Source organism: Oncorhynchus tshawytscha, unplaced genomic scaffold (genome assembly GCF_018296145.1).
Source record: "Oncorhynchus tshawytscha isolate Ot180627B unplaced genomic scaffold, Otsh_v2.0 Un_contig_8238_pilon_pilon, whole genome shotgun sequence".
In the NCBI taxonomy this organism is placed as follows: Eukaryota; Metazoa; Chordata; class Actinopteri; order Salmoniformes; family Salmonidae; genus Oncorhynchus; species Oncorhynchus tshawytscha.
Window position 1 is genome coordinate 867 of NW_024609216.1, and position 72,089 is coordinate 72,955.

Genomic DNA, 72,089 nt, shown 5'->3' on the forward strand with positions numbered 1-72,089 from the left:
CGCTCCATCTCCTCCTGCTCACCTGGCCCATCTAGAAACACACATAACCAGAGATCGAACACAAATTAACCAAAGAAAACACTTGTGTTTGTTTGGTGTTACTTTTGTAACATGATCTTTACAGGTTGGTCTCACTGAGAAAGGTAGAGGCTTTGGAGGAGGAGAACAAAGAGAACAGGGAGGAGAAAGAGACAGAGGAAGAGGAGGAGAAAGAGGAGGAGGAGGAGAACAAAGAGAACAGGGAGGAGAAAGAGAGAGGAAGAGGAGGAGAAAGATGAGGAGGAAGAGGTGGAGGCAGCAGCCCAGATATATCAATGTTTGAATGGATTGGGTGGATTGGATTGGAGTGGATGGATTTCCAGGGATACACAACATCCTGAAATATATATAGATGTTGTTGTTAGAAAGAATACTATATTTCCCTTGACGTAGTGATGCTGAATGTAAGAAATGTCTCAACATACCCCACTCTCCCCTACAGGTTAGTCTCATTGAGATGGAGACTGGAGGGAAAAGAGAAGGAATAAAGAGGACAGGGAGGAGAAGAGAGAACACAGTACAGTGCACATGCTGCTAGAGACTCTCCTTTGGGTGGAAACATATTGGACCAGTGGATCCGTACAGGAAGTGTATCGTTACCTTACCAACAAGAAATTAGACTCTTCCCCCCCCACAACACACTCATATAGTGCATCCCAAATGGCACCCTATATTATATATTTCACTATTTTGGGTCATAGTCAGAATTAGTGCACTATATAGGGAATAGGGTGACATTTGGAACACACCTTAACAAAAAGGTTCAATCCAGACCAACTGTAGCTTGTTGAGGGCAGCACAGACAGATCAGAACCTTGCCCTTAAACACCCCCCTGTCTGCCACCTGGGTGGTTCCCTTACCGGACCCTGATAACCTCCTGTACCTTGTGCTCAAGGTCTTTGTCCCAAATGGAGCCCTATTCCCTATGTAGTGCACCACTTTTAACCAGGGCCCATAGTTTCAATAGTAGTGCACTACATAGAGAAAAGGGTGCCATTTAAGAAGCAGCCTAGACCTATTGGTGCTGGGCCTGGCAGGGTCCATAGTATTCCTGCACACAGGAAGCTGCCTACAATGGTTTCATTCTTTATTTCCATCAGCGTCCTTGTTTCTGGCTTATTCACTCAAGCCTCACAATCAGGATCGCTCATTCATTCAGTTTCATTTCAAGTGAAACCCATTTGAGTTCTGGGGAAACTTTTAGAAACTGGAAGGTACTTCTGATCTCTTCAAATAAGAAACTCATTTCCGTGTCAAAACTTGTCAGTGCCCTACTTAACAACCCTCATCTAAACGTCTCATATTAGTTTTGTGTCTTTTTTTCCATACATTTTTACTGAGCCTATGTTAGAATGAAACAATGACTGAAACACGACTTACTAAGAAACAAGTCTACACTGGGAGTCAGGAAGCACGTACAGGGAGTGGATCTTTAATAACTAAACAAGGGGTACCATCTATACTGGGAGTCAGGAAGCACGTACAGGAGTGGATCTTTAATAACTAAACAAGGGTTACCATCTACACTGGGAGTCAGGAAGCACGTACAGGGAGTGGATCTTTAATAACTAAACAAGGGGTACCATCTACACTGGGAGTCAGGAAGCGTACAGGAGTGGACGTTTAAGGTCAGGAAGCACGTGTGGATCTTTAATAACTAAACAAGGGTTACCATCATCTAGTCACTGGGAGTGGATCTTTAATAACTAAACAAGGAACTGGGAGTCAGGAAGCACGTACAGGGAGTGGATCTTTAATAACTAAACAAGGGGTACCATCTACACTGGGAGTCAGGAAGCACGTACAGGAGTGGATCTTTAATAACTAAACAAGGGGTACCATCTACACTGGGAGTCAGGAAGCACGTACAGGGAGTGGATCTTTAATAACTAAACAAGGGTACCATCTACACTGGGAGTCAGGAAGCACGTACAGGGAGTGGATCTTTAATAACTAAACAAGGGGTACCATCTACACTGGGAGTCAGGAAGCACGTACAGGGAGTGGATCTTTAATAACTAAACAAGGGGTACCATCTACACTGGGAGTCAGGAAGCACGTACAGGGAGTGGATCTTTAATAACTAAACAAGGGGTACCATCTACACTGGGAGTCAGGAAGCACGTACAGGGAGTGGATCTTTAATAACTAAACAAGGGGTACCATCTACACTGGGAGTCAGGAAGCACGTACAGGGAGTGGATCTTAATAACTAAACTACCAAACTGGGAGTCAGGAAGGTACAGGGAGTGGATCTTTAATAACTCAAGGGTACCATCTATCACTGGGAGTCAGGAAGCACGTACAGGGAGTGGATCTTTAATAACTAAACAAGGGGTACCATCTACTGGGAGTCAGGAAGCACGTAGTGGATCTTTAATAACTAACCAAGGGGTACCATCACTGGGAGTCAGGAAGCACGTACAGGAGTGGATCTTTAATAACTAAACAAGGGGTTACCATCTATACTGGGAGTCAGGAAGCTACAGGTACAGGGAGTGGATCTTTAATAACTAAACAAGGGGTACCATCTACACTGGGAGTCAGGAAGCACGTACAGGAGTGGATCTTTAATAACTAAACAAGGGGTACCATCTATACTGGGAGTCAGGAAGCACGTACAGGGAGTGGATCTTTAATAACTAAACAAGGGGTTACCATCTACACTGGGAGTAGCACGTACAGGGAGTGGATCTTTAATAACTAAACAAGGGTACCATCTACACTGGGAGTCAGGAAGCACGTACAGGGAGTGGATCTTTAATAACTAAACTACCAACACAGTCAGGAAGCACGTACAGGAGTGGATCTTTAATAACTAAACTACCATCTACACTGGGAGTCAGGAAGCACGTACAGGAGTGGATCTTTAATAACTAAACAAGGGTACCATCTATACTGGGAGTCAGGAAGCACGTACAGGGAGTGGATCTTTAATAACTAAACAAGGGGTACCATCTACACTGGGAGTCAGGAAGCACGTACAGGGAGTGGATCTTTAATAACTAAACAAGGGGTACCATCTACACTGGGAGTCAGGAAGCACGTACAGGGAGTGGATCTTTAATAACTAAACAAGGGGTACCATCTACACTGGGAGTCAGGAAGCACGTACAGGGAGTGGATCTTTAATAACTAAACAAGGGGTACCATCAAGGGGTACCATCTACACTGGGAGTCAGGAAGAGTACAGTGGATCTTTAATAACTAAACAAGGGGTACCATCACTGGGAGTCAGGAAGCACGTACAGGAGTGGATCTTTAATAACTAAACAAGGGGTACCATCTATACTGGGAGTCAGGAAGCACGTACAGGGAGTGGATCTTTAATAACTAAACAAGGGGTACCATCTATACTGGGAGTCAGGAAGCACGTACAGGGAGTGGATCTTTAATAACTAAACAAGGGTACCATCTATACTGGGAGTCAGGAAGCACGTACAGGGAGTGGATCTTTAATAACTAAACAAGGGTACCATCTATACTGGGAGTCAGGAAGCACGTACAGGGAGTGGATCTTTAATAACTAAACAAGGGGTACCATCTATACTGGGAGTCAGGAAGCACGTACAGGAGTGGATCTTTAATAACTAAACAAGGGGTACCATCTATACTGGGAGTCAGGAAGCACGTACAGGGAGTGGATCTTTAATAACTAAACAAGGGGTACCATCTATACTGGGAGTCAGGAAGCACGTACAGGGAGTGGATCTTTAATAACTAAACAAGGGTTACCATCTACACTGGGAGTCAGGAAGCACGTACAGGGAGTGGATCTTTAATAACTAAACAAGCATAGACCAGAACGAGACACACGCGTTGTACAGCCATGGAACACAAACAGAGTCAATAACACCTGGGGAAGGAACCAAAGGGATGACTAATATAGGGAAGGTAATCAGGGAGATGATGGAGTCCAGGTGAGTCTGATGAGGCGCTGATGTGCATAACAATGGTGACAGGTGTGCGTAATAATGAGCCTGACGACCTCGAGCCCAGGGAGGGAGTATACGTGACACAAGCAGCAACTGTGTTGGACTAAAACAAAATCTGGTGCGAAATGAAAACCACATGTTGTGTATCTGGTTCCCAAGGCCAACAGAGAAGCTGTTTGTGTTACACTACTTTGATAGGGAAAGACTTTACCTCCCCCTCTCTCTCTTTGCCATGATCTCAGTCTCTCTCTCTGCCATGCTCTCAGTCTCACTCCCTCTGCCACTCCTTCTCTCTCTGCCATGCTTTCAGTCTCTCTCTCTCAATTCAATGGGTTTTATTGGCATGGGGAACATACTGTATGTTTACATTGGGTTTTATTGGCATGGGGAACATACTGTATGTTTACATTGGGTTTTATTGGCATGGGGAACATACTGTATGTTTACATTGGGTTCTATTGGCATGGGGAACATACTGTATGTTTACATTGGGTTCTATTGGCATGGGGAACATACTGTATGTTTACATTGGGTTTTATTGGCATGGGGAACATACTGTATGTTTACATTGGGTTTTATTGGCATGGGGAACATACTGTATGTTTACATTGGGTTCTATTGGCATGGGGAACATACTGTATGTTTACATTGGGTTTTATTGGCATGGGGAACATACTGTATGTTTACATTGGGTTTTATTGGCATGGGGAACATACTGTATGTTTACATTGCCAAAGCAAGTGAAATAAACAAACAAAAGTGAGAAGAAACTAATTGAACAACGTCAACAAAAAATTATTCGAAATTACAACTCAAAAAGGTTGAAAAAATATAGACATTTAGACAAGTGTTATTATCAGCTATATTTAGCAATGTGCAAATATGTGTAGTACGAATAGCGGGGACGATAAACAGATAAATATTTGTGGTATTTATAATATTGTTTGTGCTCCACTGGCTTCCCTTTTCTCATGGTAACGAGCCACAAATCTCACTGCTGTGACTGCACACTGCGGTATTTCACATAGAACATATGGGTGTTATCAATGCTGGATTTGTTTTCAAATATTCTCTCTCTCTCTCAACAAAACAATGTCAATAAAAAAGAATGCCAGAAGACATGAAACAAAACAGAGGGCTAAAGGAATATGTTTGCCTTGTGATTCCATGCACCTCGGTCAGCCTGTGAGGTGACGGCAGCCAGAACAGATGTTTAGAGACGGAAGAACTGGGGTGCGTCCCAAATGAAACCCTATCCTCCACCACTCCCCTATGGCCCCTGGTCGAAGGAAGTGCACTAAATAGGGAAATGGTGCCATTTGGGACTCAACCTTACAGAAGGATCCCTGTAAGTCCAGAAATAGAACCACCACCGACCAACCAGCAGCAGGCCTGTCGCCTGGGCCTGAGGAAGGAAGAGAAACTCAATCTGTTTGGCATTAGCAGTCAGACTCAAACACACCCAGAGAGGAGCAGCGGGAGAGAGGAGGAACGTGTGTGCGTGTGTGTGTGTGTGCGTGTGTGTGTGTGTGCCTGTGCGTGTGTGTGTGTGTGTATGCGTGTGTGTGTGTGCGTGTGTGCCTGTGTGTGCCTGTGTGTGCCTGTGTGTGCGTGTGTGTGCTTGTGTGTGCCTGTGTGTGCGTGTGCGTGTGTGTGCCTGTGTGTGCCTGTGTGTGTGTGTGTGTGCCTGTGTGTGTGTGCCTGTGTGTGTGTGTGCCTGTGTGTGTGTGTGCCTGTGTGTGTGCGTGTGTGCCTGTGTGTGTGTGTGTGTGTGCCTGTGTGTGTGTGCCTGTGTGTGTGTGTGCCTGTGTGTGTGTGTGTCTGTGTGTGTGTGTGTATGCGTCCGTGCGTGTGACCTCTGGGACCCAACAGGCCTATAAGTAATAGGATGTTATTTTACATTATGTAAAGGCCTCTGTGTTATTCCCAGCAGAAACAGTTTGTGCATGTATTCGGCAGGTGTTTATGTGGCTGTACGGGCCCACAACATTTCACAAGGCAAGCTGAAGTCGACACCCCTTCATCGGTTATTGGTCAACAGTAGGGATTCTTCAATGAAGTGTCTGTTAGAACACTCATTTATAGAACACTCATTTCCTAGCGGTTTAGGGCATTGAGCCAGTAACCGAAAGGTCGCTGGTTCGAATCCCTAAGCCGGAAAGGTGGACAAATCTGCCGTTCTGCCCTTGAGCAAGGCAGTTAGCCAACAACAAGGCAGCCCCCTGCACCTCTCTGATTCAGAGGGGTTGGGTTAAATGTGGAAGACACATTTCGGTTAAATACATTCAGATGTACAACTGACTAGGTATCCCCTTTCCCTTCCCCTTGAAAAATAATGCACCAAACATCTTAGTTAAATGTACAATTGTTTGACTAAGATCTCCTTAGCAAAAAAAAAGTCCAAATGAATGACAGATTTCATGAGTTCGATGAATTCTAACTATTTTGAGGAAGTGTATACTGGCTACGGCGACTCGAGATGAACAAAACGTACTATTACCGTTTTCTGTTTCTTTTAAGCAAAGGTCTTTTAAGGGAGTACGCGAGCACACTCGTTCGGTTCACCTGGCAGAGTTGGGCTAGGCGCCAGCTGAACCAAAGCATGCCGAAGCCCTATCGGCCCTGGGCAAAAGTAGTGCACTATAAAGGGAACAGGGAGCCATTTGAGATGCAGACCAACTCAACTCCAACCATGACAAATCTACTCAAAACAGCCTCAAACAACCTCATCTTGACGCAAGTGTTAAACCATGTGTGGAATGAGATATTGTCCATCTTCATAATGGAGTAATCAAGCTGCAAAGTTAGCAGAGGAAAAGGGCCTGATCCAACCAGTATGTTTGCTTCTCACAAGGACAGAGAGCTAAGCCTGCATGCCGTTGTCAGCACTTCTGACTGGCTGGCTGACTTCTGGGCTCTTGTTCCGTAAGGTGAAACGTTCAGAACATTGCAGATAGAAATGCAATGAATAATATAGAGCATGCCCTATTCGACATGATAGATAGACAATCCTATCTACACAATGCATTTCTATCAGAACATTCTGGAATGTTGGATTACCTCGGTCAACAACGGCTCACTCCCCTTAAACACACAACGGCTCCTCCATGGGGCATGTTCAGTAGTCACAAAACTGGGGAAACTGGAAGGTACTTCCTGATCTCTTCAAATAAGAAACTCATTTCCGTTTCAAAACTTTTCAGTGCCCTACTTAACGACCCTCGTCTAAACATCTCATATTAGTTTATATTAGTTCGTTTTGTGTCTTTGTTTCCATCAATTCTTACTGAGCCTATGTTAGAAATAAACAATGACTGAAACACGACTTACACTGCTAAGAAACAAGCAGCAGCATTGTCAGAAAAACCACCCTTCTTTCTTGTGCGATATGAAAACCATGTTGTGTATCTGGTTCCCAAGGCCAGCAGAGAAGCTGTTTGTCTTACACTACTTTGATAGGGAAGGACTTTACCTCCCCCTCTCTCTCTTCTCTCTCTCTCTCTGCCATGCTCTCAGCCTCACTCCCTCTGCCACTCCTTCACTCTCTGCCATGCTCTCAGTCTCTCTCTCTGCCATGCTCTCAGTCTCTCTCTCTGCCATGCCCTCAGTCTCTCTCTCTTCCATGCTCTCAGTCTCTCTCTCTTTGCCATGATCTCAGTCTCACTCCCTCTGCCACTCCTTCTCTCTCTGCCATGCTCTCAGTCTCTCTCTCTTTGCCATGATCTGTCTCTCTCTCTCTGCCATGCTCTCAGTCTCTCTCTCTTTGCCATGCTCTCAGTCTCTCTCTCTTTGCCATGATCTGTCTCTCTCTCTCTGCCATGCTCTCAGTCTCTCTCTCTGCCATGCTCTCAGTCTCTCTCTCTTTGCCATGATCTCAGTCTCTCTCTCTGCCATGCTCTCAGTCTCTCTCTCTGCCATGCTCTCAGTCTCTCTCTCTGCCATGCTCTCAGTCTCTCTCTCTGCCATGCTCTCAGTCTCTCTCTCTGCCATGCTCTCAGTCTCTCTCTCTGCCATGCTCTCAGTCTCTCTCTCTCTGCCATGATCTCAGTCTCTCTCTCTTTGCCATGCTCTCAGTCTCTCTCTCTGCCATGCTCTCAGTCTCTCTCTCTTTGCCATGCTCTCAGTCTCTCTCTCTGCCATGCTCTCAGTCTCTCTCTCTTTGCCATGCTCTCAGTCTCTCTCTCTGCCATGCTCTCAGTCTCTCTCTCTTTGCCATGCTCTCAGTCTCTCTCTCTGCCATGCTCTCAGTCTCTCTCTCTGCCATGCTCTCAGTCTCTCTCTCTCTGCCATGCTCTCAGTCTCTCTCTCTGCCATGCTCTCAGTCTCTCTCTCTGCCATGCTCTCAGTCTCTCTCTTTGCCATGCTCTCAGTCTCTCTCTCTCTGCCATGCTCTCAGTCTCTCTCTCTGCCATGCTCTCAGTCTCTCTCTCTTTGCCATGATCTCAGTCTCTCTCTCTGCCATGCTCTCAGTCTCTCTCTCTGCCATGCTCTCAGTCTCTCTCTCTGCCATGCTCTCAGTCTCTCTCTCTTTGCCATGATCTCAGTCTCTCTCTCTTTGCCATGCTCTCAGTCTCTCTCTCTGCCATGCTCTCAGTCTCTCTCTCTTTGCCATGCTCTCAGTCTCTCTCTCTTTGCCATGCTCTCAGTCTCTCTCTCTGCCATGCTCTCAGTCTCTCTCTCTTTGCCATGCTCTCAGTCTCTCTCTCTGCCATGCTCTCAGTCTCTCTCTCTGCCATGCTCTCAGTCTCTCTCTCTTTGCCATGCTCTCAGTCTCTCTCTCTTTGCCATGCTCTCAGTCTCTCTCTCTTTGCCATGATCTCAGTCTCTCTCTCTTTGCCATGATCTCAGTCTCTCTCTCTTTGCCATGCTCTCAGTCTCTCTCTCTCTGCCACTCCTTCTCTCTCTGCCATGCTCTCAGTCTCTCTCTCTTTGCCATGATCTCAGTCTCTCTCTTCCATGCTCTCAGTCTCACTCCCTCTGCCACTCCTTCTCTCTCCCTCTTCTGCCCCACTCTTCTGCCACCCTTTCTCTGCCTCTCTCAATTTAATTCAAAGGAATTAATTGGCATGGAAACATACTCTGTTTACATTGCCAAAGCAGGTGAAATAAACAAGTGAGAAGAAACTAATTGAACAACATCAAACAAAAAGCTATTTGAAATGAACAGTAAACATTGCACTTAAAAAGGTTGAAAAAAATAGACATTTCAAGTGTTGTATTATCAGCTGTTTTAACAATGTGTAAATAGTTGTAGTTCGAATAGCGGGGGACGATAAACAGATAAATATTGGTGGTATTTATATCTCTCTCTCTCTCTCTGTATGCCTGTGGTTTCCTGCCACTCAGAGACAAAGTACCCCTCCCCCATCACCCATAATGCCTTAGGCTGACAGACCAGAGAAGAAGACAGAAGGGTCAGTACATCCGGGGTTAAGTAAATGCGCTAGGCCTATTGCAAAACATAGCTTATTATCGGGATTGTGAACGTTTATGAGGTAGGCCCTTTTATTTCTTATGATTTCTGACTGCATTAGGCTATCAAGCTTCCTTCTCTGCCCACCACCCCCTGGGGTTGACGTATTATTTGCACTACAAGCTCGAGGGTCCGATCGGCTATGATGGCTAAATTTGACTGAACAAGTCGTTCTAGCAGCGGTAAATTGTTCAAGATCTGCTTCGCCATTGGGTAAAATAAGAGATACTGTGTTATGCAGGCTATCTCCACAAATTTCCAACTGTAAGACATCACGTGGTTCGCCATAATCTCTTGCCGTCTCTAACAGATCGTTTAGAGTGTCCATTATCATCATGTAAAATACCACATAGTCAAGATTCTGATTCACCCATAGGAAATTGAAAAACTGTCGAATCTCTGTATTGTTGAATTTATTCCTGTACACAACCCTGACACGTCTATCAAGACCATCTGCCGCCAGATTTATTAGACAATTTTCCAATTCCCCAAAAACATCTTGAGGCGTTTCAGACTCTACGGACCTGGGCGTTACTGGTTGGTCTATCGCTGTTGGGGTTGCAGGGGTCAAAAATGTCTGACTCTCGTTCATCCGATTAATTAAGGTTATGAGGGCTTCGGGAATCTGGGATAACATGTTTTCCTCAGGCGCCCCTGACTCGTTCATGCGATTAATCATTTCTAAGAGTTCGGCGGGAATCTGTGTTAATATGCTTTCATCTAACGATCCTGACTCGTTCATACGTTTAATAACTTCTAGGAGTTCGGCTGGAATCTGGGCTAAGAGGCTTTCAACTGTCTCCCCTTGTTGCGGTAGTTCTGCCATTTTTGGATAATTAAGGGTGTTCGTTTTTTTGGGTCTTTCTGTAATGGTTGGTGTTACATGTATGATTTTAGCATCTGTATTTGCGTTTTTTAATGGGGTTGCTGTTTAACATGCGTGGAATTGTTCTATGCCAGAATAACATATCGTCTCTGTACTGTCTCTCAATTAAATCCCCCAGTCGTTTGTATAGCAAAACATTCCTCGATTTCAAAGCCCTGGAAAATAATGTGAAAAACCTTTCTTGTTCGGCTGCAGGTACTGAGGCCGTAGAATTGTCTGGGTCGATAAGGTTGGCCGCATCACAGAATAGCTGGTCGTCAACATCTGACATGTCATTAAAAACAGGTCTCTCGGGTGTTTCCTCGGGAATGTTCGGGGCGCCGGAATCCCCCAGCTCTAGATGTATGTGGCCGTCTGTGTGACGTTTTCGCCGGGGCGGAGTCTGAATGAAAATAATACATACAAAATTACGTTATTAGATATAAAAAATATGTTAGATACATAAAATGTCAAATACCTTTCCGGTATAATAATATATATTAACAATACATAGTTAAAATACCTCGGCTTTTTTGGCGCTTGTTCTGACGAATTGAGGATCCTGAGGGCTCTAGACTTTTTTCCTCTAGCATTCCAGATTCTGCAGGGGCTGTCTCCGGGCAGTCTGAAAAAACACATTATTTGTCCTTGTTTTAACATATGCTATCAACAGAGGTATAACTAATAAAAAGGCTTATAACTAATAACAAAATGTATAATGATCTCATACCGTGTCCCTGGAGCGCCGGATCGTAAAGCCGCAAGTTCCCGGCCCAACAGTATTTTTCGGTTGGTGTTGAATCTGAGCAATGTACTTGGGCCACAGTTGTTCGTTGCCTGTTGGGGTCTGGAATATGTCGGGAGGGAGTCGAAGTTCCCTGTATTCGAGGGGAGTTTGAAAAATCGCTCGTACAGAACGGTAGAATTGCATCCAAGTCCCCAGTGTCAGATGTCCATAACGAATCCTTTATCATTCGTGGCTGTATGTCGGCTGTAAATACATAAAATAGTTTTTTTAAATAACACACACTATTTTTTTTATTTTTATATATAAATATTCTTGGGTATGTGTTTAATTAGAAGGACTTACAACGTAAAAAGGCCGATGGCGACTGACTGCCCGATTTTTGCTCCTGTGAACCACCCTCATGTTGCTCCAGATCCGGTAAATCGCGTAAAAGCTGCGTAAATGTTTGGGATTCTAACCACCGTTAGACAATATTAAACGTTATACGCTATATATATATATATACACTTTTTAACTTTATTGGCCTTTGGCCTGAAATATCCAAATAACTAGGGTTTAATATTACAATAATATTCAAACAAATCTTAAAATATATTTTTCATTTACCCACCTCCAGAAATATCCATTATGAGAGATTCACTTATTCAGAATATATTTTTTTAATCTGTCCGGGCAGCTAAATATTCGGGCCTTTGGGGTTTGCGCTAAAGCAGTGCTAACAGCGTTAAAAATAGTTCTGTCCCTAACTATCGAAAAGTACGGAATGAGTTTCTGGGGAGAGATGTATGCAACCCCGCTGTATGTTTTGGTTTAGAGGCCAAAAGGCTGTGAACCCCATAGAGCCTTTCTGTCTGCATCGGGTTTGCTGGGCTCCCGGTGCGTTGATTAGATATCAGTGTTTAACCCCGGGGTGATCGGTTGATATCTTGACATGCCATATGGCCGATAGTGCAAACCTTGGTTTCAAACGATTCTCTACAGATAGAGCTCTGGGACCCCGTGTTGAACCCACACACACAAACCCTTGAAACGCACACACACACACCCTCCTGCTGCTCCATCACACGCCCACTCATGCACGCACCCCTATTTCCCAGGTCTTTTTCTTCGAGACAGAGCTGGAAGATGATGTGAAATACTCTTTGCCTTAGTTACGGGTGAGATACTGTTTTTTAAAATTCCATTTATTGAATTCCAAAAATATTTCGTACACCCTTTAAGACATGTTTGAATTAAGTAACACCTTTGAATAATATTTAAACAGGCATCACACGTGTTTTATGTTAAAAAAAAAAAACAGCTTGGAGGCCGTTCTTTGTACATTATTACAAACTTTAATAAACCGTAATGTTCATAACATACCATTGTAGGAATAGACTATAAAATAATACATGTTTTTTCAGATCTTACAGTTGTCTGCGCCAGACCCTAACGTGAGAGAAAAGAGCGCTTCCCTTTAGTTATATGGGGGCTATACATTTTCAAAAACAATGATTTAATTCTAAATATTTAACACATACATTTTAACAACCGTTATAATTCAACATTTTTTACTATTTCTTACAGATATAGGGTCCTGTTAGCCACGACCATTATCCGTTTCCAATTCCCCATCGCAAAGTCTTTTGCCCGCTCCACTGAAGCTCTGCCCACTTTCACTCCAGGGAAAGAGCCGCCTTCGACCTTGTTGGTCCTGGGTATGTCTCAACGATAACCTCGGCCATCGCCGTAATTGTTCACGATTTTCGAAAAGACTGTCCAGCTTATTCATCAGGGTTCGGAAAATGTGGTAATCGCGCCATTTAAAACTGAACATTATTTGAAAAAAATTTACATCCTTGCATGCTTTGGAGGATACATAGGAACTGACCGTTTTCGTAGCATTTGCACTATCAAATTGTTCACATGCTAAAATTGTCACTCTGGAGTCCGGGGTATACGCCATTGAAGTGACTCTTAGAGCCATTAGATCACTTCGTTCACAGACTTGTTCTTCCAACGCATATCCGGGCAGCCTTGAAGCACTCAGGGCGCGTTCCATTTGACACAAAGCTAGCCTTATTTTAAGCCATTCTCGCATCCTTAGCGCTGGAGAAAAAAAGCTCGGGTTCTGCATGATAAAAGGGTTGGGACACGCTGTCTGTGAATATCTTAACCGTAGATTCCTCCGGGTTGAATATGTACGAAATATGTCCCTCGCTTGTACACAAAAATCCTTTAAAACATTCTGGAGCCTCACGCAAAACATCCTCCAGGCTTTTGTCGTTGGATTCATGACATGAGCTGCAGAGCACTCCGAGAATTGGCCTTGTAGACATATTTTAGATGTTTAATATTAAGGTCTTTATTTAAAAAATGGCTTGTTCTGGACATTTATAATGCAGATGCCCCCAGCCCTATACCCCCCAGGACATTCCTGCTTCATCAGATAACAAACTATGGGGGGTGGGGGACATACAGGGTCCCCCAAAAGTTCAAACACTCAAACCATCCAGTTCCACCAGACCCCTACTCATCAATCACCTGGACTACTTCAAAGCCGGACATATAGAGATAAAATAACACACACCCTCTAACACATGACCACACGAACAGGGGGGACGGGGCGGGGGCCCATATTTAAACATGCATGCGTCATCATGACGTAGGGTCATCAATCAATCATTTTGACCCGTGCCGTCTACTGTATTCTCTCTAGAGAGAGTACACTTAAATTCACACAGGACACCGAATAGGATAGGAGAAGTACTCCAGATATAACAAACTGACCCTAGCCCCCCGACACAAACTACTGCAGCATAAATACTGGAGGCTGAGACAGGAGGGGTCAGGAGACACTGTGGCCCCATCCGAGGACTCCCCCCGGACAGGGCCAAACAAGAAGGATATAACCCCACCCACTTTGCCAAAGCACAGCCCCCACACCACTAGAGGGATATCTTTAACCACCAACTTACCATCCTGAGACAAGGCTGAGTATAGCCCACAAAGATCTCCGCCACGGCACAACCCAAGGGGGGGGGGACGCCAACCCAGACAGGATGATCACATCAGTGACTCAACCCACTCAGGTGACGCACCCCTCCCAGGGACGGTATGAGAGAGCCCCAGTAAGCCAGTGACTCAGCCCCTGTAATAGGGTTAGAGGCAGAGAATTCCAGTGGAAAGAGGGGAACCGGCCAGGCAGAGACAGCAAGGGCGGTTCGTTGCTCCAGAGCCTTTCCGTTCACCTTCCCACTCCTGGGCCAGACTACATTCAATCATATGACCCACTGAAGAGATGAGTCTTCAGTAAAGACTTAAAGGTTGAGACCGAGTTTGCGTCTCTGACATGGGTAGGCAGACCGTTCCATAAAAATGGAGCTCTATAGGAGAAAGCCCTGCCTCCAGCTGTTTGCATAGAAATTCTAGGGACAATTAGGAGGCCTGCGTCTTGTGACCGTAGCGTACGTGTAGGTATGTACGGCAGGACCAAATCAGAGAGATAGGTAGGAGCAAGCCCATGTAATGCTTTTTAGGTTAGCAGTAAAACCTTGAAATCAACCCTTGCTTTGACAGGAAGCCAGTGTAGGGAGGCTAGCACTGGAGTAATATGATCAAATCTGTTGGTTCTAGTCAGGATTCTAGCAGCCGTATTTAGCACTAACTGAAGTTTATTTAATGCTTTATCCGGGTATCCGGAGAGTAGAGCATTGCAGTAGTCTAACCTAGAAGTGACAAAAGCATGGATACGTTTTTCTGCATCATTTTTGGACAGAAAGTTTCTGATTTTTGCAATGTTACGTAGATGGAAAAAAGCTGTCCTTGAAATGTTCTTGATATGTTCTTCAAAAGAGAGATCAGGGTCCAGAGTAACGCCGAGGTCCTTCACAGTTTTATTTGAGACGACTGTACAACCATTAAGATTAATTGTCAGATTCAACAGAAGATCTCTTTGTTTCTTGGGACCTTTTTTCTTTGTTTTGGTGGTGGTCTAACATCTATATATGCTGTGTTTTCGCCGTAAAACATTTAAATAATCTGACACGCTGGGTAGATGAACAAGGTGTTTATCTTTCATTTGAGGTATTGGACTTGTTAATGTGTGGAGGTTAAATATTTCTAAGAATATTTTTGCATTCCCTGCGCCACCGTTTGAGTTGAACGGGAGGGGGGGGTGTAGTTCCCGCTTGGGAACCATTAGGCACAACATTATGTTTTCGAATGACATCCCCAAGAGGTAAAATATATAGCGAAAACAATAGTGGTCCTAAAACGGAACCTTGAGGAACACCGAAATGTACAGTTGATTTGTCAGAGGACAAACCATTCACAGAGACAAACTGATATCTTTCCGACAGATAAGATCTAAACCAGGCCAGAACTTGTCCAATCTCTCCAAAAGAATGTGGTGATCGATGGTATCAAAAGCAGCACTGAGGTCTAGGAGCACGAGGACAGATGCAGAGCCTCGGTCTGATGCCATTAAAAGGTCATTTACCACCTTCACAAGTGCAGTCTCAGTGCTATGATGGGGTCTAAAACCAGACTGAAGTATTTCGTATACATTGTTTGTCTTCAGGAAGGCAGTGAGTTGCTGCGCAACAGCCTTTTCTAAACTTTTTGAGAGGAATGGAAGATTCGATATAGGCCGATAGTTTTTTATATTTTCTGGGTCAAGGTTTGGCTTTTTCAAGAGAGGCTTTATTACTGCCACTTTTAGTGAGTTTGGTACACATCCGGTGGATAGAGAGCCATTTATTATGTTCAACATAGGAGGGCAAAGCACAGGAAGCAGCTCTTTCAGTAGTTTAGTTGCGCAAGGTTAAATTGAGTTCCTCAGTTAGGTGGTTAACTGATTTTTGTCCTCTGGCGTCCTTGGGTAGACAGAGGGAATCTGGAAGGACATCAAGGAATCTTTGTGTTGTCTGTGAATTTATAGCACGACTTTTGATGCTCCTTGATTGGGGTCTGAGCAGATTATTTGTTGCAATTGCAAACGTAATAAATGGTGGTCCGATAGTCCAGGAATATGAGGAAAAACATTAAGATCCACAACATTTATTCCATGGGACAAAACTAGGTCCAGAGTATGACTGTGACAGTGAGTGGGTCCAGAGATGATGGCTCTGAGTCGATGATGGCTCCGAAAGCCTTTTCGAGTGGGTCTGTGGACTTTTCCATGTGAATATTAAAGTCACCAAAGATTAGAATATTATCTGCTATGACTACAAGGTCCGATAGGAATTCAGGGAACTCAATGATATGGCCCAGGAGGCCTGTAAACAGTAGCTATAAAAAGTGATTGAGTAGGCTGCATAGATTTCATGACTAGAAGATCAAAAGACGAAAACGTCTTTTTTATTTTGTAAATTGAAATTTGCTATCGTAAATGTTAGCAACACCTCCGCCTTTGCGGGATGCACGGGGGATATGGTCACTAGTGTAGCCAGGAGGTGAGGCCTCATTTAACACAGTAAATTCATCAGGCTTAAGCCATGTTTCAGTCAGGCCAATCACATCAAGATTATGATCAGTGATTAGTTCATTGACTAGAATTGCCTTTGAAGTAAGGGATCTAACATTAAGTAGCCCTATTTTGAGATGTGAGGTATCGTGATCTCTTTCAATAATGACAGGAATGGAGGAGGTCTTTATCCTAGTGAGATTGCTAAGGCGAACAACGCCATGTTTAGTTTTGCCCAACCTAGGTCGAGGCACAGACACGGTCTCAATGGTGATAGCTGAGCTGACTACACTGACTGTGCTAGTGGCAGACTCCACTATGCTGGCAGGCTGGCTAACAGACTGCTGCCTGGCCTGCACCCTATTTCATTGTGGAGCTAGAGGAGTTAGAGCCCTGTCTATGTTGGTAGATAAGATGAGAGCACCCCTCCAGCTAGGATGGAGTCCGTCACTCCTCAGCAGGTCAGGCTTGGTCCTGTTTGTGGGTGAGTCCCAGAAAGAGGGCCAATTATCTACAAATTCTATCTTTTGGGAGGGGCAGAGAAAAGTTTTCAACCAGCGATTGAGTTGTGAGACTCTGCTGTAGAGCTCATCACTCCCCCTAACTGGGAGGGGGCCAGAGACAATTACTTGATGCCGACACATCTTTCTAGCTGATTTACACACCGAAGCTATGTTGCGCTTGGTGATCTCTGACTGTTTCATCCTAACACCACGTTGGTGCCGACGTGGATAACAATATCTCTATACTTTCTACACTCTCCAGTTTTAGCTTTAGCCAGCACCATCTTCAGATTAGCCTTAACGTCGGTAGCCCTGCCCCCTGGTAAACAGTGTATGATCGCTGGATGATTCGTTTTAAGTCTAATACTGCGGGTAATGGAGTCGCCAATGACTAGAGTTTTCAATTTGTCAGAGCTAATGGTGGGAAGCTTCAGGGTCTCAGACCCCGTAACGGGAGGAGTAGAGACACGAGAAGGCTCGGCCTCTGACTCCGATTTGCTGCCCTCTTGATTCTAGCCATCCCGGATCCGGGATCGTGAATACAGCCTCAAGCTCATTACCATAACGCAACGTTAACTATTCATGAAAATCGCAAATGAAATGAAATTAATTTGCTAGCTCTCAAGCTTAGCCTTTTGTTAACAACACTGCCATCTCAGATTTTCAAAATATGCTTCTCAACCATAGCAAAACAAGCATTTGTGTAACAGTATTGATAGTTAGCATCAGCAGGCAACATTTTCACAAAAACCAGAAAAACATTCAAATAAATCATTTACCTTTTAAGAACTTCGGATGTTTTCAATGAGGAGACTCTCAGTTACATAGCAAATGTTCAGTTTTTCCTGAAAGATTATTTGTTTAGGAGAAATCGCTCTGTTTGGTGCGTCACGTTTGGCTACCAAAAAAACCCTGAAAATTCAGTCATCAAAACGTCGAACTTTTTTCCAAATGAACTCCATAATATCGACTGAAACATGGTAAAAGTTGTTTAGAATCAATCCTCAACGTGTTTTTCACATATCTCTTCGATGATATATCGTTCGTGGAAGTGTGCGTTCTCCTCTGAATCTCAATGGAAAATGCCTCCAGTTGAAGATTACGCACCAATTTAGACAAAGGACACCGGGCGGACCCCTGGCAAATGTAGTCTCTTATGGCCAATCTTCCAATGATATGCCTACAAATACGTCACAATGCTGCAGACACCTTGGAGAAACGATAGAAAGGGCAGGCTCATTCCCGGCGCATTCACAGCCATATAAGGATACAATGGAAAACAGAGCCTCAAAAATTCTGCCCATTTCCTGGTTGAAGTTTCATCTTGGTTTCGCCTGTAGCATGAGTTCTGTGGCACTCACAGATAATATCTTTGCAGTTTTGGAAACGTTAGAGTGTTTTCTTTCCAAAGCTGCCAATTATATGCATAGTCGAGCATCTTTTCGTGACAAAATATTGCGCTTAAAACAGGCACGTTCTTTTATCCATAAATTAAAAGAGTGCCCCCTATATCCAAGAAGTTAATGGGGAAAACCGGTTGAAAGTTTCTGTCGGCTGAATGAGCGACACCGGTTGAGCATTCCTACAGCATTTCCTTCCAGAAACCGTGAGAAAGTTGTCCGGCTGCGAGGACTGTGTTCATCCTTTCCTACACTGAAATTACCCTTGCCTAACGATTGCGTCTGATGCTGGGCTTGTAGCACAGCTATCCTCGCCATAAGGCGATCGTTCTCCTGTATATTATGAGTACAGCGACTGCAATTAGAAGGCATCATGTTAATGTTACTACTTAGCTTCGGCTGTTGGAGGTCCTGACGAACCATTGTTAGAGTTGCATAAATTCGAATCTGGTATCAGGATAAATATAACAATGAGTCACCGATTTTATACTATGTATTTTTTATTAGCTAAGTAATAAATGGCAAATGCAACTTTCGTATATACGGGCTCACTGTAATACCACGCAGGGCAGAACAGAGAACTGACAAGACGTATGTCTTGCAACACATAAACAAGTCTGCTAGTTGTGACCGGAAATGACCTTTATGATCTTTCTTATCACTATTACTTTGGGGTTCTAATCCCCCTCTTTCAAAATCCCCAAGGTGAACAAATCTTTAACATTCATGATCCTTTTTGACTTTTATCTCCCTCACCAACTTCAAACATCAGCTATCTGAGCAGCTAACCGATCGCTGCAGCTGTACATAGTCTATTGGTAAATAGCCCACCCATTTTCACTTACCTCATCCCCATACTGTTTTTATTTATTTACTTTTCTGCTCTTTTGCACACCAATATCTCTACCTGTACATGACCATCTGATCATTTATCACTCCAGTGTTAATCTGCAAAATTGTAATTATTCGCCTACCTCCTCATGCCTTTTGCACACATTGTATATAGACTCCCCCTTTGTTTTCTACTGTGTTATTGACTTGTTAATTGTTTATTCCATGTGTAACTCTGTGTTGTCTGCTCACACTGCTATGCTTTATCTTGCCACAGTTGCAAATGAGAACTTGTTTACTGCCTACCTGGTTAAATTGACTTCCCACAAGAACTACTGTCTATAGCTATTCTCAATGACCTTACTGCCAATATGAAAGTTTTATACATAGCTAAATACATTGTTGGAGACAGTTTTCATGTCTTTCGTTATGCAAACATTTGTTTATTAGATTATATTTCTCATTAAGAATAATGTTGTTTTAATTATATATGGCTCACGCTTGGCTTTGGTCATGTGTTCTCTTATGGGTCAATGATTTTAATTACAATATAGACATGATGTTCTAGGCTCAATTACTTAAAAGTGCATGTGGTCCCACCCCTCCCATGTGTTCCCAGGTGCATATTTGGGAGCCCATATTCATTCAGGATGTAAGGCTTGCTAGTTATGGCAAATGTTAGGAAAACTTGGTTGTTGTAACAAAACAAAAAACAAAACAGCAACGTTTTATACTTTGACCACATCTTTTCACATACGTTTTATTTGGGTCTTTTTAATTTACTACGTTGATTGGCTCCAGCCCTTGGAGGCTCGGTGCATTTACAAAGAAAAATAACACAATTCAACAATTGATGGATGGTGACAAAAATAATGACATTGCCAGTAGTCATGTTAAGGTTTTCAACGTTCTATTGGGGGAGTTTATGGATTTGCATGTGGCTGTGCATTATATGGTGCCTGCATAGGAAAGAGGATCTGATCAAGCCTATTGGTATTCTTGATCAATTCTTGATCCAAAAAGACACACAACTGTTATGGGGTTAATTCCACATCTGCTTGCATTGTTTGGTAGTGTATTGTCATGGTATGAGACAACATAAATAATACAATTTCAGTAAAGTAACAAATAAATGATATTATCCTAAATTGAGAGATGAATAAAGAATGTGTTATCACATTAACATCAAAAATCTTTCAGAATGTACCTGTCTTCAGTATAGAATGACATGTATACAGATTATATTACAACTCTTTGTGTTTTGTCTTAATGACTGTTCTTTAGTAAATAGGAAACTCAACAGTGTATTAGTCCGAGAAACATTAACTAGATAGTTGTTTTATGTTTGTGAAACCTTGAAATGAACACAATGAGAAGTGATTTTGTAACAACAGTTTTGAATGGGTAATTGTATCACATATATATCATTGTATGTTTTAATTAGCGCTCATATAAACTTTTTTCATCACTGCCTTGTAAACCCATTCTTGTAAGTTGGAGCTACTGTACATGATTGTCTGGGGCTGCTGTACAGATTTGAGCACTTGCCAAGATGTTGACATTTCTGGGTATGTCTCACCTGTAACAATAATAATAAAGATTATGATGATAATAATAATATTGTTATATTATTTTTATAATAATACAAATCTGTCAATCAACCATATGTATTTCTTAAAAGCCCTTTTTTGCATCAGCAGTAGTCACAAAGCATTTTAGAGATAGCCAGTCTAAAAATCTAAGACCCATCAATGCATATGTCAAAGCACAGTTTTACATTATAAAGTAAACCTTTTATAAACAATGGCAACACTGCCATGGAGATCTGAGCCTTGCTGTTGGAAAATGAAGTTAGTATCCGACTTTCGGTTGTCGCAGATGCACCTCTCCTGACTTTACTTCTTGACTTTGGTCTACAGTCAGTTGCTTTAGCCTTACCACTCAAACGAGCCCTACTGTATGTTTGCCTCTGAAAAATTAAAGACTCAGATCATCAAAAGCATAACATGAGTGTTTAATTGGTGTCTGTCTGAAATCAGAATTTGTCTAAGATGTTGCACTTTGTGCAAATGAAACTGTTATCCATCTAATGTTGCTATGCTGAATGAAACACATGGTTTTAAAGAAGGCATGTGTAAAATAATGGTGCCTAACTGCTCATTCAGCCTCTAATCTTCAAATGAACCAAGTGAATTTTGTACAAGCAATAATTTAAACCGATCAATGAAGTGCCAAGACAAAATGTGTTTCCTACTTTAGAGCAGGGGTGTCAAACTCATTCCATGGAGGGCCTAGTGTCTGTAGGTTTTTGTTTTTTCCTTTCATTTAAGACCAAGACAACTACTGTAGGTGAGGGGAGTAATTAGTGGACTTAGTGGACTTAAAGGAAGGAGTGAAAATCCGCAAACACTCGGCCCTCCGTGTAATGAGTTTGACGCGTGCTTTAGAGTAAGGGCTGTCAAACCTGTCAGGATCTCAATTAGAGAATCAACCAGACCTGAGTAAATTTCTGCATTCCAAATCAACCCCTAGCTCCTACACCTACCACTTAGTCACTTAGGGGCATTTAAAATGATCAGATAGGGTAAAGCAATATGTTAATTGCTTCAACTTGACTTCTGATAGGCTGGATGCAATTGTGGCCATATTGCTTATCCCTATTAAATCCTTGTGTTTAGATCAAGGTGTAGGATTTAGGGGTCAATTTGGAAATAGAAATTGAATGTAGTTCAGTGGCTGACAGCTGTCCTTAATTAGCCAACGACATTAGAAGGGTCTGGAATTCCTTTAAAAGGAGCAACCAAACATCTGGCAAATATAGTAAGAGGGATATTCTGGTAGGATGTATGCCGACCATTAGTTCTGAATACTGGTGAGGTTTTGAGGGCAAAATGGCTGTGATGATTGGAATCGCTTTCAGGTATGTTTTTAAGTATTGATTTAGTTGGTTTCCCTTGTCCTTCAGGTGTTACAGGTAGCTATGTTTATAACATACATTCTTTTTCCTTAAGAGTTTCTTGGCTTTGTTGCCTGCTAATTGGAGGGATAACGTGTTCTACATCAGAAGGTGAGTTCATTTCAAAAAACAGCTACGCAGTTCCATAACCTTCAAATGCTGGCATTTTACAGTTTATATTTTGTACCTAGGTGATTGGTCTCCTGCACTGGATTCTAATGCGGCATGGCTCTATGCAGGATCACTTCGGTCTCTAGGATATGGCAATTATAAGTCTCCAAAATCTCAAATGCAAGCGCAACAGAAACATCCGGCCGCCATCCTGCAGAAGGAACTGGCCCCCATGTCCCAGCAACCTCAGCAAGTGTGGTATCCAGTTCAAATGCCCCTGCATCAGAAGCAACCAGCTGCAGAAGCTCAGCCGCAGAGGCAACCGACAACCGTGCCCCAGCAAGTGTGGCATCCAGCTCCCATGCTGCAGCAGAAGCAACCGCCTGCCGTGCCCCAGCAAGTGTGGCATCAAGCTCACATGCTGACGCATAAGCAACCGACCGCCGTGCCCCAGCAAGTGTGGCATCCAGTTCAAATGCCCCTGCAGCAGAAGCAACCGACCACCGTGCCCCAGCAAGTGTGGCATCAGTTCAAATGCCCCTGCAGCAGAAGCAACCGACCGCCGTGCCCCAGCAAGTTTGGCATCCAGCTCAAATGCCCCTGCAGCAGAAGCAACCGACCGCCGTGCCCCAGCAAGTGTGGCATCCAGCTCAAATGCCCCAGAAGCAACCGACCGCCGTGCCCCAGCAAGTGTGGCATCCTGCTCAAATGCCCCTGCAGCAGAAGCAACCGACCGCCGTGCCCCAGCAAGTGTGGCATCCATTTCAGCAAGTGTGGCATCCTGCCAATGCCCCCTGAAGCAACCGACCGCCGTGCCCCAGCAAGTGTGGCATCCTGCTCAAATGCCCCTGCAGCAGAAGCAACCGACCGCCGTGCCCCAGCAAGTGTGGCATCCAGCTCAAATGCTGCAAAAGCAACCGACCGCTGTGCCCCAGCAAGTGTGGCATCCTGCTCAAATGCCCCTGCAACCGACCGCCGTGCCCCAGCAAGTGTGGCATCCAAATCAAACTGCTGCAGAAGCAACCGACCGCTGTGCCCCAGCAAGTGTGGCATCCTGCTCAAATGCCCCTGCAGCAGAAGCAACCGACCGCCGTGCCCCAGCAAGTGTGGCATCCTTCTCAAATGCCCCTGCAGCAGAAGCAACCGACCGCTGTGCCCCAGCAAGTGTGGCATCCTTCTCAAATGCCCCTGCAGCAGAAGCAACCGACCGCCGTGCCCCAGCAAGTGTGGCATCCTTCTCAAATGCCCCTGCCAGAAGCAACCGACCGCCGTGCCCCAGCAAGTGTGGCATCCAGCTCAAAGCAACGACCGTGTGCCCCAGCAAGTGTGGCATCCCAAATCAAATGCCCCTGCAGCAGAAGCATCCTGCTCAAATGACCGCCTGTGCCCCAGCAAGTGTGGCATCAAGCTCAAATGGCCCTGCAGCAGAAGCAACCGACCGCCGTGCCCCAGCAAGTGTGGCATCCAGCTCAAATGCCCCTGCAGCAGAAGCAACCGACCGCCGTGCCCCAGCAAGTGTGGCATCCTGCTCAAATGCCCCTGCAGCAGAAGCAACTGACCGCCGTGCCCCAGCAAGTGTGGCATCCTGCTCAAATGCCCCTGCAGCAGAAGCAACCGACCGCCGTGCCCCAGCAAGTGTGGCATCCTGCTCAAATGCCCCTGCAGCAGAAGCAACCGACCGCCGTGCCCCAGCAAGTGTGGCATCCTGCTCAAATGCCCCTGCAGCAGAAGCAACCGACCGCTGTGCCCCAGCAAGTGTGGAATCCATTTCACACACTGCAGACGCAACCGACCGCTGTGCCCCAGCAAGTGTGGCATCCTGCTCAAATGCCCCTGCAGCAGAAGCAACCGACCGTGCCCCAGCAAGTGTGGCATCCTGCTCAAATGCCCCTGCAGCAGAAGCAACCGACCGCTGTGCAACCGTGCCCCAGCAAGTGTGGCATCCAGTTCAAATGCCCCTGCAGCAGAAGCAACCGACCGCCGTGCCCCAGCAAGTGTGGCATCCTGCTCAAATGCCCCTGCAGCAGAAGCAACCGACCGCCGTGCCCCAGCAAGTGTGGCATCCTGTTCAAATGCCCCTGCAGCAGAAGCAACCGACCGCCGTGCCCCAGCAAGTGTGGCATCCAGCTCAAATGCTGCAGAAGCAACCGACCGCCGTGCCCCAGCAAGTGTGGCATCCTTCTCAAATGCCCCTGCAACCGACCGCTGTACCCCAGCAAGTGTGGCATCCAAATCAAATGCTGCAAAAGCAACCGACCGCTGTGCCCCAGCAAGTGTGGAATCCATTTCACACACTGCAGACAGCAAGTGTGGCAACCGACCGCTGTGCCCCAGCAAGTGTGGCATCCTGCTCAAACCTGCGTGCAGAAGCAACCAGAAGCAACCGACCGCTGTGCCCCAGCAAGCTCAAATGCCCTCCAACCGACCGCCGTGCCCCAGCAAGTGTGGCATCCTGCTCAAATGCCCCTGCAGCAGAAGCAACCGACCGCTGTGCCCCAGCAAGTGTGGCATCCTGCTCAAATGCCCCTGCAGCAGAAGCAACCGACCGCCGTGCCCCAGCAAGTGTGGCATCTCAAATGCCCCTGCAGCAGAAGCAACCGACCGCTGTGCCCCAGCAAGTGTGGCATCCTTCTCAAATGCCCCTGCAGCAGAAGCAACCGACCGCCGTGCCCCAGCAAGTGTGGCATCCTGCTCAGTTTCCCCAGCAGAAGCAACTGGCCGCTATGCCTCTACTGCAGAAGGAACCAACCACCATAGCCCAGCAACCTCAGCAGGTGTGGCATCCAGCTCAAATGTCCACGAATCGAACAGCCACTGAACCTCAGCAGCAGAAGCAACCATCCACCACGCCCCAGCAAGCTCGGCATCCAGCTAAATTTCCCCAGCGGAAGCAACTGGCCCCCATAGCTCAGCAACCTCAGCAGGTGTGGCATCCAGCTCAAATGTCCACGAATCGAACAGCCACTGAACCTCAGCAGCAGAAGCAACCACCCACCACGTCCGAGCAAGCGTGGCATCCAGCTCAAATGCCCCTGCAGCAGAAGCAACCGGCCACTGAACCTCAACAGGAGAATCATCTGGCCGCCATTCTCCAGCAGCCTCCGCTCGTGTGGCATCCATCTCAATTTCCCCAGCAGCAGAAGGAACTGGCAGTTGAGCAGCAGAAGGAACTGGCAGTTGAGCAGCAGAAGGAACTGGTCGTCGAACCTCAGCAAGTGAGGTATCCAGCTCAAATGGCCCAGCAGCAACCCAACCCCATTCCTCAGCAATTTTGGCATGTAGCCCAAATTTCCCAGCAGCAACTGGCCCCAAATTCTCAGCAGAAGCACTACGAAAGCACTGAAGATGGTGCCTCTGGTAGTTCTCAGGCCAGCATTGTTGAACAGTCGGGTGTCATCCCAATCTCTTCCTACAGTTCCAAATCGCACTACAAGAATGGCAGAACTGGAGTCTCCCAAATCGGCTACACTCCTAGGGAGGCAATGCCTGTTGACAGTGGAAATGCTCCCAAGGACGGTTATGTTAGCATTGGTGCACCAAGCATATATCCAACACTAGTGAAGGATTCTGCAAGGTAATGGTTCACTTTAACCTGCTCTGAACTTTGCTCTCTGAATTTGAAGGCCTTTGTACTAACCATATATCTATCAACAGGAAAATATAATGGATTCATCCTCTAGAAGCTCTAATGGTGAGTATTGTTTTTGACATTGGTTACTTAACATTCTGTGTTGCTGACATTGTTTGCATTTCTTTCTGCTTTTTAGACCGGGAAGTTGCTGGTGCTCTTGCTACTCTAGTGTGATGGAATCAATAAACAATTTTACTTTAAAAATGCCTTGTCTCTTTGAAATGTTGCATGTCCATTGCTTGCAGTCCGTAGTAAAAATGACTACTGTTCAGTTAATTCTTTGGTTTTCTCATCTTTTACCTTTGCTACTGATTCAAAATAAAAGCTTGGGTCTACATAAGAGCATTTGATGGGGTGAGTTGTCAGACATTCCTCATATATTCATACTTTAGATGTAGGCATGCATTGTCTACAGTGAGACTGTCAGACAAATCCCTGATTAAGAGCTCTGGGGAAGTGTACTAAAATGTCTGAAGCATTGAAGGTCCCTAAGAACACAGTGGCTTCCATCGTTTATAAATGGAAGAGCTTTGGAACCACCAAGAATCTTCCTAGAGCTGGCCGCCGGGCCAAACTGAGCAATCTGGGGAGAAGGGCCTTGGTCAGGGAGGTGATCAAGAACCCGATTGTCACTCTGACAGAGCTCTAGAGTCCCATCTCTGCAGCACTCCACCAATCAGGGCTTTATGGTAGTGTGGAGAGGTGGAAGCCTCTCCTCAGTAAAAAGCACATCACAGCCGGCTTGGAGTTTGCCTAAAGACTCTAAAACCATAAACAAGATTCTCTGGTATGATTAAACCAATAATGAACTCTTTGGCTTGAATGGCAAGCGTCACGTCTGGAGGAAACCTGGCACCATTGAGTGGCCCAGCCATAGCTCTGACTTAAACCCGATCAAACATCTCTGGAGAGACCTGAAAAAAGCTGTCCAGCAAAGCTCCACATCACACCTGACAGAGCTCGAGAGGATCTGCAGAGAGGCATGGTAGAAACTTTCAATTCTATATCACGCAAATGAAACCTAGAGTTCAGTTTATATAGCCATGGGGGAATGGAAACAGTTGTATGCATTTGGTTGTGAAGACCTTAGATTACATGTAAAAAAATGACAAAAGGAATACTAAAGCCATCTTGCCTATGCTGCTCTGTACCATCACTCATTCATATATCCTTATGTACATATTCTTTATCCCCTTACACTGTATAAGACAGTAGTTTTGGAATTGTTAGATTACTTGTCAGAACTAGAAGCACAAGCATTTCGCTACACTCGCATTAACATCTGCTAACCATGTGTATGTGACAAATAAAATTTGATTTGATTTGATTTTGACCTGTATGCAGATGATACCGTTGTGTACTCAATTGACCCGCCCTGCTGATCAGGCTCTATGTGATTTACATTAGGCTTTCATTATTTTGCAGAACACCTTTATTGACCTTAAATTATTATTGAATTCATGGAAAACTAAGTGTATGTTTTCTAGAGTACACAAAAATGATTCTAATGATTGAAGTGTACGTACCTGGTACGGTGTATCAGTATATACGTTAAGTTGTCTTTTTGAAAAACAAATTGATGAATTCATTAAGATGCTGAAAATAAAAGGGGCTTCTTCTATAGAAATAGGTCTGGCCTCTCGCTTAAAATAGTACAAACCAGATAATTCAATCAATGTTCTTACTGGTCCTAGACTATTGCAAAATCATCTATATGAATGCAGCTGCCACTTCATTAAAGCCTAGAGCACTTTGTTTTATTATGGGTACAGGTTCAGTACACATCCCTGCATTCTCTATCATAAAGTAGGCTGACCCTCTGAGGTCACGTAGGTCAATTCGTTGCTCTCTTTGCCTTTATAAAGCTCTTTTACACACTGTAAACTCCCTCTGTAGCTAACATCTACAATAACCATTAGATGTACGAGTCAGGGTTATCATACACATTCTCATGGATTGCTAACTCCTTTGGTCTGTACAGAGTTCAGTAAATCAGCTCTTTGCCCCTTACTTGTGGAATAATCTCCAAGCTTCTCTAAACATGGATGTTTTGGTGTCTCTAGTTTAATTCAGACTGCTGAATGAGGCCTGTTACAACTTACTTACAAAACCTTTAAAGGCGTTCGTGAAACCATTCAGTCATGGATGTATGTAAACATATTTAATACATATTGCTTGTTACAGAAGACTACTGTTGTACATTGAATAGCCATTCATCACTGTTACACCTTCTTGATGTGATCGTTCTCTATGTCTGGACATGTTTATAATCCACATCGTGTGAATAGGTGTTCCCAAGATTTTATGAATCAAATCAAATCAAATGTATTTATATAGCCCTTTGTACATCAGCTGATATCTCAAAGTGCTGTACAGAAACCCAGCCTAAAACCCCAAACAGCAAGCAATGCAGGTGTAGAAGCACGGTGGCTAGGAAAAACTCCCTAGAAAGGCCAAAACCTAGGAAGAAACCTAGAGAGGAACCAGGCTATGTGGGGTGGCCAGTCCTCTTCTGGCTTCGCCGGGTGGAGATTATAACAGAACATGCCCAATATGTTCAAATGTTCATAAATGACCAGCATGGTCCAATAATAAGGCAGAACAGTTGAAACTGGAGCAGCACCACGGCCAGGTGGACTGGGGACAGCAAGGAGTCATCATGTCAGGTAGTCCTGAGGCATGGTCCTAGGGCTCAGGTCCTCCGAGAGAGAAAGAAAGAGAGAAAGAGAGAATTAGAGAGAGTGCACTTAAATTCACACAGGACACCGAATAGGATAGGAGAAGTACTCCAGATATAACAAACTGACCCTAGCCCCCCGACACAAACTACTGCAGCATAAATACTGGAGGCTGAGACAGGAGGGGTCAGGAGACACTGTGGCCCCATCCGAGGACTCCCCCCGTACAGGGCCAAACAAGAAGGATATAACCCCACCCACTTTGCCAAAGCACAGCCCCCACACCACTAGAGGGATATCTCAGGCAGATATCTCAGGCAGAGACAGCAAGGGCGGTTCGTTGCTCCAGAGCCTTTCCGTTCACCTTCCCACTCCTGGGCCAGACTACATTCAATCATATGACCCACTGAAGAGATGAGTCTTCAGTAAAGACTTAAAGGTTGAGACCGAGTTTGCGTCTCTGACATGGGTAGGCAGACCGTTCCATAAAAATGGAGCTCTATAGGAGAAAGCCCTGCCTCCAGCTGTTTGCATAGAAATTCTAGGGACAATTAGGAGGCCTGCGTCTTGTGACCGTAGCGTACGTGTAGGTATGTACGGCAGGACCAAATCAGAGAGATAGGTAGGAGCAAGCCCATGTAATGCTTTTTAGGTTAGCAGTAAAACCTTGAAATCAACCCTTGCTTTGACAGGAAGCCAGTGTCGGGAGGCTAGCACTGGAGTAATATGATCAAATCTGTTGGTTCTAGTCAGGATTCTAGCAGCCGTGTTTAGCACTAACTGAAGTTTATTTAATGCTTTATCCGGGTATCCGGAGAGTAGAGCATTGCAGTAGTCTAACCATGACAAAAGCATGGATACATTTTTCTGCATCATTTTTGGACAGAAAGTTTCTGATTTTTGCAATGTTACGTAGATGGAAAAAAGCTGTCCTTGAAATGGTCTTGATATGTTCTTCAAAAGAGAGATCAGGGTCCAGAGTAACGCCGAGGTCCTTCACAGTTTTATTTGAGACGACTGTACAACCATTAAGATTAATTGTCAGATTCAAATGAAGATCTCTTTGTTTCTTGGGACCTAGAACAAGCATGTCTGTTTTGTCTGAGTTTAAAAGTAGAACGTTGCAGCCATCCACTTCCTTATGTCTGAAACAACGACGAGACGGCCTACAGGGAGGAGGTGAGGGCCCTCGGAGTGTGGTGTCAGGAAAATAACCTCACACTCAACGTCAACAAAACTAAGGAGATGATTGTGGACTTCAGGAAACAGCAGAGGGAACACCCCCATCCACATCGATGGAACAGTAGTGGAGAGGGTAGCAAGTTTTAAGTTCCTCGGCATACACATCACAGACAAACTGAATTGGTCCACTCACACAGACAGCATCGTGAGGAAGGCGCAGCAGCGCCTCTTCAACCTCAGGAGGCTGAAGAAATTCGGCTTGTCACCAAAAGCACTCACAAACTTCTACAGATGCACAATCGAGAGCATCCTGGCGGGCTGTATCACCGCCTGGTATGGCAACTGCACCGCCCTCAACCGTAAGGCTCTCCAGAGGGTAGTGAGGTCTGCACAACGCATCACCGGGGGCAAACTACCTGCCCTCCAGGACACCTACACCACCCGATGCTACAGGAAGGCCATAAAGATCATCAAGGACATCAACCACCCGAGCCACTGCCTGTTCACCCCGCTGTCATCCAGAAGGCGAGGTCAGTACAGGTGCATCAAAGCTGGGACCCAGAGACTGAAAAACAGCTTCTATCTCAAGGCCATCAGACTGTTAAACAGCCACCACTAACATTGAGTGGCTACTGCCAACACACTGTCAATGACACTGACTCTACTCCAGCCACTTTAATCATGGGAATTGATGGGAAATGATGTAAATATATCACTAGCCACTTTAAACAATGCTACCTTATATAATGTTACTTACCCTACATTGTTCATCTCATATGCATACGTTGATACTGTACTCTATATCATCGACTGCATCCTTATGTAATACATGTATCACTAGCCACTTTAACTATGCCACTTGGTTTACATACTGTATATACTGTACTCGATACCATCTACTGTATCTTGCCTATGCTGCTCTGTACCATCACTCATTCATATATCCTTATGTACATATTCTTTATCCCCTTACACTGTGTATAAGACAGTAGTTTTTTTGGAATTGTTAGTTAGATTACTTGTTCGTTATTACTGCATTGTCGGAACTAGAAGCACAAGCATTTCGCTACACTCGCATTAACATCTGCTAACCATGTGTATGTGACAAATAAAATTTGATTTGATTTGATTTGATTTCTAGCGAGGGCAATTTTGGGGCTTCACCATGTTTCATTGAAATGTACAGCTGTGTGTCATCCGCATAGCAGTGAAAGTTAATGACTTAAGGATAGGGGGCGGTATTTCCCCTTTGGATGAATTGCGTGCCCATAGTAAACTGCATAAAAATCTGTCCTAAATTGCTAATATATGCATATTATTATTATTATTGGATAGAAAACACTGAAGCTTCTAAAACCGTTTGAATTATGTCTGTGAGTATAACAGAACTCACAGGGCGGGCAATCTTCCAAACTAGTTTTGGAATCCTGAAAGTTGGGGCAACTTTGACGTCATCGCCCCCTCCCTTCCCAACCAGTTATGGATCTGGAAACACTTCCTTTGTCTTCCACTAGATGTCCTCATTCAGTAGAGTGTTTAATGGTGCATATGCTGTGAACTTTGACCCAATGGGGTGAAAAACTGTCGTAAGGATTTTCATGTGCGTGAAGGCACGCTTTGGACAGAGAGCTTCCTTTGTTCCAGTCAGCCCCAGATGAACTAGGATTGTCCGGTTGGAATGCCATTCGTTTTGTACGTTTATAACATCCTGAAGCTTGATTCTGCACTTAGTTTGACCAGTTCCGTCGACCTGTAATATGTAATTTGGAAGTTCTGATGCGCAATTATTCTGGACCAGAAGTCATTTTTTGGGCATTTGAGCTGAAAGTGGTAGCATATGCTATTACATGGACACTAGAATTGAACATTATGAAACAAAACGATGTATTGGGTAAGTATAACTCCTTCCACTACATTCTGATCGAAAACCATCAAAGGTAAGGGAATATTTCTGTTGTAATTTTGTATTTCTGTTGACTCCAACATAGCGGAGAAATATTGTTACGTCTGAGCGCCGTCTCAGATTATTGCATAGTAAACTAATTCCGTAACGTATAAAAAAATGTGACACAACGGTTGCATTAAGAACAAGAGTTTTTTTCTAACTATATGTAAAACATGTATCTTTAGTCAAAGTTTATGATGAGTATTTCTGTTATCTGGCGTTATCTGGCGTAGCTTTCTATAATTTCTCCGGACATTTTGGAGAATTTTCTGAACATGGTGTCAATGTAAACCGAGATTTATGGATATAAAATGCATATTATCGAACAAAACATAAATGTACTGTGTAACATGTCATATTACTGTCATCTGATGAAGATTTTCAAAAGGTTAGTGAATGATTTTTCTTTTAATCCTGCTTTTGTCATTGTATCTTTTGTTGGACAAAATGGCTACGTTTTTTCTTTGTTTTGGTGGTGGTCTAACATAAATATATGTTCTGTTTTCGCCGTAAAACATTTTAAAAATCTGACACGCTGGGTAGATGAACAAGGTGTTTATCTTTCATTTGAGGTATTGGACTTGTTAATGTGTGGAGGTTAAATATTTCTAAGAATATTTTTGCATTCCCTGCGCTACCGTTTGAGTTGAACGGGGGGGTGTAGTTCCCGCTTGGGAACCATTAGGCACAACATTATGTTTTCGAATGACATCCCCAAGAGGTAAAATATATAGCGAAAACAATAGTGGTCCTAAAACGGAACCTTGAGGAACACCGAAATGTACAGTTGATTTGTCAGAGGACAAACCATTCACAGAGACCATTCACAGGCCAGAACTTGTCCAATCTCTCCAAAAGAATGTGGTGATCGATGATATCAAAAGCAGCACTGAGGTCTAGGAGCACGAGGACAGATGCAGAGCCTCGGTCTGATGCCATTAAAAAGTCATTTACCACCTTCACAAGTGCAGTCTCAGTGCTATGATGGGGTCTAAAACCAGACTGAAGTATTTCGTATACATTGTTTGTCTTCAGGAAGGCAGTGAGTTGCTGCGCAACAGCCCTTTCTAAACTTTTTGAGAGGAATGGAAGATTCGATATAGGCCGATAGTTTTTTATATTTTATGGGTCAAGGTTTGGCTTTTTCAAGAGAGGTTTTATTACTGCCACTTTTAGTTTGGTACACATCCGGTGGATAGAGAGCCATTTATTATGTTCAACATAGGAGGGTCAAGCACAGGAAGCAGCTCTTTCAGTAGTTTAGTTGGAATAGGGTCCAGTATGCAGCTTGAAGGTTTCGAGGCTATGATTATTTTCATCATTGTGTCAAGAGATATAGTACGAAAACACTTGAGCATCTCTCTTGATCCTAGGTCCTGGCAGTGTTGTGCAGACTCAGGACAACTGAGCTTTGAAGGAATACGCAGATTTAAGAGGAGTCCGTAATTTTCTTTCTAATAATCATGATCTTTTCCTCAAAGAAGTTCATGAATTTATCAGTGCTAAAGTGAAAGCCATCCTCTCTTGGGGAATGCTGCTTTTTAGTTAGCTTTGCGACAGTATCAAAAAGGAATTTCGGATTGTTCTTATTTTCCTCAATTAAGTTAGAAAAATAGGATGATCGAGCAGCAGTAAGGGCTCTTCGGTACTGCACGGTACTGTCTTTCCAAGCTAGTCGGAAGAGTTCCAGTTTGGTGTGGCGCCATTTCCGTTCCAATTTTCTGGAAGCTTGCTTCAGAGCTCGGGTATTTTCTGTGTACCAGGGAGCTAGTTTCTTATGAGAAATGTTTTTAGTTTTTAGGGGTGCAACTGCATCTAGGGTATTGCGCAAGGTTAAATTGAGTTCCTCAGTTAGGTGGTTAACTGATTTTTGTCCTCTGGCGTCCTTGGGTAGACAGAGGGAATCTGGAAGGACATCAAGGAATCTTTGTGTTGTCTGTGAATTTATAGCACGACTTTTGATGCTCCTTGGTTGGGGTCTGAGCAGATTATTTGTTGCAATTGCAAACGTAATAAAATGGTGGTCCGATAGTCCAGGATTATGAGGAAAAACATTAAGATCCACAACATTTATTCCATGGGACAAAACTAGGTCCAGAGTATGACTGTGACAGTGAGTGGGTCCAGAGACATGTTGGACAAAACCCACTGAGTCGATGATGGCTCCGAAAGCCTTTTCGAGTGGGTCTGTGGACTTTTCCATGTGAATATTAAAGTCACCAAAGATTAGAATATTATCTGCTATGACTACAAGGTCCGATAGGAATTCAGGGAACTCAATGAGAAACACTATATATGGCCCAGGAGGCCTGTAAACAGTAGCTATAAAAAGTGATTGAGTAGGCTGCATAGATTTCATGACTAGAAGCTCAAAAGACGAAAACATCATTTTTTTTGTAAATTGAAATTTGCAATCGGAAATGTTAGCAACACCTCCGCCTTTGCGGGATGCACGGGGGATATGGTCACAAGTGTAGCCAGGAGGTGAGGCCTCATTTAACACAGTAAATTCATCAGGCTTAAGCCATGTTTCAGTCAGGCCAATCACATCAAGATTATGATCAGTGATTAGTTCATTGACTAGAATTGCCTTTGAAATAAGGGATCTAACATTAAGTAGCCCTATTTTGAGATGTGAGGTATCATGATCTCTTTCAATAATGACAGGAATGGAGGAGGTCTTTATCCTAGTGAGATTGCTAAGGCGAACAACGCCATGTTTAGTTTTGCCCAACCTAGGTCGAGGCACAGACACGGTCTCAATGGTGATAGCTGAGCTGACTACACTGACTGTGCTCGTGGCAGACTCCACTATGCTGGCAGGCTGGCTAACAGCCTGCTGCCTGGCCTGCACCCTATTTCATTGTGGAGCTAGAGGAGTTAGAGCCCTGTCTATGTTGGTAGATAAGATGAGAGCACCCCTCCAGCTAGGATGGAGTCCGTCACTCCTCAGCAGGTCAGGCTTGGTCCTGTTTGTGGGTGAGTCCCAGAAAGAGGACCAATTATCTACAAATTCTATCTTTTGGGAGGGGCAGAGAAAAGTTTTCAACCAGCGATTGAGTTGTGAGACTCTGCTGTAGAGCTCATCACTCCCCCTAACTGGGAGGGGGCCAGAGACAATTACTTGATGCCGACACATCTTTCTAGCTGATTTACACACCGAAGCTATGTTGCGCTTGGTGATCTCTGACTGTTTCATCCTAACACCACGTTGGTGCCGACATGGATAACAATATCTCTATACTTTCTACACTCTCCAGTTTTAGCTTTAGCCAGCACCATCTTCAGATTAGCCTTAACGTCGGTAGCCCTGCCCCCTGGTAAACAGTGAATGATCGCTGGATGATTCGTTTTAAGTCAAATACTGCGGGTAAAGGAGTCGCCAATGACTAGAGTTTTCAATTTGTCAGAGCTAATGGTGGGAAGCTTCGGAGTCTCAGACCCCGTAACGAGAGGAGTAGAGACACGAGAAGGCTCGGCCTCTGACTCCGACTTGCTGCTTAATGGGGAAAACCGGTTGAAAGTTTCTGTCGCTGAATGAGCGACACCGGTTGAGCATTCCTACAGCATTTCCTTCCAGAAACCGTGAGAAAGTTGTCCGGCTGCGAGGACTGTGTTCATCCTTTCCTACACTGAAATTACCCTTGCCTAACGATTGCGCCTGAAGCTATCCTCGCCGTAAGGCGATCGTTCTCCTGTATATTATGAGTACAGCGACTGCAATTAGAAGGCATCATGTTAATGTTACTACTTAGCTTCGGCTGTTGGAGGTCCTGACGAACCATGTCCAGATAAAGCTTCCGGAGTGAAAAAAGTTGAGGGAAAAAACAAAAAAATAAACGATAATTAAAAAGTAAAAAGCGTAAAGTTGTCAGGTAGCAAAATAGGTTGGCAACAAAACGCACAGCAACACATAAACAAGTCTGCAAGTTGTGACTGGAAATGACCCCCCTAAACCTGAATCTGAAATGACCTTTATGATCTTTCTTACCAGCATGTTTGGCAGCTCAAATGCCCCTGCAGCAGAAGCCACCGACCGCTGTGCCCCAGCAAGTGTGGCATCCTAATCAAATGCTGCAAAAGCAACCGACCGCCGTGCCCAAGCAAGTGTGGCATCCTGCTCAAATGCCCCTGCAGCAGAAGCAACCGACCGCCGTGCCCCAGCAAGTGTGGCATGCTGCTGTAATGCCCCTGCAGCAGAAGCAACCGACCGCCGTGCCCCAGCTAGTGTGGCATCCTGCTCAAATGCCCCTGCAGCAGAAGCAACTGACCGCTGTGCCCCAGCAAGTGTGGCATCCTAATCAAATGCTGCGAAAGCAACCGCCGCCGTGCCCAAGCAAGTGTGGCATCCTGCTCAAATGCCCCTGCAGCAGAAGCAACCGATGCCGCAACCATGCCGTGCCCCAGCAAGTGTGGCATGCTGCTGTAATGCCCCTGCAGCAGAAGCAACCGACCGCCGTGCCCCAGCTAGTGCGGCATCCAGCTCAAATGCCGCAAAAGCAACTGACCACTGTGCTCCAGCAAGTGTGGCATCCAGCTCAAATGCCCCAGAAGCAACCGACTGCCATGCCCCAGCAAGTGTGGCATCCTGCTCCAATGCCCCTGCAGCAGAAGCAACCGACCGCCGTGCCCCTGCAAGTGTGGCATCCAGCTCAAATGCAGCAAAAGCAACCGACCACTGTGCCCCAGCAAGTGTGGCATCCAGCTCAAATGCCCCAGAAGAATCCATTTCACACACTGCAGAAGCAACCGCCCGCCGTGCCCCAGCAAGTGTGGCATCTTTCTCAAATGCCCCTGCATCAGAAGCAACCTGCCCCTGAAGCTCAGCAGAAGGAACTGACCGCCATGCCACAGCAAGTTTGGCATCCAGCTCAATTTCCCCAGCAGAAGCAACTGGCCCCCATAGCTCAGCAACCTCAGCAGGTCTGGCATCCAGCTCAAATGTCCAAGAATCGAACAGCCACTGAACCTCAGCAGCAGAAGCAACCACCCACCACGTCCGAGCAAGCGTGGCATCCAGCTCAAATGCCCCTGCAGCAGAAGCAACCGGCCACTGAACCTCAACAGAAGGAACTGACCGCCATGCCCCAGCAAATGTGGTATCGAGCTAAAATGCTCCATCAGGAGAATCATCTGCCGCCAGTGGCATCCATCTCAATTTCCCCAGCAGCAGAAGGAACTGGCAGTCGAGCAGCAGAAGGAACTGGCAGTTGAGCAGCAGAAGGAACTGGTCGTCGAACCTCAGCAAGTGAGGTATCCAGCTCAAATGGCCCAGCAGCAACCCAACCCCATTCCTCAGCAATTTTGGCATGTAGCCCAAATTTCCCAGCAGCAACCGGCCCCAAATTCTCAGCAGAAGCACTACGAAAGCACTGAAGATGATGCCTCTGGTAGTTCTCAAGCCAGTATTGTTGAACAGTCGGGTGTCATCCCAATCTCTTCCTACAGTTCCAAATCGCACTACAAGAATGGCAGAACTGGAGTCTCCCAAATCGGCTACACTCCTACGGAGGCAATGCCTGTTGACAGTGGAAATGCTCCCAAGGACGGTTATGTTAGCATTGGTGCACCAAGCATATATTCAACACTAGTGAAGGATTCTGCAAGGTAATGGTTCACTTTAACCTGCTCTGAACTTTGCTCTCTGAATTTGAAGGCCTTTGTACTTACCATATATCTATCAACAGGAAAATATAATGGATTCATATCCATTATAAGGAGAGGTTACAGTCTCACCAGACACCCATGTATTTGTAGTTGTCCACGTATTCTAAGTCATAGCCGTCCAGAGTAGTGATGCTGGACCGGCAAGCAGGTGCGGGCAGTGATCGACTGAATAGTATGCATTTAGTTTAACTTGCGTTTAAGAGCAGTTGGAGGCCACGGAAGGAGAGTTGTATGGCATTGAAGCTCATCTGGAGGTTAGTTAACAGTGTCCAAGGAGGGGCCAGAAGTATACAGAATGGTGTCGTCTGTGTAGACGTGGATCAGACAATCACCAGCAGCAAGAGCAACATCATTGATGTATACAGAGAAAAGAGTCGGCCTGAGAATTGAACCCTGTTGGCACACCCATAGAAACTGTCAAAGGTCCGGACAATAGGCCCTCCGATTTGGCACACTGAACTCTGTCTGCAAAGTAATTGGTGAACCAGGCAAGGCAGTCATTTGAGAAACCAAGGCTGTCTAGTCTGCCAATAAGAATGTTGTGATTGACAGAGTCGAAAGCCTTGGCCAGGTCGAGGAATACGGCTGCACAGTAATGTCTCTTATCGATGGCGGTTATGATGTCATTTAGAGCCTTGAGCGTGGCTGAGGTGCACCCATGACCAGCTCTGAAACCAGATTGCATAGCGGAGAAGGTACAGTGGGATTCGAAATGGTCAGTAATCTGTTTGTTAACTTGGCTTTCGAAGACCTTAGAAAGACAGGGTAGGATAGATATAGGTCTGTAGCAGTTTGGGTCTAGAGTGTCACCCCCTTTGAAGAGGGGGATGACCGTGGCAGCTTTCCAAACTTTGGGAATCCCAGACGATACGAAAGAGAGGTTGGACAGGCTAGTAATACGGGTTGCAACAATTTCGGCATACATTTTTAGAAAGAGGGGGTCCAGATTGTCTAGCCCGGCTGGTCCAGATATTGCAGCTCTTTTAGAACATCAGCTATCTGGATTTGGGTAAAGGAGAAATGGTGGGGGCTTTGGCGGGGTGCTGTGGAGGATGCCGGGCAGTTGACCAGGGTAAGGGTAGCCATTATAGTGGATTTATCAGTGGTGACAGTGTTTCCTAGCCTCAGAGCAGTGGGCAGCTGGGAGGAGGTGCTCTTATTCTCCATGGACTTTACAGTGTCCCAGAACTTTTTTGAGTTAGTACTACAGGATGCAAATAACTGTTTGAAAAAGCTTGCCTTAGCTTTTCTAACTGCCTGTGTATATTTGTTCGTAACTTCCCTGAAAAGTTACATATCACGAGGGCTATTCGATGCTAATGCAGAACGCCACAGGATTTCTTTTGTGCTGGTCAAGGGCAGACAGGTCTGGAGTGAACCAAGGACTATATCTATTCCTAGTTCTACATTTTTTAAGAGGGGCATGCTTATTTAAGATGGTGAGGAAGGCACTTTAAAGAATAGCCAGGCATCATCTACTGACGGGATGACGTTAATGTCCTTCCAGGTTACCCCGGCCAGGTCGATTAGAAAGGCCTGCTTGCAGAAGTGTTTCAGGGAGCGTTTGACAGTGATGAGGGGTTGTCGTTCTGTCTCAGACCCATTACGGATGCAGGCAATGAGGCAGTGATCTCTGAGATCTTGATTGAAAACAGCAGAGGTGTATTTGGAGGGCGAGTTAGTTAGGATGACATCTATGAGGGTGCCCGTGTTCACTGATTTGGGGTTGTACCTGGTTGGTTCATTGATAATTTGTGTGAGATTGAGGTCAACAAGCTTAGATTGTAGGATGGCCGGGGTGTTAAACCTCTAGTGACTCCCCATCCCGCATGAGGGAGCGTAATCATCGACTGACACTAATTAGCATAACGCAACGGACATAAATATTCCTAGAAAATATTCCTATTCATAAAAATCACAAGTGAAATATATTGAGACACAGCTTAGCCTTTTGTTAATCACCCTGTCATCTCGGATTTTCAAAATATGCTTTACAGCCAAAGCTAGACAAGCATTTGTGTAAGTTTATCGATAGCCTAGCATAGCATTTTGTCCAGCTAGCAGCATGTAACTTGATCACGGAAATCAGAAAAGCAATCAAATTAAATAGTTTACCTTTGATGAGCTTCGGATGTTTTCACTCACGAGACTCCCAGTTAGATAGCCAATGTTCCTTTTTTCCAAAGAGATTATTTTTGTAGGCGAAATAGCTCTGTTTGTTCTTCACGGTTGGCTGAGAAATCGCCCGGAAATTGCAGTCACGAAAACGCCGAAAAATATACAAATTTTGCTCCATAATATCGACAGAAACATGGCAAACGTTGTTTATAATCAATCCTCAAGGTGTTTTTCAAATATCTATTCGATAATATATCCACCGGGACAATTCGTTTTTCAGTAGGACCGGTTGGAATAATGGCTACCTCTGTATTTTACTTGAGAATCTCTATGGGAGCATCAGGTGACCACTTGCGCAATGTAGCCGCTTACGGGTATTCTTCAACATAAATGCGTAAAACTACGTCACAATGCTGTAGACCCCTTGGGGAATACGGAGAAAATGTAATCTGGTTGATAGCCCATTCACTGCTCAATAGGGACGCATTGGAACGCAGCGCTTTCAAAACGTGAGGCACTTCCGGATTGGATTTTTCTCAGGCTTTCGCCTGCAACATCAATTCTGTTATAGTCACAGACAATATTTTTATAGTATTTTTATATAATATAGTAGCACAAACTCTGAAGATAGATGTGGGGCAATCAATTCACATATGGTATCGAGGGCACAGCTGGGGGCAGAGGGAGGTCTATAGCAAGCGGTAGCAGTGAGAGACTTGTTTCTGTAAAGGTGCATTTTTAGAAGTAGAAGCTCAAATTGTTTGGGTACAGACTGAGATAGTAATACAGAACTCTGCAGGCTATCTTTGCAGTAGATTGCAACACCGCCCCCTTTGGCAGTTCTATGCTGGCGGAAAACGTTATAGTTAGCGATGTAGATTTCAGGGTTTTTAGTGGTTTTCCTAAACCAGGATTCAGACACGGCTAAGACATCTGGGTTGGCAGAGTGTGCTAAAGCAGTGAGTAAAACAAACTTAGGGAGTAGGCTTCTAATGTTAACATGCATGAAACCAAGGCTTTTACGTTTACAGAAGTCAACAAATGAGAGCACCTGGGGGGTGGGAGTGGAGCTAGGCACTGCAGGACCTGGATTAACCTCCACATCACCAGAGGAACAGAGGGGATGTAGGATAAGGGTACGGCTAAAGGCTATACGAACTGGCCGTCTAGCACGTTCGGAACAGAGAGTAAAAGGAGCAGGTTTCTCGGCACGATAACATAGATTCAAGGCATAGTGTACAGACAAAGGTAAGGTAGGCGGTGAGTACATTGGAGGTAAACCTAGGCATTGAGTAATGATGAGAGAGATATAGTCTCTAGAGATGTTTAAACCAGGTGATGTCATCGCAGGTGGAACAACATGGTTGGTTAAGGCATGGTTGGTTAAGGCATATTGAGCAGGGCTAGAGGATCTACAGTGAAATAAGACTGTAATCACCAACCAGGTCAGTAATGGACGAGGCATATTGATATTAGAGTGAGGCATGCGTAGCCAAGTGAACATATGGGTCCAGTGAGTGGTTGGGCTTGCTGGGGACACGGCGATTCAGACAGATTAGCAGGCCGATGCTAACAAGCTAACAGTTAGCAGGCCGGGGTCGGCAAGTTAGCTGTTAGTAGACCGGGGTAAGCTAGCAGTTAGCAGGCCGGGTTAGCCGGGGCTAGCAGTTAGCAGACCGGGTTAGCAAGCAAGCAGTTAGCAGGGGCTAACTCTTGCCTCTTCGTGCTGTGACGTCGATAGACCAGTCGTGGACTTAGTAGGGTTCCAAGTAGCTCTAGGTAGCTAGCAGGCCTAGCTGGTTAGCATAATGGGCCTTCAGCGGGCGTCGCGCTTGAGGGACCTGTTGGAGTCCTCGGGCAGATTATGTCGGTATTCCAGTTGTAGGGGACCTACGGGGTTCCATGCCCCGTACCGGCTGTAGAAGGGGTCCGGATATTGTAGCTCAGGAGTATGCTTCGGTGGTAGCACAGTAGCCCTGGCCGGGTTAGCTTCAAGCTAATTGGTGCTTGCTCTGGGATGGAAACGCTAGCCAGGAGTAGTCATCTGGGATTGTGGTTAGCTAGTTGTGAAGATCCAGATGAAAATGTTCAGTTTGCGGTAGGAATCCGGGGATAAAATAAGAGGTCCGTTATGCTCTGGTTAGAGTCACGTTGTTCGAACGGGCGAGAGCTTTCCGAGCTGAAGGTTAGCTGATGACCGCTGGCAATGGTTTGCTGACTGATAGATGGTAGTTAGCTGGCTAGCTTCAGTTGAGGGATTCCAGATCCAAAGTAAATATAAATACTTTAGAAAAAAAAGCAGATCCACGCCACATTGGGTGAGGCGGGATGCAGGAGAGTATTTAGATGTTGAGGTTTTGCAAAATATTTTAAAAGATATGCGAAGAAAAATATGTAAAACGATATATACATGGGACACGACAGGACAAAGACGTCTGACTGCTACGCCATGTTGGATTGAAGTCCAGAGATGAGTCCAGAGAGACAGAGGATGAGAACCAGAAAAACCACTATGATTCCTACAGCTGCATTCAGAACTGAGGTATGTTTCCTTAAAAGATCAAATGGACGATATGAGTACATGGCATGTCTTATAATGTAAAAACGAACATAATTCAGAATATCAACACAATACATGTTACTACTTGGAGATCTTATACTACTTGTCAAGGGATCCAAGCCAACACATAATTATGAACCAAAGTGTAATCAGTCAAAACACAATGATTAAGATTAGCTTGAAACTTGTAGTTTTGTATAGAAGTATTGAAGATGTAACTTTACCTGCTACAATGATCATCAGAGCTGTAGAGTTCATAGATCCTCTTCCATTCTGGGCCTCACAGTAGTATTCTCCTCTGTTTTCAGAGATGATGTTAGTGATGCTGTAACTCTGTCCTGATGCTTATGCTGAGATTACATTCGTCTTGTACCAGGTGTATTTGTCCACAGGTGGGTTGGCATCACTGCATCCTCACTGCTGACCGGGTATAAGATCCGGCTGTTGGGCTTTTTCCACAACATTATTCACCAGCTTAAGAAGTTATACTTCAATGTCTCAGGTGGAGTTATTCACCAGCTATAGAGTGAGTTGTTGTTTATGTTTCTAAGACTGCAGGGTGGGAGATGCAACAATTGCCTTGAGAACAGCAGGAAGTGTGTTGGTGGTCTTTCTCTGGTCTGTAGCAGGTATGGTCTCATTCATAACTTTTCGTTGCTCTGTTTAACAATCTAAAAACATTTCTAAAAGTTTAAAAATCCTAATGTTATTCCGATGTGTTCTGTTAAGTGTCTCACTTTAAATAGTGGGGTTAGGGTTTCACTTTAAATAGTTATATTTCAAACCTCACTGAGGTTTCATTCACACTTCTGCACATCAGCAGCAGGAGCTGAATAAGAATGAGGTCAACCACAAGCAAGTTGTTCCATTTCAATTCCACTCAATTCAGGAAGTAGATTGAAATTCTAATTCCAATTATCTTCAAACCTTTTCAATGAGTGAAAATGTAGAATTGGAATTTGGTTTACTTTCTGAATTGACTGGAATTGACATGGGATTGACCCCAATGGTAACAATTTATTTGACACAGTGTCATAGCATGCTATGACTTTGTCATGACCATGTCACAATATGTCATAACAGCTGACATAACTTATCATAACCTGTCATAATATGGTCATAACACTCTCATGACCTATCATCACCTGCTGTGACATATATTGTGTTATTTTATGGCTGATTATGACACCTACTTAAGAGTGTCAAAACACCACCTTTATTGAAATGTGTTTTTTCCCTGCCAAGAAGTTACATTTCGTTTGAAAGTTTGTAATTAATTATTTACAGTCATGTTTCTTTTCATCATATTTTAAAACCTCTTAAGGATCTGCCCCTTTTCTTCAATTTTCGCCTAAAATGACCCAAATCTAACTGCCTGTAGCTCAGGTCCTGAAGCAAGGATATGCATATTCTTGGTACATTACCATTTGAAAGGAAACACTTTGAAGTTTGTGGAAATATGAAAGGAATGTTGGAGAATATAACATATTTGATCTGGTAAAAGATAATACAAAGGAAAAATCAACCGTTCTTTTTAATTTTTTTGGACCTTCATCTTTGATATGCAAGAGAAAGGCCATAATGTATTATTCCAGCCCAGGTTAGATTTTTAGCCCCTCGATGGCAGCAGTGTATGTGCAAAGTTTTAGAGTGATCCAATGAACCATTGCATTTCTGTTCAAAATGTTGTATCAGGACTGTCCAAATGTGCCTAATTTGTTTATTAATAACATTCATGTTCAAAATTGTCCACTCTCCTCAAACAATAGCATGGTATTATTTCTCTGTAATAGCTACTGTAAATTGTACAGTGAAGTTAGATTAACAAGAATGTAAGCTTTCTGCCAATATCAGATATGTCTATGTCCTGGGAAATGTTCTTGTTATTTACAACCTCATGCTAATCGCATTAGCCTACGTTAGCTCAACTGTCCTGTTGCGTAACAATGACATTTTGGAACAGTGAGGGCATTCTGACATCACGTGCATAAAAAACTTATGCTGGGGCAACCGTTAGAGATATTGGAACTCATGTGAAAAGGTTAATGTCTTAATCTGCGCTGCCCTCAAACTAAGGCACGCTGCCTGCTTTTATGTATAGGCTGTTTCAACTTGTCAAATTCATATGATTTTCTAACAAGTTTTATTTTCTAACAACAGTTTGAGTTGGGGTCCTCATTAATTCACATAAAAGTAGGCCATTTCACTTTTGCTGACAATTCAGTTTTTGGGGAATTACTGAGCCTGACGAACTTTCCCAAGCACCTCCCAATTGTTTCCGCAGATCAAGTATGCAGACATTTGCGCATCTCCAGTCAGAACAGGACCTGCACAAACTTTTTCACATTTTCCAGCTGGTGCCCGCATCGCCTTCATTGTTGTTTTCATTACTACATGAGAATGACTTTGGACATTTTGGGGGGAAATGTCCCATTATAAAAGAGTAAAAGTATAATCCATCCTATTTATCTTCAATATATTTAATTAACATTACAAGGAAAAAACATTGGGGGTTCTCTTCTTTTCGGACCAGGTTCTGTTATGGTTCTCTACAGTCCAGGTTCTGTGTTGGTTGACTTAAGTCCAGGTTCTGTGGTGGTTCTCTTCAGTTCTGATAATCGGAGGGCTCAACATCTATCTGAGGGTCTGTGTCACTGTCCAGGTTCTGTGGTGGTTCGCTCCAGTTCTGATAATCGGAGGGCTCAGCATCTATCTGAAGGTCTGTGTCACAGGGGAGTCCCTTAATCTGAAAGAAGACACACTGAATGAACACTTTACACACCACTTCATGAAGTGTTTATGGACACATGTCACTGTTACAGGATGGACACTGTGGAGAGAATGAGAGAGAGAGGCAGCACAGAACATGAGAGGGAGGGAGGGAAGGAGGGAGGGAGTAGAGAGAGAGAAATGCACACTTTGTGACACCACTCTCTCTTTCATTTTCTCTGAACAAATTCAAATACTGTATAAAACACAAACACCAGCCAGGTGTCACTCTGGTGACATGGTCCTCATGTTCAGACCTGTGTACGTGTCACTGTTAGGGTCATGATGGACACTCTGGAGAGAGCGGGAAATAGAGAGAGGGAGAGAACATGGTAACAGTAAAAATAGTGTGAAAGAGACTGTTGTGATACAGTAAATTAATGTCACCAGGTGTGGAGGTGGAGGTTTACTGATATAATCACCTGTGTGTCTGCTGTGGCATCACTTCCTCCTGTGGATCTCCTGTAAAGTGGAACATAGTGAGATAAAATCTCTACTGACCTCTACTGGAGGTTTATAAACATTTCATATTTATCCCTGGTATGGAAATCCTCACCTCTTCAGAGTGCAGTAGATGGTGAGGAGCAGAGCTCCAGCAGTCAGGACAGCCCCCACCCCCATTACAGGAACCCAGGGAAACACTGCTGCAGGATCATGGGTTTAGGTGTCAGTAGGTTAGAACATATATCTGTTTGTAGTTGTATTTATTATGGATCCTCATTAGCAAAATGTAGGCAGTAAAATTAAGGCAATTATTCCATTTTTAAAAACATTACAATGCATTCACTACAGATTGCAAAACACATGACTTATATGACCTTAGGCCCCTACTCTAACACCACATATCTACAACACAAAATCCGTGTGTACATGTGTTTATAGTGCTTATCTGTTAAAACAGTCATCTCACAGAGCACCAGAAATAGACAGAACATGACATACTTACACATGACATTAATATGGACAGGGATGGAAGTCTCTGTCCCTTTAATGTTTCTAGCTTCACAGTAGTATTCTCCTCTGTCCTCAGAGATGATGTTAGTGATGCTGTAACTCTGTCCTGATGCTTTTGGTGAGGTTACGTTCTTCTTGTACCAGGTGTATTTGTCCACAGGTGGGTTGGCATCACTGCTGCAGGTCAGAGTCACTGAACTGCCCTCCACTATTTCACCAGAGGGACTAACTGACACTGAGGTGCTCTTTGGTCCATCTGATGTAAAAGACAGTGGATTTAGAAGGAGTACAAATTAGGTTAGTTGCAAATATTCTATTAACTTTCCACAAATGTACTTTTCCACACAATGACTTTTAGATTCACCCTCTTATTGAAGATTCTCTATTCAAGTATCATGTGAAGCTAATATCTGTCACTACAATGTTAATATACCAAACTAAATATTTAAACCCCATCTACTCACATGTGACAGTGAGAGTCTCTTCAGCAGAGGGGAGATCCTCATGTCCTACAGAACAGGAGTATCTGCCTGTATCCTCACTGCTGACTGAGAAAAGGATATAGACAGGAGAGGAGGTGTTGCTGTTTGGTACAGACTGTCCATTCTTATACCAACTGTAGACTGTGATGGGGTCCAGTGTACATTTGGTTCTACATCTCAATGTGACATTCTCCCCCTCTGACACAGATGTAGGATCCATCTCCAACACAACATCTAGAGTAAAAGGAAACAAATCATTATTATCCTCCTATATATGTCCTCTTATATGAAATACTAGATTTGTTTTGTTCTGTCACATACCACCACAGTTTCTGTATGACTGCCCTTAATAAGTTCATTACAGTAATAGATGTGAGATGAGTGACATATTACCTGTGACAGTCAGGGAGACAGGTGAGCCAGCAAACGTATCTCCTGATGTTATCAATCTGAATCTGTACCCAGCAGAGTCTCTCAATCTCAGGTCTGTGATTCTCAGGGTACAGTCACTCTCCTTATCCCCAAGGTACTCTATATGACCCTCATACCCTGGCACTGAGCTCAGATCTTCAGCCTCCATACCAGACCATTTAGTAAACCAGAAAGCTTGTTTGATCTCATGATAACTGGGATATGTGTAAGAGCAGGATATGTTCACTGTTGACCCCTTCAAGGTACAGATACTCTGATGGGTGTAAGTCACACTCCAACACTTCTGACCTGAAAGACAAGAAGATAACAGAACACCTTTCAACAGTCTTTAATTACAATGCTTACCAGTATACACTTATATTTTTAATAAAGTAGGAAAATAATAATTACTTCCTAACCGTTTGTAAAACCATAATTATATTCAGTAAAAGTAACGAGGAAGTGACCACCCCTTCAGGTTTGTAGTTTTTCAACATTTGTAGTTTTCATTTTATGAAAATTGAAAGGGTGTTCTATGTGCAAAAACATAGCGCAAAGGTCTTCAAAAAGTGAATTCTCCCAGTGACATGAATGCACCCCGACGCGGATGGCTCCATGTGGAGGTAATTAGGGAAAGTGCCAACCAGCCGTGGAGGCAACATAAAAGGAGCGATGTGGCCCACCGCAGGAGAGACCCGGGAGAGACCGACACAGAGCCAAAGCTGAGAAGAAGAAGGACCGAACCCAAAACCTCTCTGTGATTTTCTTTGTTATGTTTATTTTATGGCCTAGTAAAGTTGTGTTTGTTTATTTTAGGACTAAAACCTCTCTGTGTTAATCTCTGCCTCAACCCAACACCCCACAGTTTGTTATGTTTATTTTATGGCCTAGTAAAGTTGTGTTTGCTGACTAAAACCTCTCTGTGTTAATCTCTGCACGCTCAACCCAACACCCCACAGTTTGTTATGTTTATTTTATGGCCTAGTAAAGTTGTGTTTGCTGACTAAAACCTCTGTGTTAATCTCTGCACGCTCAACCCAACACCCCACAGTTTGTTATGTTTATTTTATGGCCTAGTAAAGTTGTGTTTGCTGACTAAAACCTCTCTGTGTTAATCTCTGCACGCTCAACCCAACACCCCACAGTTTGTTATGTTTATTTTATGGCCTAGTAAAGTTGTGTTTGCTGACTAAAACCTCCCTGTGTTAATCTCTGCACGCTCAACCCAACACCCCACAGTTTGTTATGTTTATTTTATGGCCTAGTAAAGTTGTGTTTGCTGACTAAAACCTCCCTGTGTTAATCTCTGCACGCTCAACCCAACACCCCACAGTTTACCACAATTTTAATAAATGACCACATTTTCATGAATTTGATTATATATTCTTGAAGCCCATTCAACACAGCTTGGGAATAGATACGGAACTAAAGCAGAAGTGGATGTCACACTCAAAGCATATACAAATATGATTGTCCCTCAAGTGACATGTTGTATGTAATGTTGTTTACAAGCTCAACACTCACACACTGCAGGAGAGAGGAGATCCTCATGGCCTTTTACAGCACAGGAGTAACTGTCTGCATCACTAAAGGAGTCTGAGTACAGGCTGGAAGTGTCCTCCTTTACTTTGTGTCCGTTCTTGTACCAGATGTAGGTGGGGTTGTCAGTCAGAGTACAGGTGGTGCTACAGGTCAGTGTCTTATCCTGATGTCCACCAGTCACCTTCACCTGAAGACCTGGAGAAAAACAATATCACTGTAAATCCCTTTATCACTGACTTATCACTCTAATACAAAGATGGAAGAAATCCTATGTTATACAGACAGAAACACAAACCAAGACATTTATCCTGAACTAAATGAAATTCAACAGTTTAACTATATTGAATGTTACTGTACACATTATAGTGATTATACATTACAGACCCCTTTTCTCACACTAACTGCGTTTGTCCACACTTTGTTGCCGTACTCTACTTGCTGAGTGTGAATGGAAACCACAGAAAGGACCTAAGTGTTACTCAGTGAGGTGTAAAAGACAACTATTCCAGAAAAGAAGAAGCCCCTAACAGACGATGTCACTGAATACACAGAATAACATTAAGATAACATTACTAAAACATTACGAATGAGACCATACCTGCTACAGACCAGAGAAAGACCACCAACACACTTCCTGCTGTTCTCAAGGACATTGTTGCATCTCCCACCCTGCAGTCTTAGAAACATAAACAACTCACTCTATAGCTGGTGAATAACTCCACCTGATACATTGAAGTATAAACTGTAAATGGGGTCCAGGGCCTCATTACTGAAAATGAACCAGGCTCATGTTGTGTTGTGTTGTATTGTGCTATATGGTTGTCTATGTGAATACTGTCTGTCTGTAAGTCTATTGCACTATGTATGTATGTAATGTGTGTGATGTGTTGCATGTCTGTCTACGTCTGTCTATTTAAGATGACATGCTGTATGATGCTAAAATAATTTCAGAATAGATACAATAAAGTCATCATCATCATTAACAACAACAACAGGTCTGTATTACTGTAAACACATATTTCTACATTGATTATTCTGAAGCTGTTTCATTCTCAGAACCCCAAATATGGGAAGATAAATGTTCAATCCTCTACGGACCACCAGGTTCAATGATAACTCCTATCCCCAAGCTGTGAGGCTAAACAGTAAGTGACACACACACACACACACACACAATCTGTATTGAAGGCCCATAAGGCCCATGGAGTCTGTATCAAAGTCTAGAGAGCTGGTTGTTATGGATGTAGAAAGTTGAAACACACATCCTACACAGTAGAGATGTCAACCCTCCTCCCCATCAGTCCTGAAGGGCCCTCAGCTAAATCCACTGCGTGCAACACACACACCGTTTTATTTCTTAATTATTTGGACCAGGAGCCCTGAACCAAGATCAGCGCTCCTACTCTGAGACACTTTGTGAATACGGACCCTGATATAACAACCCGTTACGTCCGTTGTTAGAAGGAGACCAAGGTGCAGCGTGGTAGGCGTACATTATACTTTAATTTTAATTGACTCCAAAAAACAACAAAATATAAACGAACGTAAATTTCTGCAGGGCTAACAGCAACTGTGCAAAAACAAGATACCACAACAGAAAGTGGGGAAAAGGGCTGCCTAAGTATGATTCCCAATCAGAGACAACGATAGACAGCTGCCTCTGATTAGGAACCATACTGGGCCAAAAACAAAGAAATAGACAACACAGAATGCCCACCGCAAATCACACCCTGACCTAACCAAATAGAGAAATAAAACGTCTCTCTAAGGTCAGGGCGTGACACTGAGACAGTGTTTACTGCATAACTTCCGGTGTTTCAAACAAAGTCTCTTGACATAGATTGCAAGGTTAGCAATGGCCTGATGCACGGTTAACCAATGGCCTGATGTCCTTGTTCAACTTCAATGGCCATCAGGCAAAGCAAGGATTAGGAAACAACTGTGTACTCTGTCAACGGTACTGACAAACATGTCATTATTCTGTAGTATATTTTGTAGTAATAACTGGACGGTTTCAGCCCTGAAAGCTGATTGGCTAACAACCATGGTATATTTAAGCAATATTGCATGAGAGCCCATGTGTTATGATGACATTTTTATCATGGCTGTGAGTGTCATAGCCTTAAAAGCAAAGTCCTCTGGGTTTTGTTGTACCGTAACCACACAATACATGATTAATCTGTATCCAGGCATGCTGAGTTGCGTTGTGCATAAAAGCCTGTACTACACCCTCCACTTCTTAAGGACCAAACCCTTTTTTCCCATTTTCGCCTAAAATGACATACCCACATTTAACTGCCTGTAGCTCAGGACCTGAAGCAAGGATATGCATATTCTTGATACCATTTGAAAGGAAACACTTTGAAGTTTGTGGAAATGTGAAATGAATGTAGGAGAATATAACACATTAGATTTGGTAAAAGATAATACAAAGAAATAAAAATCATTTTTTTTGGTATTTTCTTTGTACAATCATTATTGAAATGCAAGAGAAAAGCATGATGTATTATTCCAGCCCAAGCGCAATTTAGACTTTGGCCACAAGATGGCCGCAGTGTATGTGCAAAGTAGACTGTAGACTGATCCAATGAACCATTGCACATCTGTTCAAGATGTTGTATCAAGACTGCCCAAATGTGCCTAATTGGTTTATTCATACATTTTCAAGTTCATAATTGTGCACTCTAGCCTTTAGCACAATGCAGATGTTGCCTGTAATCCATGGCTTCTGGTTGGGATATGTAGGTACGGTCACTGTGGGGACAACGTCGTCGATGCACTGATTGATGAAGACAATAACTGAGGTGGTTTACTCCTCAATGCCATTTGATGAATCCCGGAACATATTCCAGTCTGTGCTAGAAAAAAAGGTCCTGTAGCGTAGCATCCACGTCATCTGACCACTTCCGTATTGAGCGAGTCCTGGGTACTTCCTGCTTTAGTTTTTTCTTGTCAGCAGGAATCAGGAGGATATAATTATGGTCAGATTTGCCAAATGGAGGGCGGGGTGCTCTACTCTACTGTATTGTGGGATACTTGTATAAATTCATATTTTTAAGATTTTCAAGTTAACAGATGATAAAGACAGACTAGGCTGTAATATTTAAAGCAACATTTTATGGCTTTAAAGTTTAAAACATTTTATTGTCTTAAACTTTGAGCTAATTCACAACAAAATGCATAATTTACACTGAATCACACTGTATTGGAAATAATCATAAAAAATGTCACCATAAATCAAGTGTGATTGTGATATTAATATTCATAAATGCCATGGCACAATAATGTCTGACAGCAATACAAAGTAAGTCAATTAACACATCAGGAGCAACTAGGTGCGAAAGCAAAACATATTAAAAGCTGTTTTTAATATTATACATATTTTACAATGGGGAAATGTCCCATTGTAAAAGAGTAGAATATAATCCATCCTATTTATCTTCAATATATATAATTAACGTTACAAGGAAAAAACATTAAACTTCAATGTTTGTAGAGAAGTTAAAGTTCATTGTCTGGAAATCCTAGGTCCAGGTTCTGCATAGATTATTTTAATGCAAGGTTCTGTGGTGGTTGTCTTCAATCTAGTTTCTGTGGTGGTTCTCTTCAGTCCAGGTTCTATGGTGGCTTAGTATCTATTTGAGGGGGATGTGTCACTGGGTGAGTCTCTCACATTCTGAACAAAGACACACTGAAGGAGCACTTTATACACCACTTCATAAAATGTTTAGGAACAAACACACACACACACACCTACTGCCTGGATGTCACTCTGGTGACCTGGTATTCTTCTTCAGAGATGTGCACATGTCACTGTTAGGGTCAGGATGGACACTCTGTAGAGTGAGGGAGGGAGGGTGTGAGGGAGGGTGTGAGGGAGGGGGGGGGGGAGGGAGGGGGGAGGGAGGGAGGGGGAGGGAGGGAGGGAGGGAGGGAGGGAGGGAGGGAGGGAGGGAGGGAGGGAGGGAGGGAGGGGGAGGGAGGGAGGGAGGGAGGGAGGGAGGGAGGGAGGGGGGAAATTCATGAGCACTTTGAGACACCTCTATCATTTTCTCTAAACACAAACACATAATAAGACACTTACTGCCAGAGTGTCGTAGTCAGTTGAACTGGTCCTCACGTTCAGACCTGTGTACGTGTCACTGTTAGGGTCATGGTGGACACTCTGGAGTGAGCGGGAAATGGAGAGAGAGAACATAGTAAAAGTGAAAATAGTGTGAAAGAGACTGTTGTGATACAGTAGATTAATGTCACCAGGTGTGAAGGTGGAGGTGTAACTGATATAATCACCTGTGTGTCTGCTGTGGCATCACTTCCTCCTGTGGATCTCCTGTAAAGAGGAACAGAGTGAGTTATGCTCTCTACTGACCTCTAGTGGAGGTTGTGTTACTAATGCAGTATATCTCAATGAAAGATTCACCTCTTCAGAGTGCAGTAGATGGTGAGGAGCAGAGCTCCAGCAGTCAGGACAGCCCCCACCCCCACCACAGGAAACCAGGGAAACACTGCTGCAGGATCATGGGTTTAGGTGTCAAGAGGTTAGAACATATATCTGTTAAATCAGTCATATCACAGAGCACCAGAAATAGACAGAACATGACATACTTACACATGACATTAATATGGACAGGGATGGAAGTCTCTGTCCCTTTAATGTTTCTAGCTTCACAGTAATATTCTCCTCTGTCCTCAGAGCTGATGTCAGTGATGCTGTAACTCTGTCCTGATGCTTTTGGTGAGGCTATATTCTTCTTGTACCAGGTGTATTTGTCCAAAGGTGGGTTGGCATGACTGCTGCAGGTCAGAGTCACTGAACTGCCCTCCACTATTTCACCAGAGGGACTGACTGATACTGAGGTGTTCCATGGACCATCTGGTGTAAAATACATTGGATATAGTAAAAGTACAAATTAGGTCAGTTAAATATTATATTAACTTTCCACAAATGTACAGTTGAAGTCGGAACTTTACATACACCTTAGCCAAATACATTTAAACTCAGTTTTTCACAATTCCTGACATTTAATCCTAGTAACAATTCCCTGTCGTAGGTCAGTTAGGATAACTACTATTTTAAGAATGTGAAAGTATCAGAATAATTGTAGAGAGAGTGATTTATTTCAGCTTTTATTTCTTTCATCACATTCCCAGTGAGTCAGAAGTTTACATACACTCAATTAGTATTTGGTAGCATTGCTTTTATATTCTTTATCTTGGGTCAAACATTTTGGGTAGCATTCCACTAGCTTCCCACAATAAGTTGGATGAATTTTGGCCCATTCATAACGATGGTCATTATGGCCAAACAGTTTTATTTTTGTTTCATCAGACCAGAGAACATTTCTCCAAAAAGTATGATCTTTGTCCCCATGTGCAGTTGCAAACCATAGTCTGGCTTTTTTATGGCGGTTTAAGGAGCAGTGGCTTCTTCCTTATTGAGCGGCCTTTCAGGTTATGTCGATATAGGACTCGTTTTACTGTGGATATAGATACTTTTGTACCCATTTCCTCCAGCATCTTCACATCACATTTTAACTTTGCTGTTGTTCTGGGATTGAGTTGCACTTTTCACACCAAAGTACGTTAATCTCTAGGAGACAGAACGCATCTGCTTCCTGAGCGGTATGAAGGCTGCGTGGTCCCATGGTGTTTATACTTGAATACTATTGTTTGTACAGATGAACGTGGTACCTCCAGGTGTTTGGAAATTGCTCCCAATGATTAACCAAACTTGTGGAGGTCTACAATCTTTTCTGAGGTCTTGGCTGATTTCTTTTGATTTTCCCATGATGTCAAGCAAAGAGGCACTGAGTTTGAAGGTAGGCCTTGAAATACATCCACAGGTACACCTCCAATTGACTGAAATGATGTCAATTAGCCTATCGGAAGCTTCTAAAGCCATGACATCTGAAATTGTGTAATTTTCCAAGCTGTTTAAAGGCACAGTCAACTTAGTGTATGTAATCTTTTGACCCACTGTATAGTGATACAGTGAATTATAAGTGAAATAATCGGTCTATAAACAATTGTTTGAAAACGTACTTGTGTCATGCACAAAGTAGATGTCCTAACAGACTTGCCAAAACTATACAGTGCTTTGCAAAAGTATTCACCCCCTTGGCGTTTTCCCAATTTGTTGCATTACAACCTGTAATTTAAATGGTTTTTCGTCAAAAATAGTCAAAATTAGTGAAGTGAAATGGAAAAATGACTTGTTTAAAAATATTCAAAAAAATTCTAACGGAAAAGTGGTGCGTGCAAATGTATTCACCCCTTTGCTATGAAGCCCCTAAATAACATCTGGTGCAACCAATTACCTTCAGAAGTCACATAATTAGTTAAATCTAAGTGTCAGATGATTTGTCACATGATCTCAATATATACACCTGTTCTGGAAGGCCCCAGAGTCTGCAACACCACTAAGCAAGGGGTACCACCAAGCAAGCAACACTATGACGACCAAGGAGCTCTCCAAACAGGTCAGGGACAAAGTTGTGGAGAAGTACAGATCAGGGTTGGGTTGTAAAAAAAAATCATAAACTTTGAACATCCCATGAAGCACCATTAAATCTATTATTAACAAATGGAAGGAAAATGGCACCACAACAAACCTGCCAAGAGAGGGTTGCCCACCAAAACTTACAGACCAGGCAAGGAGGGCATTAATCAGAGAGGCAACAAAGAGACCAAAAATAACCTAGAAGGAGCTGCAAAGCTCCAAAGCGGTGATTGGAGTATCTGTCCATAGGACCACTTTAAGCTGTACACTCCACAGAGCTGGGTTTTTGGGAAGAGTGGACTGAAAAAAAGCCATTGCTTAAAGAAAAAAATAACCAAACAAGTGTTCACCAAAAGGCATGTGTGAATAGTTATGCATGCTCAAGTTTTCAGTTTTTTAAAATGATTTCTTTTTTGTTTCACATGAAAAATATTTTGCATCTTCAAAGTGGTAGGCATGTTGTGTAAATCAAAATTTACAAACCCCCCAAAATATATTTTAATAGCCTCCCGGGTGGCGCAGTGGTTAAGGGCACTGTACTGCAGCGCCAGCTATGCCACCAGAGACTCTGGGTTTGCGACCAGGCTCTGTTGTAACCGGCCGCGACCGGGAGGTCCGTGGGGCGACGCACAATTGGCCTAACGTCGTCCGGGTTAGGAGGGTTTGGCCGGTAGGGAAATCCTTGTCTTATCGCGCACCAGCGACTCCTGTGGCGGGCCGGGCGCAGTGCGCACTAACCACGGTTGCCAGGTGCACGGTGTTTCCTCCGACACATTGGTGCGGCTGGCTTCCGGGTTGGATGGCGCTGTGTTAAGAAGCAGTGCGGCTTGGTTGGGTTGTGTGTCGGAGGACGCATGACTTTCAACCTTTGTCTGTACCGAGCCCGTACGGGAGTTGTAGCGTATATATATATATACAGTGCCTTGCGAAAGTATTCGGCCCCCTTGAACTTTGCGACCTTTTGCCACATTTCAGGCTTCAAACATAAAGATATAAAACTGTATTTTTTTGTGAAGAATCAACAACAAGTGGGACACAATCATGAAGTGGAACGACATTTATTGGATATTTCAAACTTTTTAACAAATCAAAAACTGAAAAATTGTAGCGCCACCTTTTGCTGCGATTACAGCTGTAAGTCGCTTGGGGTATGTCTCTATCAGTTTTGCACATCGAGAGACTGACATTTTTCCCATTCCTCCTTGCAAAACAGCTCGAGCTCAGTGAGGTTGGATGGAGAGCATTTGTGAACAGCAGTTTTCAGTTCTTTCCACAGATTCTCGATTGGATTCAGGTCTGGACTTTGACTTGGCCATTCTAACACCTGAATATGTTTATTTTTGAACCATTCCATTGTAGATTTTGCTTTATGTTTTGGATCATTGTCTTGTTGGAAGACAAATCTCCGTCCCAGTCTCAGGTCTTTTGCAGACTCCATCAGGTTTTCTTCCAGAATGGTCCTGTATTTGGCTCCATCCATCTTCCCATCAATTTTAACCATCTTCCCTGTCCCTGCTGAAGAAAAGCAGGCCCAAACCATGATGCTGCCACCACCATGTTTGACAGTGGGGATGGTGTGTTCAGGGTGATGAGCTGTGTTGCTTTTACGCCAAACATAACGTTTTGCGTTGATGCCAAAAAGTTCAATTTTGGTTTCATCTGATCCGAGCACCTTCTTTCACATGTTTGGTGTGTCTCCCAGGTGGCTTGTGGCAAACTTTAAACAACACTTTTTATGGATATCTTTAAGAAATGGCTTTCTTCTTGCCACTCTTCCATAAAGGCCAGATTTGTGCAATATACGACTGATTGTTGTCCTATGGACAGAGTCTCCCACCTCAGCTGTAGATCTCTGCAGTTCATCCAGAGTGATCATGGGCCTCTTGACTGCATCTCTGATCAGTCTTCTCCTTGTATGAGCTGAAAGTTTAGAGGGACGGCCAGGTCTTGGTAGATTTGCAGTGGTCTGATACTCCTTCCATTTCAATATTATCGCTTGCACAGTGCTCCTTGGGATGTTTAAAGTTTGGGAAATCTTTTTGTATCCAAATCCGGCTTTAAACTTCTTCACAACAGTATCTCGGACCTGCCTGGTGTGTTCCTTGTTCTTCATGATGCTCTCTGCGCTTTTAACGGACCTCTGAGACTATCACAGTGCAGGTGCATTTATACGGAGACTTGATTACACACAGGTGGATTGTATTTATCATCATTAGTCATTTAGGTCAACATTGGATCATTCAGAGATCCTCACTGAACTTCTGGAGAGAGTTTGCTGCACTGAAAGTAAAGGGGCTGAATAATTTTGCACGCCCAATATTTCAGTTTTTGATTCGTTAAAAAAGTTTGAAATATCCAATAAATGTCGTTCCATTTCATGATTGTGTCCCACTTGTTGTTGATTCTTCACAAAAAATACAGTTTTATATCTTTATGTTTGAAGCCTGAAATGTGGCAAAAGGTCGCAAAGTTCAAGGGGGCCGAATACTTTCGCAAGGCACTGTATATAATTAATTCCAGGTTGTAAGACAACAAAATAGGAAAAATGCCATTTTACAAGCCACTGTAGTTTGTTAAAACTTCATATGCCTGCCAAGAGAGTAGCTTGGATGAAAGGTGCCCAGAGGTGCCCAGAGTAAACGGCCTGCTCCTCAGTCTCAGTTGCTAATATATGCAAATTATTATTATCTGACGTTTCTAAAACTGTTTGAATGATGTCTGTGAGTATAACAGAACTCATATGGCAGGCAAAAACCTGAGAAGAAATCCAAACAGGAAGTGAGAAATCTGAGGTTGGTATATTTTCAACCCATTCCCTATTGAAATCACATTGGGATATGAATGAAGATGCACTTCCTAGGGCTTCCACTAGATGTCAGCTGTCTATATAAACTTGAATGAGGCTTCTACTGTGTTGTGGGACTGAATAAGAGAATGAGTCAGCTTACTGGCAGAGAGCCATTTCCTGGTCACGCGCATAGCACATGATATCTTCCTGTGTTCCGTTCCTCCTCAAGACACAAAGGAATTCTCCGATTGGAACTTTATTGACGATTTATGATAAAAACATCCTAATGATTGATTCTGTACTTAGTTTGAAATGTTTCTTCGACCTGTAATATAACTTTTAGAAGTTTTTGTCCGAAGAAATGGTCGACCAGCACCAGCGTTTGGAAAAGTGTACCAAACGCGTGAACAAAAGTAGCTGATTGGACATAAATAACGGACATTATTGAACAAATCAAGTATTTATTGTGGACCTGGGATTCCTGGGAGTGTATTCTGATGAAGATCATCAAAGGTAAGGGAATATTTATCATGTAATTTCTGGTTTCTGTTGACTCAAATGGCGGCTAATTGCATTATATTTCTGAGCGCCGTCTCAGATTATTGCATGGTTTGCTTTTTCTGTTGTTTAAAAAAAAAAATCTGACACAGCGGTTGCATTAAGGACAGGTATATCTATAATTCCATGTATATAACTTGTATTATCATCTACATTTATGATGAGTATTTCTGTTGAATCGATGTGGCTATGCAAAATCACTGGATGTTTTTGGAACTAGTTAACGTAACGCGCCAATGTAAACTCTTTTTTGGATATAAATAGGAACTTTATCAAACAAAACATACATGTATTGTGTAACATGAAGTCCTATGAGTGTCATCTGATGAAGATCATCAAAGGTTAGTGATTAATTTTATCTCAATTTGTGCTTTTTGTGACTCCTCTCTTTGGCTGGAAAAATGGCTTGGTGGTGGCTTGGTGGTGTCTTGGTGGTGACCTAACATAATCGTTTGTGGTGCTTTCGCTGAAAAGCATATCTGAAATCGGACACTGTGGTGGGATTAACAACAAGATTATTTAAAAAAGGTTATTACATATATGTATGTTTGAGGAATTTTAATTATGAGATTTCTGTTGTTTTGAATTTGGCGCCCTGCACTTTCACTGGCTGTTGTCATATCATCCCGTTAACGGGATTGCAGCCCAAAGATGTTTTAACAAGACATTTGTGGAGTGGTTGAAAAGCAAGTTTTAATGACTCCAACCTAAGTGTATGTAAACTTCCGACTTCAACTGTACTCCTCCACACAATGACTCTTAGATTCACCCTTTTATTGAGGATGATCAATTCAAGTATCATGTGGAGCTAATGTCTGTCAATACAATGTTATAATACCAAACTAAAGGTTTAAACTTACATCTGACCGTGAGAGTCTCTTCAGCAGAGGGGAGATCCTCATGGCCTTCTACAGCACAGGAGTATCTGCCTCTATCCTCACTGCTGACTGAGAATAGGCTATAGACAAGAGAGTAGGTGTTGCTGTTTGGTATAGGTTGTCCATTCTTATACCAAATAAATGCTGCGATTGGGTCCAGCGTACATTTGGTTCTACATGTCAGTGTGACACTCTCACTCTCTGACACAGATGTAGGAACCATCTCCAACACAACATCTAGAGTAAAAATAAAACAATTAATATGGTCCTCCTATACAGTGCATTCGAAAAGTACTCAGACCCCTTGACTTTTTCCACATTTTGTTACGTTACAGCCTTATTCTAAAATGTATTCAAATAATTGTTTCCCTCATCAATCTTCACACAATACCCCATAATGACAAAGCAAAAACAGGTTTTTAGATTTTTTTTTTTGTACAAATGAATTAAAAAAATACCTTTATTTACGTAAGTATTCAGACCCTTTGAAATGAGACTCGAAATTGAGCTGAGGTGCATCCTGTTTCCATTGATCATCCTTGATATGTTTTTACAACTTGATGGTGGTAAATTCAATTGACTTGACACGATTTGGAAAGGCACACACCTGTCTATAAGGACCCACAGTTGACAGTGCATGTCAGAGCAAAAACCAAGACACGAGGTCGACGTAATTGCACGTCATGAAAAGTACCTTTGGCAGCAAAGTACCTTTGGTAGCCTACCTGCCACAGGTTAATATAGTCTACCTACCACAGGTTATATAGTCTACCTACCAAAGGTCAGTATAGTCCACCACTACAGGTCAGTATAGTCCACCTACCACAGGTTAATATAGTCTACCTACCACAGGTTAATATAGTCTACCTACCACAGGTCAGTATAGTCCACCTACCACAGGTCAGTATAGTCCACCTACCACAGGTCAGTATAGTCCACCTACCACAGGTCAGTATAGTCTACCTACCACAGGTCAGTATAGTCTACCTACCACAGGTCAGTATAGTCTACCTACCACAGGTCAGTATAGTCTACCTACCACAGGTCAGCATAGTCTACCTACCACAGGTCAGCATAGTCTACCTACCACAGGTCAGTATAGTCTACCTACCACAGGTCAGCATAGTCTACCTACCACAGGTCAGTATAGTCTACCTACCACAGGTCAGTATAGTCTACCTACCACAGGTCAGTATAGTCTACCTACCACAGGTCAGTATAGTCTACCTATCACAGGTCAATATAGTTTACCTACTGTACCACAGGTCAGTATAGTCTACCTACCACAGGTCAATATAGTCTACCTACCACAGGTCAGTATAGTCTACCTACCACAGGTCAGTATAGTCTACCTACCACAGGTCAGTATAGTCTACCTACCACATGTCAGTATAGTCTACCTACCACATGTCAGTATAGTCTACCTACCACAGGTCATATAGTCTACCTACCACAGGTCAGTATAGTCTACCTACCACAGGTCAGTATAGTCTACCTACCACAGGTCAGTATAGTCTACCTACTGTACCACAGGTCAGTATAGTCTACCTACCACAGGTCAGTATAGTCTACCTACCACAGGTCAGTATAGTCTACCTACCACAGGTCAGTATAGTCTACCTACAGGTCAGTATAGTCTACCTACAGGTCAGGTATAGTCTACCTACCACAGGTCAGTATAGTCTACCTACCACAGGTACCCAGGTCAGTATAGTCACCTACCACAGGTCAACATAGTCTACAGGTCAGTATAGTCTACCTACCACAGGTCAGTATAGTCTACCTACCACAGGTCAGTATAGTCACAGGTCAGTATAGTCTACCTACCACAGGTCTATAGTCTACCTACCAGGTCAATATAGTCTACCTACCACAGGTCAGTATAGTCTACCTACAGGTCAGTATAGTCTACCTACCACAGGTCAATATAGTCTACCTACCACAGGTCAGTATAGTCTACCTACCACAGGTCAATATAGTCTACCTACCACAGGTCAGTTTAATCTACCTACCAGAGTTCAGTATAGTCTACCTACCACAGGTCAGTATAGTCTACCAGTCTAACCACCTATCCTGCCCTCTGTTCCTCATTCATAGTGACAATAGTGGTATGTGGATTGTTTGTCCAGATCTGTAATAGGCTAATTAGCAATCATACCACACATAAAATCATTCAAAGCTGCACACATTTTCAATATGAATTCACACGAACAAATAGTAATAGCTGATAGGCAGCAGAGAGACCAGGTGCATCATTGCGCGAGAATGAACATGAGACACACAGTTTAAAAACCCTCCAATGATCTTGTTTAAGGACGATCCTACCTAGACTAGACTACCAAACAACAATGCAATGATCCTACCTAGACTAGACTACCAAACAACAATGCAATGATCCTACCTAGACTAGACTACCAAACAACAATGCAATGATCCTACCTAGACTAGACTACCAAACAACAATGCAATGATCCTACCTAGACTAGACTACCAAACAACAATGCAATGATCCTACCTAGACTAGACTACCAAACAACAATGCAATGATCCTACCTAGACTAGACTACCAAACAACAATGCAATGATCCTACCTAGACTAGACTACCAAACAACAATGCAATGATCCTACCTAGACTAGACTACCAAACAACAATGCAATGATCCTACCTAGACTAGACTACCAAACAACAATGCAATGATCCTACCTAGACTAGACTACCAAACAACAATGCAATGATCCTACCTAGACTAGACTACCAAACAACAATGCAATGATCCTACCTAGACTAGACTACCAAACAACAATGCAATGATCCTACCTAGACTAGACTACCAAACAACAATGCAATGATCCTACCTAGACTAGACTACCAAACAACAATGCAATGATTCTACCTAGACTAGACTACCAAACAACAATGCAATTATCCTACCTAGACTAGACTACCAAACAACAATGCAATGATCCTACCTAGACTAGACTACCAAACATCAATGCAATGATCCTACCTAGACTAGACTACCAAACAACAATGCAATGATCCTACCTAGACTAGACTACCAAACAACAATGCAATGATCCTACCTAGACTAGACTACCAAACAACAATGCAATGATCCTACCTAGACTAGACTACCAAACAACAATGCAATGATCCTACCTAGACTAGACTACCAAACAACAATGCAATGATCCTACCTAGACTAGACTACCAAACAACAATGCAATGATCCTACCTAGACTAGACTACCAAACAACAATGCAATGAATAGTTGCAATATTGTTTTTAAGTGAGTACACATTTCTACTGTACTGTAGACTGTGTGAAAATGTCATTTGAATAACGGCGCAAAAGCCCTGTGATTTGAATGTTTCCTTCCATTTGGATCAGTTGTGGGTCATCGACAATTTCTAAGGTCTAGGAAGGCACAGTAGCAGGCCAGTCTGGCTGTGTTTCTGATACTGAGATCCGCTGTCTGTTTCAGAGCATCATTCTCCCAAGTCCTCCTATGATAATGTGGCCATATATTCTCCCGGCAGACCCAGTTATTCAGGTAGGCTTAACAGGATCTGCCTCCTCTCCAATCCCGAGCCAGCTATTCCTCTCGTACATTAGACGTAAGGCTTCAATATAGCCTAAATAATCATTTAAATGTATTACCTTTTATATGTGGCATAAACACAACCAGCCACAATGTTGTCATCTGATTAGGCTACTTTAAAAGTCTGCTTTAGGCATGCGCACATTCATCCAATATCTAATTCCAGGAACCTCAAAATGGCCTGACATGAACAAGGTTCCCAACCAACTTTTTTATGCGAATTAAAAGTACATGTTGGATAGTACAAAATGGGAAAGCATTTATTAGGCTACAGATGAAATATATTATGATGAACTTCACAGGGTGGTGATTAACTTCACAGGGGGTGATTAACTTCACAGGGGGTGATTAACTTCACAGGGGGTGATTAACTTCACAGGGGGTGATGAACTTCACAGGGAGGTGATGAACTTCACAGGGGGTGATGAACACAGGGGGTTGAACAGGGAGGTGATGAACTTCACAGGGTGGTGATGAACTTCACAGGGTGGTGATGAACTTCACAGGGTGGTGATGAACTTCACAGGGTGGTGATGAACTTCACAGGGGGTGATGAACTTCACAGGGTGGTGATGAACTTCACAGGGATGGTGATGAACTTCACAGGGGGTGATTAACTTCACAGGGGGGGGGGTGATTAACTTCACAGGGGGTGATGAACTTCACAGGGGGTGATGAACTTCACAGGGGGTGATGAACTTCACAGGGGGTGATGAACTTCACAGGGTGGTGATTAACTTCACAGGGGGGTGATTAACTTCACAGGGGGTGATTAACTTCACAGGGGGTGATGAGGGGGTGATGAACTTCACAGGGGGTGATGAACTTCACAGGGGGTGATGAACTTCACAGGGGGTGATGAACTTCACAGGGGGGTGATGAACTTCACAGGGAGGTGATGAACTTCACAGGGGGGTGATGAACTTCACAGGGGGGTGATGAACTTCACAGGGGGGTGATGAACTTCACAGGGGGTGATGAACTTCACAGGGGGTGATGAACTTCACAGGGGGGTGATGAACTTCACAGGGGGTGATGTGTGATGAACTTCACAGGGGGTGTGATGAGGGGTGTGATGAACTTCACAGGGGTGTGATGAACTTCACAGGGGGTGTGATGAACTTCACAGGGGGTGATGAACTTCACAGGGGGGTGATGAACTTCACAGGGGTGTGATGAACTTCACAGGGGTGTGATGGGGGTGTGATGAACTTCACAGGGATGGTGATGAACTTCACAGGGGGTGTGATGAACTTCACAGGGGGTGTGATGAACTTCACAGGGGGTGTGATGAACTTCACAGGGGGTGTGATGAACTTCACAGGGGGTGTGATGAACTTCACAGGGGGTGTGATGAACTTCACAGGGGGTGTGATGAACTTCACAGGGGGTGTGATGAACTTCACAGGGGGTGATGAACTTCACAGGGGGTGTGATGAACTTCACAGGGGGTGTGATGAACTTCACAGGGGGTGTGATGAATTTCACAGGGGGTGGATGGTGATGATGAATTTCACAGGGGGGTGATGAGGGGGTGTGATGAACTTCACAGGGGGGGGTGTGATGAACTTCACAGGGGGGTGATGAGGGGGTGTGAACTTCACAGGGGGTGGGGTGTGATGAACTTCACAGGGGGGGGTGTGATGAACTTCACAGGGGGTGTGATGAACTTCACAGGGGGTGTGATGAACTTCACAGGGGGGGATGTGTGATGAACTTCACAGGGAGGTGATGAACTTCACAGGGGGGTGTGATGAACTTCACAGGGGGTGAAAGTGCACAGAGATGAGCTTGATGCTCCTTTCAATAACTATCGAGGTCTTATTCTGGTGACATGATTGATGCTTGGCTGCCGTTTGACATAAAGATAATTGTACACTTTTGTCCATAATAATCGCATCATGTAGGCTACACCTGCACTGTCTCTGCAAGCTGTTGGCTAGAGAGCACATGCCAATATCAGAGCACATTCGCTATATAACGCAACATGTTTTTGTGACAAAACCATCAGTAGGCCTGTAGTTTAAAATATTTATAGAGTTGAAAATGAGATGGAAACCCATTTACCTTTGTATTTTTATTTGCTACATGGGAAGTTAATCCCAAAGGTTATTTATATGTGCACTAAGTATTTACAGATATACTTAGTGCCTCACGTCATCACGGCAGTGAGAGCTGTTGCTGGCTACAACGAGGAGAACAAAACGTACGACCGTCCGACGCTGGCTGTTCAAATGGGATACAACTTAATGAACTGTTGGGTTCAAAAAGTGCAAAAAGTCAATTTGTTGGAGACAACTCTGATGGGAAAATGTGCATACATTTTTATGCAGATTTTAAAATATTTGTTTCACCAGCAGCCCCAAACATCTAAAGAATAAGCGACAGACCAGCCAAAGGCTTGTAAGAATTGTACTTAAACTCCCCTTCATACTCATCTGTAGGTCAAACATTTTTGTCTGCATTTCTGCAGTGTCTGTATCTATATAATTGTATATGCATTTATGTTAAAGATAGGGACCACAATGGAAATACGTCCCTCACTGTATTGTGCAATACTGGTCAATTTTAAATAACTGTACACACACACACACACACACACACACACACACACACACACACACACACACGGGAGAACAAGTATTTGAAACACTGCCAATTTTGCAGGTTTTCCTACTTACAAAGCATAGAGGTCTAGTTTTTATCATGGGTACACTTCAACAGTGAGAGACGGAATCTAAAACAAAAATCCATAAAAGTATTTGATACATCAGAAAAGCAGAACTTAATATTTGGTACAGAAACCTTTGTTTGCAATTACAGAGATCATACGTTTCCTGTAGTTCTTGACCAGGTTTGCACACACTGCAGCAGGGATTTTGTTCCACTCCTCCATACAGACCTTCTCCAGATCCTTCAGGTTTCGGCCTGTCGCTGGGCAATACGGACTTTCAGCTCCCTCCAAAGACTTTCTATTGGGTTCAGGTCTGGAGACTGGCTAGGCCACTCCAGGACCTTGAGATGCTTCTTACGGAGCCACTCCTTAGTTGCCCTGGCTGTGTGTTTCGGGTCGTTGTCATGCTGGAAGACCCAGCCACGACCCATCTTCAATGCTCCTACTGAGGGAAGGAGATTGTTGGCCAAGATCTTGCGATACATGGCCCCATCCATCCTCTCCTCAATACGGTGCAGTCGTCCTGTCCCCTTTGCAGAAAAGCATCCCCAAAGAATGATGTTTCCACCTCTGTGCTTCACAGTTGGGATGGTTTTCTTGGGGTTGTACTTGTCCTTCTTCTTCCTCCAAACACAGCGAGTGGAGTTTAGACCAAAAAGCTATATTTTTGTCTCATCAGACTACATGACCTTCTCCCATTCCTCCTCTGGATCATCCAGATGGTCATTGGCAAACTTCAGACGGGCCTGGACATGCACTGGCTTGAGCAGGGGGACCTTGCGTGTGCTGCAGGATTTTAATCCATGACGGCATAGTATGTTACTAATGGTTTTCTTTGAGACTGTGGTCCCAGCTCTCTTCAGGTCATTGACCAGGTCCTGCCATGTAGTTCTGGGCTGATCCCTCACCTTCCTCATGATCATTGATGCCCCACGAGGTGAGATCTTGCATGGCGCCCCAGACCGAGGGTGATTGACCGTCATCTTGAACTTCTTCCATTTTATAATTGCGCCAACAGTTGTTGCCTTCTCACCAAGCTGCTTGCCTACTGGCTAGTAGCACATCCCAGCCTTGTGCAGGTCTACAAGTGTATCCCTGATGTCCTTACACAGCGCCTGGTCTTGGCCACTGTGGAGAGGTTGGAGTCTGTTTGATTGAGTGTGTGGAGAGGTTGGAGTCTGTTTGATTGAGTGTGTGGACAGGTGTCTTTTATACAGGTAACGAGTTCAAACAGGTGCAGTTAATACAGGTAATGAGTGGAGAACAGGGGGCTGTAAAGAAAAACTAACAGGTCTGTGAGAGCCGGAATTATTACTGGTTGGTAGGTGATCAAATACTTATGTCATGCAATAAAATGCAAATTCATTACTTAAAATCATACAATTAGATTCCGTCTCTCACAGTTGAAGTGTACCTATGATAAAAATTCCAGACCTCTACATGCTTTGAAAGTAGGAAAACTTGCAAAAATCGGCAGTGTATCAAATACTTGTTCTCCCCACTATATATGTGTGTGTGTGTGCTTTATTACTGACAAATAAAATCAATCAGTTTAAACTGTAAAGTGACCATTTGATGAAAGGAAAGAGACATCCTTACAAAACACCAAAAAGTTCAACAACATTCAGAGATTGCCACGCCTTCTTTACTGGGTAGGCCTACAAGATAAGGAGGGATGTATTTCCTGTTTCTCCAGATTGGGTTTTGATTGTGGTTTTAAAACGCAAACCATGATATTGAAGTGCTCAAAGTCATTATGCTTTTGTTTATTGGTTGTGTGGTGCATTGGCACTGAAACCTGTTGGTAGAAAATTTGTTGCATATATTATACTGTATAAATAAATATTGCATACTGTATAAATATAAATATTTTAAAATCTGATTTCCCCCTAGCTGATCATTGTCTGCAGCCGGCTCTGATTGTAGTGTAAAGAAACAGGCTGTCACAGTTTTCTTCATGTGAAAGAGAGTCAGACCAAAATGCAGCGTGGCTATTACGATCCATGTTTAATGAAACAAAGTAAACACGAATCAAATACAAAAACGTAACACGAAAACCGAAACAGCCTAATTCTGGTGCAAAGTAACACAGAGACAGGAACAAGGCCAATCACCCACAAAACCCAACACCAAACAGGCTACCTAAATATGGTTCCCAATCAGAGACAATGACAAACACCTGCCTCTGATTGAGAACCATATCAGAGTCAAAGTCAAATTTCACATTTATAAAGACACTGTAGCTATATAATTAATATGAACATGTCACGCCCTGATCTGTTTCACCTGTCCCTGTGATTGTCTCCACCCCTTCCAGGTGTCGCTTATTTTCCCCAGTGTATTTATCCCTGTCTCTCTGTGCCAGGTCACCTTGTATGTTTAAGTCAAGTCAACCAGAGGTTTTCACGTTCTCCTGCTTTTTTTTTTTTTTTGCTATTATCCTTTTCTAGTTCTCCTGGTTTTGACCCTTGCCTGTTTCTGGACTATATACCTGCCTGCCTGACCTTTCTGCCTGCCTTGACCACGAGCCTGTCTGCCACTCTGTACCTCCTGGACTCCGATCTGGTTTTGACCTTTTGCCTGTCCACAACCATTGTCTTGCCTACCCCTTTTGGATGAATTAACATTGTAAGACTCCAACCATCTGTGTCCTGTGTCTGCATCTGGGTCTCACCTTGTGTCCTACTAGAACTGGGTGAGTTCAGACTAAATATAAAAGCACTTAAACTCTCTGAAAGCTTCACTTATACGAAAGTTTTACTTGAACCCAAAATGGTTCTCAAATGGATTACTAAGAAATGCTCAACCACTGTTTAAAAATGGCCTTTTTACAGATTACCATGTCTAATTTTCAATTAATTGAAAATGAAACATTCAATGTATCTCTTTTTCAAAAAAGCATTGCAGAACTGATTTCAATTTCATCCCCAGAAAAGACAGAACAAATATTACATTATGGCTGACCTCAATGTGCTGGTTGATAAAATACCTGTATTTATGGAAAATGTTGAAAGAATTTGGTTATTCAATTATTGTAAATTGGTATGGAAGAATGTATTTCATGGAGTTATCAGAATTGTATGGGAAGGTCTGCTCAGTCCAAGATTACAACCAATTGATTACAGAATTACACAAATGGAGGCAGGTGGCAGTGGCGGGAGGTAGGGAACTGGTGTGTCTGCCCAATATAAAGGATCAAAACTGCCGGAGGAACAAAAACAGCATAAATAGGAAAGTATACCAGTTTTGTTTGAGGACCAGGATGTTGACAGCTGTGCCATATAGATTGAAAAGAAGCTGGGAAGAAATGGTTTTAATGTACCGATTCCATGGCACAGGGTGTATGAGTTGAAGTGAGAAGTTTACATACACTTAAGTTGGAGTCATTAACTTGTTTTTCAACCACTCCACAAATGTCTTGTTAACAAACTAGTTTTGGTAAAGCAAGTAGGACTTGTGCATGACAAGTAATTTTTCAAACAATTGTTTAGACATTATTTTCACTATCACAATTCCAGTGGGTCAGAAGTTACACTAAATTACACTAAATTGACTGTGCCTATAAACAGCTTGGAAAATTACAGAATGATGTCATGGCTTTAGAAGCTTCTGATAGGCTCATTTGCGTCAATTGGAGGTGTACGTGTAGATGTATTTCAAGGCCTACCTTTCAAACTCAGTGCCCCTTTGCTCGACATCATGGGAAAATCAAAAGAAATCAGCCAAGACTTATATATTGCAGAAAATATTGCAGACCTCCACAAGTTTGGTTCATCCTTGGGAGCAATTTCCAAACGCCTGAAGGTACCACATTCATCTGTACAAACAATAGTACGCAAGTATATACACCATGGGACCATACAGCCTTCATACTGCTCAGGAAGGCGATGCGTTCTGTCTCCTAGTGATGAACGTTCTTTGGTGTGAAAAGTGCAAATCAATCCCAGAACAACGGCAAAGGACCCTGACTATGCTGGACGAAACAGGCACAAAGTAATCTATATCCACAGTAAAACGAGTCCTATATCGACATATCCTGAAAGGCTGCTCAGCAACGAAGAAGCCACTACTCCAAAACAGCCATTAAAACACCAGACTATGGTTTACAACTGCACATGGGGACAAAGATTTTACTTTTAGGAGAAATGTCGTCTGGTCTGATGAAACGAAAACAACTGTTTGGCCATACTGACCATTTGGAGGAAAAGGGGAAGGCTTGCAAGCCGAAGAACACCATCCCAAGCATGGGGGTGGCAGCATCATGTTGTGGGGGTGCTTTGCAGGGACTGGTGTACTTCACAAAATATATGGCATCATGAGGAAAGGAAAATTATGTGGATATATTGAAGCAACATCAAGACATCAGTCAGGAAGTTAAAGCTTGGTCGCAAATGGATTTTCCAAATGGACAATGACCCAAGCATACTTCCAAAGTTGTGGCAAAATGGCTTAAGCTCAACAAAGTCAAGGTATTAGAGTGGCCATCACAAAGCCCTGACCTCAATCCCATAGAAAATTTGTGGGCAGAACTGAAAAAGCGTGTGCAAGCAAAGAGGCCTACAAACCTGACTCAGTTACACCAGCTCTGTCAGGAGGAATGTGCCAAAATTCAGCCAACTTATTGTGGGAAGCTTGTGTAAGGCTACCCAAAATGTTTGACCCAAGTTAAACAATTTAAAGGCAATGCAACCAAATACTAATTGAGTGTATGTCAAATTCTGACCCACTTGGAATGTGATGAAAGAAATAAAAGCTGAAATCATTCTATTATTCTGACATTTCACATTCTTAAAATAAAGTGGTAATCCTAACTGACCTACAACAGGGAATTTTTACCTGGATTAAATGTTAGGAATTGTGAGACTGAGTTTAAATGTATTTGGCTAAGGCGTATGTAAACTTCTGACTAACTGTGCATTTTTAAAACGACTCAAGACTTCTTTTTTTATTTAACTAGGCAAGTCAGTTAAGAACAAATTCTTATTTTCAATGACTGCCAAGGAACAATGAGTTAACTGCCTGTTCAGGGGCAGAACGACAGTTTTGTACCTTGTCAGCTCGGGGTTTGAACTTGCAACCTTCTGGTTACTAGTCCAACGCTCTAACCACTAGGCTACCCTGCCACCCCTTGTTTTTCAGCTAACATTATTCTACAGAATTCTTGCCACCAACAATGTTGAATATTTGGGGCATTCAATTATCGTAGCTCTTCAGATTTAGTTGTGTGGATGCAAAAATCAATAGTCCATTTGTTCTGGTATTGCCCTCAGGTAGCCTGTTGCTGGTCTCAGGAATGGCCAAAAAAGCATAACTTGAATCTAAAATTGACCCTACAAATAGCATTTTTGAGAGATCTGGAGAGACCTGGTCAGTCAATTACTAACATACTAATACTCTTACGAATCAACTCGCAATCGGTGGATTCTATTTGATTACATCTATTCAAATTGTATGTTAAACATCACAGCATAGTTGAAAGATACATGGTGTGTAGAAATCCAAAGATTGTGGCCAGCAGAGAAAGGTGGGATGGGCTGAGGGAAACTGAGAGTTGGGATGTGGAGTGGAGTGTCTGGGTGGGGGATAGAATGACGGTCAAAGACAAAAGTAGAAAATTCTGTCAAAATAAACAAAACATTTTTGAATGACACTGAGGGGCAACGCTGTTACGTCCAATGCATGTTTTGAGTGAGGATGGTTGAGGGGCAGCTCTCTGGGAACTGTAGGGGGAAGGAATCTTTGTTGGCAGTTAGGAGCTTGGGCCGGTGGCCGAAAGGTCGTTGGTTCTGGGCCCCGATTTGACTTTGTCAAAGTGCCCTTGGGCGTGGCGCTTGACCTTTGTTGCTCTGCATAGGCTTGTCTGCTAAATGACTGACTGTAAATGTTTTGTCCACTTTGTCGCCATAGTTGAGTTGAGTGAATGGAAATCACAGATACGCATCACTTATCACTTGAAAGATAACTATTTAAAGTGAAGTGGAGACGCCTAACAGAACACACCAGAATAACATTATGATTCATATCCTTTTATAAATGTCTGTAGATTGTTAAACAAAGCAACTAAAAGTTAAGAATGAGACCATACCTGCTACAGACCAGAGAAAGACCACCAACACACTTCCTGCTGTTCTCAAGGCCATTGTTGCATCTCTCACCCTGCAGTCTTAGAAACAAACACTATAGCTGGTGAATAACTCCACCTGAGACATTGAAGTATAAACTGTAAATGGGGTACAGGGCCTCATTACTGAAAATGAACCAGGCTCATTTTGTGTTGTATTGTGCTATATGGTTGTCTGTGAATACTGTCTGTCTGTAAGTCTATTGCACTATGTATGTATGTAATGTGTGTGTGATGTGTTGCATGTTTGTCTATTTAATCTGACAAAGTATGATACAAAATAAATTCCTAATGTATACAATAGTCATCATCATTATCAACAATCAATTATTGAACATATTTGTAGAACTGCAAACACATATTTCTATATTGCAAGTGACTCTCTCACACACACACAAATACAGAAACCATCTGTATTGAAGGCCCATGGAGTCTATCAAAGTCTAGAGAGCTGGTTGTTATGGATGTAGAAAGTTGAAACACACATCCTACACAGTATAGATGTCAACCCTCCTCCCCATCAGTCTGGTCCTGAAGGGCCCTCCGATAAACCCACTGTCATTCACACACACACTGAGCAGAGATTCAAATGGTTGATTGCATGTTTATTTTACACTGGTTAATCATCTCATCACTATGTAGATCAACACTCCTACACTGAGGCACTTTATGAATACTGACCCTGATGTAATAACCAAAACATAAGAAGTAAAATGATACA

At 43.4% G+C, this 72,089-nt stretch overlaps 2 protein-coding genes across 37 annotated transcripts; one reads left to right on the forward strand and one right to left on the reverse strand.

The window, feature by feature from the left end:
* The first annotated feature begins 22,837 nt into the window (after positions 1-22,837).
* Positions 22,838-42,005, forward strand: LOC121844440 (putative mediator of RNA polymerase II transcription subunit 26). Of its 36 annotated transcripts, none has more exons than XM_042314519.1 (9): positions 23,106-23,264; positions 23,371-23,412; positions 23,704-23,841; positions 24,261-24,302; positions 24,528-24,581; positions 24,927-25,100; positions 25,251-25,505; positions 36,927-37,351; positions 41,954-42,005. In XM_042314519.1, exons 1-9 carry the CDS (start codon positions 23,151-23,153, stop codon positions 41,988-41,990), a joined length of 1,281 nt encoding a protein of 426 aa, XP_042170453.1. In that variant the 5' UTR covers positions 23,106-23,150; the 3' UTR covers positions 41,991-42,005. The 36 variants fall into 36 exon arrangements, with proteins under 36 accessions (XP_042170444.1, XP_042170436.1, XP_042170437.1 ...); XM_042314520.1 differs by having other exon boundaries at positions 24,927-25,082; positions 25,233-25,505; XM_042314516.1 differs by lacking the exons at positions 36,927-37,351; positions 41,954-42,005 and adding exons at positions 25,963-25,999; positions 26,076-26,143 and having other exon boundaries at positions 23,107-23,264; positions 24,927-25,451; positions 25,500-25,882.
* A 3,067-nt stretch (positions 42,006-45,072) lies between these two features.
* Positions 45,073-48,900, reverse strand: LOC121844437 (sialoadhesin-like). Its single transcript, XM_042314495.1, has 8 exons — positions 48,846-48,900; positions 48,230-48,442; positions 46,688-47,014; positions 46,277-46,528; positions 45,805-46,068; positions 45,415-45,502; positions 45,281-45,320; positions 45,073-45,152 (listed from the first exon to the last, which is right to left on the reverse strand). The coding sequence occupies exons 1-8, from the start codon at positions 48,898-48,900 to the stop codon at positions 45,084-45,086; spliced, it is 1,308 nt and encodes a 435-aa protein (XP_042170429.1). The 3' UTR covers positions 45,073-45,083.
* Positions 48,901-72,089: the final 23,189 nt, after the last annotated feature.

Bases quoted from the DNA above. Each gene is read 5' to 3' on its own strand.
- LOC121844440 (XM_042314498.1), top strand. From the start codon at position 23,151: ATGCCCCTGCAGCAGAAGCAACCGACCGCCGTGCCCCAGCAAGTGTGG. The intron at 24,303-24,527 runs GTGTGGCATCCT...GTACCCCAGCAA, and splicing joins CGACCGCCGTGCCCCAGCAA to GTGTGGCATCCAAATCAAAT. The intron at 37,352-41,953 runs GTAATGGTTCAC...GGGACACGACAG, and splicing joins CTAGTGAAGGATTCTGCAAG to GACAAAGACGTCTGACTGCT.
- LOC121844437 (XM_042314495.1), bottom strand. From the start codon at position 48,900: ATGTCCTTGAGAACAGCAGGAAGTGTGTTGGTGGTCTTTCTCTGGTCT. The intron at 47,015-48,229 runs GTGAGTGTTGAG...CTTGTCTTTCAG, and splicing joins TCTCCTCTCTCCTGCAGTGT to GTCAGAAGTGTTGGAGTGTG. The intron at 45,153-45,280 runs GTGATTATATCA...CGCTCTCTCCAG, and splicing joins ATGCCACAGCAGACACACAG to AGTGTCCATCATGACCCTAA.